At 38.6% G+C, this 72,089-nt stretch overlaps 1 long non-coding RNA gene across 2 annotated transcripts; it reads right to left on the bottom strand.

Moving 5' to 3' along the window:
• On the bottom strand, positions 36,276-59,339 carry LOC110259995. Of its 2 annotated transcripts, none has more exons than XR_002342626.1 (3): positions 54,436-56,478; positions 46,543-46,673; positions 36,276-36,909 (listed from the first exon to the last, which is right to left on the bottom strand). It is a non-coding gene; the product is annotated as an uncharacterized LOC110259995 (long non-coding RNA). The 2 variants fall into 2 exon arrangements; XR_002342625.1 differs by lacking the exon at positions 36,276-36,909 and adding an exon at positions 59,197-59,339 and having other exon boundaries at positions 44,115-46,673; positions 54,436-54,600.

The raw sequence follows: 72,089 nt of genomic DNA, 5'->3' as shown, positions 1-72,089 counted from the left end.
GGGTAATTTGAATTATGTGAGAGTTATGCCTAGGACATTTATTTTTGGCGGTTTTTTTTTTTTTCTCTTTTTGCAAGGAGAAGGAGGTAATGTTACACTATCTGATCCATTTGCAAATGTCATAAAAAATTAACTTGGCAATGCAGAATCTACTAAATAAATTGCTTATCCCAAATAAACTCCAAAAGCAAACATAAAGTTATTGGTTTCCTAATCTAATTACTTTAGTTAAACTTTCGGAAGAAAATACATAAACCTTTTCACCATTTTCTTTCAGGATCTTCCTGTTTGGCATCTACTAAATCCACTGAACCTAAAACATCTACCTGTAAGATGATTTATCTGAGAAATTTCAAATCATAGACTTTTCCTCTGCTTTTGTAATGTGAGAAGTTTTCATCCACATAGGGATCTAGGAAAACCTTTATTGTAGGAGTAATATGAAACTCTATTCTTTGAATGTAGACCAAGAAAGAGTTGCCTGCTTCTTCTTCACTGTTATGCAACTGGTTATTGAAGGTTACTTACTATGACAGGAGCGCCATGCTAGGCATTGAAAACAGTAATAGGGAATTTGATGAAATGAAGGCTGCAATCAATCAGGTTTACTTGAAAGGGAAGATTTCAAGTGGTTTCATAATATGATAACATACTGGAAGGGCTTTATATAATGTGCATCCACAAAATCTGAGCAATTGTCCCTATAGAACACTGTGCACGGTTGTGAAAAACTCACTCACCTAATAAGATCTAGTCCCTAGTAATATGTTGACAAGATAACAATAGACTGATCCAGTAACATTGACTGAGCCCTTAGCAAAGGCCATGTGTTCTTTATCTGTTATAAACAAGCAAATAATAAGGGGAAGAAAAGATATACTTAAGGGCCCAGTCCTACCAAATGGTGGGAGAAATGAGCAACAACAACAACAGGTCAAATGAAGTGACCTTCTTAGAAATAGTAGAATTGCTCACAATTTACTTGCCTTAGACCCTGGAAAAACATACACAAATCATCTTTATGAATGTAAAGCATTAGTTTCAACTCAGGCAAAGAACTGTAGTTCATTCTTCTAAATTTACAATGGTAAGGTCTTATAGAAACGCAGGACCGTACCTCTCTCACCCAATTCAATACCTGAGCAAAGGTGATCTTAAAGCAAAACCCAATATGAAATATGTGTGTTGTTGTTGGAGGTTTGTTTTTTTTTTTTAATTCCATTTTAAACAGTATGACCTATTGACGGAAATAGAATTTACAGTAATGCTGAGGATTAAAAGGAATGAGCCTCTTGTTTAGAAAATTAGCTAATCAATATGCCAAGCTTATTTTTTAAAATGCTTTAATTTCTTAAAATACAGCATGCCCGCTCCAGCTTCCTGTATTTGACTCTGATAATAAAACTTTCAGTATGACTAATGCAGTTTAGCTAAACAAATTAGAGACCTGCACAGTTTGTGCTGAGGAGAAAGTTTCCATTAGCCATTGCGATGCGCTCTGCCTAGTCAGCGCTTGATGGCAGTGAACCAGGCTGAGGAAAGGAGGCTTACCTTTTGTGATGGGAAGACAGGAGGCAGTGGGCAAGACTGCCTTGGTTTCTCCAATGGAGACTATAAATTGTGTTGGGAAGAGAGAATAAAAGAGAAACAGAGATGAGCATCTGTCCTATTTTCTTCTCTCTCTCTTTTTTTAATAGCCACACCCTTGGCACACGGACGTTCCAGGGCCACAGATTGAATCTGAGGCAGAGCTGCAACCTATAGCTGCCACAGTTGCAGCAATGACAGATCCTTTTACCCAGGGATGGGACAGGGATTGAACCTCCACCTCCACAGTGGCCCGAGCCACTTCAGTGGGATTCTTAACCCATGACACCACAGTGGGAACTCCCTGTCCTATTTTTGTGGTTGTACAGTTCCTCCCAGAAGGAACACAAGTCAAATCTCAAATGGAATCAAGGGAGGCAAATGAGAGACACCCAGAAGTCACATTACCGGCCTCTCCATTGCCTCTCCCATCTCTGCAGGTCTCAGCCTACACACCATGAAGTATGTCATGAGTTGAGTTGAGTTGTATACCCAACCCCCCAAAAAAGATGTTGGATCCCTAATTGCTGGTACCTCCAAACATGAACTTACTTGGAAATAAAGTCATTGGAGATGTAATTGGTAAAAATAAGGACACACTAGCGTAGGGTGGGCTCTTGATCCAATATGACTCTTGTGCTTGTAAGAGGAAAGGTGATATGAAGACAGACACACAGGGAAGAAGGTCATAGGACGGCAGAGACAGAGGTTGGAGTGATGTAGCTACAAGGCAAGGAACAAGAATGGCAGCCACCACCAAAAGCTGGGAAATGACCAGGAAGGCATCTACCTACTACAGGCTTCAGAGGGATCTTGCACAGCTAACACTTTGATATGGATTCCAACTTGCAGAACTGAGAGATAAGAGGAGACACCTGCTGTTCTGAGCCACACACTTTGTGGTACTTTGTTATAGCAGCCCTACAAAGCTCATCCCAGGTATAGGGACTGACACAATTTTCAAGAAGCTGCCTAATGTCAGAGAGGCAGAGTGGGAGTAGCTGTGACTGACCCAGAAACAAGATCTGAGTTCTAGTTGGCATTTTGCCAGTAACTAGCTTTGAGACTCTAGCCAGATTAGCTCCTTTCTGCAGCTTCTGGAAAATGCTATTTCTAATGACCCTTCCAGTCCTGTTGTTTTATGGTTCTTAAAGTCCCTCACTGCAATAGATTATATTTGGGGAGGGGCAAGGAAGGTTGGCAGTTAGGGAAATCAAATCAAACTCTTCTTAGGTCCATGACAAGGGAGCAGATGGGAAGGGGAGAAGGAGGTTGTTGGATGTGGCTCTTATTTAATTCTCTATCTCACTCTTAAGCCCGTGGATAATGTGTATGGTCCAACATCCCTCACCTCCACCCGTGTCTCTGAATGTGTGGTCTATAATCAATAAATGCTCATTGATGTACCATCCTTTAACACATCCTTGTGTTCATTCTCTCAGAGTCTCTGGAAGGATAGCTCTGTTTTCCACAGAGGAAGGAGAAAGGCCCAACTAGGAATTTAGCAACTAAAAGAAGGCAATAAACAAAAGCATTCTTGGGAATTCCCATCATGGCTTAAAGGAAACGAATCTGACTAGCATCCATGAAGACACAGGTTTGATTCCTGGCCTCAATCAGTGGGTTAAAGATCTGGCATTTTCGTGAGCTATGATGTAGGTTGCAGATGTGGCTTGGATCCCACATTGCTGTGGCTGTGGTGTAGGCCGGCAGCTGCAGCTCCAATTTGACCCCGGCCTGGGAACCTCTATATGCCATGGGTGTGGCCCTAAATGTGTATATATATATATATATATTCAATACATTAACTTTGTACTGTTTCTCCATATTTTTATGGCTAAAATCTTTATTTCTTCTTTCTTATCTAAATAAACATTTTAGAGACAGTTGAGGTTCTGTTAATTATAAACATGAAGCAATTTTTTCCTAAATTACAAAAATTAGGAATATACTGGTATACCTGTACTTCTAACTGAATAAATGAATAGAGGAATAAGTAATTGAGGAAGAGAAAGATGACTTTTGCTACTCACTATAAATTCATTACTAGCTACAATCTTTTTGATGTTTCTAAGTCATTTCCTATTCCCTCATTCTTACAGTTGATCCTTTCTTACATTCCATCCCATTCCACTAAAATTTCATGCCCCAATACTGTTACAATTCAGTGAAATGTTCTGTTCACATGATTTAAATCACCCTATGTCTTATGAAATAGAAATAAGATTATATTTTTGCTACAGTTCAAATAGCCCACCAAGGCCCTAAATTAATTTAGTTTGTCATCTTTTTTGAAACACCCGACATTGTTTTTGTACTTAACACATTATAGTATCCATTTGAAAAATGATGATTATAACAACATCTGCTTAAGTTCTTCTTCTCACCTTTACTAAGAGAAAAGTAGATGTTTTTTTACTTTGGAATTCTGATGTTGTAAGATATTGTAATCCTACATATAACAATAAGAAATGAAAAAAAAAACAGGTATAAGCAAGTTTTAATACTGACTGATTTTCAAAGTTATGGCTGATTGTGTTTAATGACCCTACTATTTATTTTATTTGGATTTCAAGAAAATAATTTTACTATTGATTTTTTTCCTACTTTGTGATATAAACTGCCTATGTTATTAAGATTTTTCAAGAATATGGACAAACACCATAGTGTTAAAAACTATAAATAAATTATTCTTATCTTACAATTTATTTATTTATTTTTTAAAATGAGAATGTTTACACTACTTCATTACTTTCAGTTAAAATCTGCAGCGATTGCTGACTTCTGGGAACCTTCTACAAATAAAAGCCAATGCACTTCTCCAATGGTTCTAAAGTCATTTGCAAAACTTCCTAGAGAGTCAGAGGCATCAATTCTTGAAAGAAGTAACTCTCAAAGAAAGACTCATAGGACAATAGTTGATTCTTAGTTCCCCATGGCAACAATTACCAGAGGGAAAACATTTTTTTATGAAGTTGAAAAACATTGTTTTATATATAGTAGGCATTTAGAGTAAGAAAAACACCAAAAAAATTAAAATGATTAAAGAAGGCAATTTAGGTGATACAAACAAACTTTATGTAACACTTCATAAAGTGTATAGTCTCGAGAGAATTACCAAAAGGGGCAGAAGGCAGGAAGCTTTTTATAGGATAAAGAATAAAAAATAAGGTAAAGAAATAGAAAAAAAAAAAAAGAAATAGAAAATATCTGACCAGGACCACACGGGACCAGTGGCTGGGACCACCTAGTCAACGTTGATTGGGGTGAGAAGGAACAAAGAAATACATATAGAGGCCAGAGCTGTCTTGATATTTGGAGACTGGCTGACTGGATATATTGCACTTCTGGCCCAGAGGAGCATTTGCAGGGCACAAAAGTTATCTAAAGTTCGCTTTGCTGATGTGGTACCCAGGACAGGAGCGGCTCCAATTTGGCCAGGAAATTCATTTCAACAGAATAATTGATGTATTTTTGCCTTAGCTCATCATCTCATAATTTGGACTGTAAAGAAAGGGTTGCTGATGTATTTGGTGTGTTAAGTTTGAAAATAACTCATAAAATGAACATGTTTGAAAATATGCTTGCACTCAATACAGTGTAATCCATCAGTATAAGATAATAATTGGGATCTAAATAAATGATAGTAAAAAAAAATCACAGAACAGAATAAAGCTATTCTGTCTAAATTAACTCATCAGAAAATTTTCTCCAACTTTCTAACCAGAGTCAAGTAGCATGACTGGGTCCATAAAGTTGTTGATACACAGATCACCGATTTAGAACACTCAGGAACTCAAATTTTTCAAATACTATTCAAGTTCCTCTTCTGCTTGATTCTTTTATATATATATATATATATATATATATATATAATGATTTTTACTTTTTTCCATTTTAGCTGGTTTACACTGTTCTGCCAATTTTCTACTGTATAGCATTGTGACCCAGTTACACATACATGTACACATTCTTTTTTCACACATTATCATGCTTCATCATAAGTGACCAGACTGAGTTCCCAGGGCTACACAGCAGGATTTCATTGCTAATCCATTCCAAAGGCAATAGTCTGCATCTATTAACCCCAAGAACCTCATCCACCCACTCCCTCTCCCTCCCGATTGGCAACCACAAGTCTATTCTCCAAGTCCATGATTTTCTTTTCTGTAAGAAGCTTCATTTGTGTCATATGTTAGATTCCAGATATAAGTGATATCATATGGTATGTCTTTTTCTTTCTGACTTACTTCACTCAGTATGAGAGTCTCTTGTTCCATCCATGTTGCTGCAAATGACATTATTTTGTTCTTTTTTATGGCTGAGTAGTATTCCATTGTGCATATATACCACATCTTCCTAATCCAATTATCTGTCAATGGACTTTTGGGTTGTTTCCATGTCTTGGCAATTGTGAGTAGAGCTGCAATGAACAGGCAGGTGCATGTGTCTTTTTCAAGGAACGTTTGGTCTGGATATATGCCCAAGAGTGGGGTTGCTGGGTCATACGGTGGTTCTATGTATAGTTTTCTCAGGTACCTCCATACTTGTGCTTGATTTTTGATGTGCCTACTATTTACATGAGCCAGGCATTCTCTCGGAGAGACCACATTTCTCATTTCCAATGAGAGAAATCAAAGAACAGATTTTGGAGTGACATTACACATCACAGTCTCTTTTTAAAAGCAATTCTTCAAGTAACCATGAATTAACTACATTCATTCTCTGAAAAATGTCAAGGGCTCCTAGACTTGCTATGGTAAAGAAACATAAGAAAGTATTTAAACCTTACAACAACCCAGTGTTTTTCAGATGTTAAAATGAGATTTCAATTATTCTTCCATTGCATTATTACTACAATTACTCTAGTACTTTTACATACTATAAAAAAGAATCATTGTGATTGGAGTTCCCTTCATGGCTCAGTGTGGAACCTGACTAGGATCCATGAGGATGTGGGTTCGATCCCTAGCCCTGCTCAGTGGGTTAAGGATCTTGCCATGAGCTGTGGTGTAGGTCACAGATGCAGCTCAGATCCCAAGTTGCTGTGGCTGTGGCATAGGCCAGCAGCTGCAGCTCCAATTTGACCCCTAGCCTGGGAACCTCCCTATGCTCTGGGTGTGGCCCTAAAAACCAAACAAAAAATAAAAAATAAAAAATAAAAAGAATGGATTGTGATTGATTATGCCCAACAATTGAGTTGCAAGACTATAAATGCCAATTTTATATTTAAAATCAAATATTTTTTGTATGGATCATGTGACATGGTTTTGGCTGTCCCAGATTTTACAAGACCAAGACAATAATCCCTCTCTCTCTCTCAGGAATTTGTGCACTGTGATATTAACTATTTAATAAAACAGAATGTTGTGAGCTTTCCTTTTAGATTCATTGAAAAATCTCCTTAGATAGAGTAACTCATTTTGGAACCTATGCCAGGAGCCCAGCTCAAATCTTTCACAAATCGCTTATAAACACCAACAGAAACAGAAAACTGCTGACATTGGCACACTTCCAGGAATTATCTTAATTAAGACATACAGTACCAAGAAGGGTTAATATCATTTGATAGTAAAAGCTTTCATGCCAATAGCAAGACCACTCTGTGCACACTGCTGGGTCAGCACTATAATTAAGAAAATTGCCTCTAGCGTGCTTGTTGGGTAATTCTATTATCATCTCTTTTTTTCTCTTTTAACAAGAGTAAACTACTTGGCGATGTCCCCATTTATTCTTCTTGCTCCCACTAACCCCTGCTTCTACCAAGGCCATGCTAGTCTAGCATTTAAATGACTAAATGAATTACTTTATCATCAGTTCACCCTGAAGTCTTTTACATATTTTGCTTGACCTCTAACCCAGTGACTATTATTTTGACAGCTATCGTTAATGCTGTATCCTAAGTAACCACACGTGAACTAAGATGGATGGTAAAAGAGCTGAGGAGTTGAAAGGAATGGACACCATTCTCATCTTCCTCTTGATTAAATTAAACCACCCAAAGCTATTGCACACCAACTGTCCTGTGGCAGTGTCAGGTCATATTCTCCGAGAATTTAGATGAAAATTCCATTCGGAAAGAGGAAAAGAATCCAACCATTACCAAGCACAAGTTCATGTGCCAAATGTACAGTAAGGCCAAAAAAACAAAAACATCAGAATTTGGAGCAGAGGAAGGTTTATTTATTTATTTATTTATTTATTTATTTATTTATTTATTGTCTTTTTTCCCCTTTTTTTTTACAGCTGCACCTGCAGCATATGGAAGTTCCCAGGCTGGAGGTGAATCAGAGTTACAGCTGCAGGCCTACACCACAGCCACAGCAATGCCAGATCCTTAACGCACTGAGTAAGGCCAGGGATTGAACTCATATCCTCATAGATACTAGTCAGGTTCATTACTGCTGAGCCACAAGGGGAACTCCCAGAGAAAGGTTTATTGTAAGACCAAGCAAGGAGAACAGGTGGCTCCTGCTCAAAGACCCCAAATTCTCATAAGGTTTTGTAAAGAAGTTTTTATAGATAGAATTTAGAGCGAAGGCTGAAGGGCCTGTAACTTTCTTCTGATTGGTTGGTGGTGAGGTAACAGGCCAGTGTTCCAGAGATCTTATACTCAGACTGAAGTCACCATCTTCCACCTGGGTGGGAGCCTTAATTTCTACAAAAACCTCAAAAATACATATGTTATACATATTCCTTGAGGAGGAATCAGGACCCTGCCCCAAGGCTGCAGTATTTTTTCTGGACTGCTCCTCCCTTGTTTCTTCATTCCCTCCCTTCCCTGTTTGAATTTGCTCTTTGGAGGTCAGGAAGAGTCTAGGAGGCTGAATGAAGTCTCTTTCCTACTAACAAGAAATGGGGACAGGGAAAGTCTTTGCAGTCAAGAACCCCACAGGGTCCTGCTCCCACAACCACAAAATAAGTAAACATCAACTAAACACCCAACACTCTAAAAATTTGATAAGTTGTGTCTATTTAAGTATGAAATTGTTAGGAGACTATTGACTGAATCTGTCCACCTTGCCAGGCAGGATAATAGCTGCTTGCATGAATGGCTCGCAACAGGAGACCCTAATAAGGAACAAGGATTTAGGAGGGGTCAATAGGAGGGAGGAGACAACCAGCCCCCCGGGATCCTTGGCCCTGGAATCCATCTTGGCTGGGGCATATGTGTGACACCAAGAAGGACATTGAGCCAGACCAAGTATGGGCTGAGCAAGACAATTCATTTCTGAGTGTTGGACCAGAGTCCACTCTCGGGCCCCAGAAGGGGGTTCCCCTTCCTGCAACAAAATTAGATGAGTCAATATAAATTTAGAATTAAAATTCTCCAGAGGGCTCCACTGAAGTGGAACCTTGCTGGTGAATTTAACAAAGAGAATTCCAGTGTCCAGAGACATAAGCTAAAATGATACAGCTAGCGACAAAGCTTGGCCGTACATCTTTTAAGTACAGGCTCTCGCATGAAAGTCATGGTCTGTGCTTGCTTTATAATTGTGAAGTCATTACCTGGTTTGGACCCCACAGTTTAATTGCCTCTTTCTGCCAGGAAATGCCTATAACTTAATTCATACTAAAGGAAAGTCACCTAGTGAACATAGCAGTGACAGGACTCCAGAACACAGTAAACTTCAAATATGATAAAGAAGTTGGCCAGTGTGTTAAATTTTGATAAGGTTAAAGTACATGCCCCACTGCAAAGCCTACCATGGTAAGAACAAAAATGATGGGGAAGGATGTATGGTAATGATAAGAAGCTCTAGTGAAAATTGGGACATTAATTTTTACTCAGAAATGTTGTCATGTGATAAGACAAATTAAGAATAATTATCTTGGGATTGGGAGACAGGAGGAAGAAAATAAAATATCATATACCATACGCAGGAAATGAGATCTCTGAATAGAAAAACTATGGGTCCAAAAGCTCCAAAATGGATTCCTTTTTCTAACATTTTTAAGATTCTAGCAATGTAATGGTTCCCAGTTCCTTCCGTAATACAAGTACAGACATGACATGAAAATTTATTTATGGTTGGTTATAGAATCACTGCCTAGGAAGTTCTTTGAAAACTTGTAGATAAGAATTCCTCCAAGATGGTCTGGTTATATTTCCTAAAACTTGAAATGTGGACAAAATTGGCTCTTAAGAAAACATCTAGTTATCTAATTATTCTATGCTTCTAAAACAACTTCCTTCGAAAACACTTTAAAACAGGAAATGTTTAAGTTAATTTGAAGTTTACATCAACTTACTGATTCAAAGGAGAAAGCTGATAAGCATGAAAGTCTCAAGAATATCCCCCTCTCATTTTCAGAGACTTTACTAACAATTATTCAGATGAAAAGAGATATTATCTTATAATCACCATAATTCTTTCTGTTCATGACAATAGCCTCTCATATTTGGCAAATCTCTCAACCAACAAAAAACACAAACAGACTCTTCAAGTTCTGAGTAGCTACCAGGGTATATTATTACCATTTTTTTTTTTTTTTTAATCTCAGAGAGCTCAATTTTAATGAAAAGTGAGAGAGAATGTTTCCTTGACTCCTTTTGTTGTTAGGTGAAGAGATGGGTAAATTAGTAAATAAAACTAGTTTATCTTTCAAAGGCTGCTAATTGAGGTAAGTTCACACAAAATATAAAAATTCCACTTTATGGACTGTAGAACTGTAAACAATCACATATAATTCTTATTCTTATATAATTCACATACAATTCTTTGGCTCTTTTGGCCTTGCACAGCTGCAATTTCAACATACTCATTGATTCTCTTCTTAACATTCACTTAAACAAGTAAATTATATTGATCACTCAGATATACAGTCTCTATAGATTGAAGAGAGAAAATGAACTTTTAGAAAAGATTACAAAGAAAAAAACTGAATTGTATGTATATATATTAGACATTTTAAGAGATTCTTCTGTAGTCGACCAAGAAAAGGTAAACTGTCAAAAATAGTATTGGAATAAAATTTTTAGCCTACGAGTATCTTAGTAAGATATTCAGTAAGAATGAAACAGGAAGTAATTTTTTTTTAAGAAAACAAATATCCAGACTGAAGCAGTTCTTTTCTTTATTTTTGTAGCTTTTGCCAAAATACTTAAAAATAGAATTTATGAGAAGCTTGTAAACTACAGCTATTTTGCTGAAAAGCAATATAATGATGATGGTGATAAGGATTCTATGTTCTAAAAAGCCAGGTTAGCCAACAAATTTTTAAAATCTACACAGAGTAAAAATTAAATATAATCTGTCTTAGTGTATTAGGGTTACCATAACAAAGGACAACAGACTGGGGGGGTTAAGCAACAGAAATTTATGTTTTTCTAGTTCTGGAGGCTGGAGGACCAAGACATGGAAGAATACTAAAACTGCGAAATTCCAAAATCATTGTGGTTTAAAGGCTCCAAAGATTTCTAACCTGGCATCAAAAAACAAAATCCAAGTATAGACTCTTTCCAGTAAAAAGAAAAAAAATGACACCAATTCAATGCCCCAAATGGGAGACTATTTGAAAAATATATGTATTATATATATATTAACGTAATATATTATATATTCAATGAAATACCAAGCAACTAATAAAAGTTCTGATCTACCAGATTATTTATAAATATTGAAATACTTTAAGATAAGAATTTTTAGGTGACACATTGATTACAGAAGATATTTTGGTCCTGTAGCATTCTAGATTTAAAAATAAATTGTTAATATGAGAGCTTCTAAAGCATCTCTTGTAACCATCAACACCTTGCATACAGTAGGAGCTTAATATATGTTTGTGGATTAGACAAAGAGATGAAGTGCCAGACATTATTATTATTTCTATTATATTCCTTTCAGTTCTATAATTCTATGGCAGCTATTCTCAGTCTTTCACAACTTCCCCATTTTCCATCTACACTTTTATAGTGTGTAACAAACAACTTCTTTTCATTTGTAAAAGTTGCTAACAATTCTGGAATATGTTATAACACTCTCTTCAAATGAATATTTTTAAAAGTTATCATTGGCATTTTTCACTGCACATCTAAGATATATTGCTTTTTATTTGCTTCAAATTTCCTTTGACATGATGAATACCAAGTTATTTGTGTATGTCAAACTGTACTGTGTGGAAGTAAGAATAAATACAGTAAACAAATACAATATGTTCAAGACCCACCAATTATATGGTTTGGACTTCCTCAAATTAAAAAAAAAAAAATCTGGAGGCTGAGGTGCAGAAAAATTCAGTGTGTTCTGGGTTGATCATGAACATTCTTCTCTGAAACCATCCATCCTCAAGGATGTCAGCTCAAGTTCAAACAGTTAAATACCCTTGTGGGTTAAGCTAATTCCATGAACTTTAAAACTTAAGATATGGTGCAATCCATGTGCCAGGTGGACAGTGGATTGTTTTACACAGGGGTCAATGATCAGAAATTTCAGGGGTGAGGAAGGATGCGCTGTACCAGAAAACATCTGCAATCTTTTCTTATATATACTATACAATGCTGGTTGATGGTCCTAGTTATTAGAAAGAACAGGCACTGTCTTTTTTTAATCATAGCAATTGTAATTAATCATTGCAATGAAGAAAATATGAAATGAATTTTAAAGGATGCTGCATGGTCTGCCTGCCTAAACTGTGTATTTTGGCACTAGACTTAACATATTTGTCAAAGAATGTTCTGTGCTTGTCCTATTGCACAGAATAATTGAGATCTCGGTTTTTGAAAAGCTCTTGTGAGCATAAAAATGCATGTGAGTATATTCCACATATTCTACTTCTTTCCCTTTGCTCAATTCCTTTCCTTACTCTAAGAATTCGATGTAACCAAGTTGAAAGAAGTTAAGGTCTTAAAACTGAAATCGAACAACAATATTCAGTTGCCTTTGTTTTGGCTTCTTCTCTATCGAGCAGCTCAAATTATATTGTTAATGCCATTGTTGATATTGAATAACAATAAAAGCCTTATTACAGCTTGCATATCAATTGAGAAGAGTAAAGACTTACTGTAGTCATATTTCAGGACGTGTTACCATGTGCATCAATCAGTGCATCTTTGTTCTTTTAATACAGCAAGTTTCAATGATTCTTCATTAAAATCATTAATTTTTACTTGATGAGCCACTATTATTTGTTGAAAGATAATGAGGAGTTTTCATACCACAGAAAAGTCATATGTATTATGCTGTATTTGGGAAGCTACTTGCTATGTATTAGAATATTCCACACCACACTGAAAACATATGAAAAAAATCACTACAAAGATTTTTAAATGTTTCCCATATACCATTGCACATAAGAGTTTGGGTGAACCCTTACAGCTAGAAATTAAGGTAGAAATTTATCAAGTAATAAACTGATTAAAACATTGCCTTGAGAGACTATAGCAAGTAAATTGAGACAGAAGAAACAGAAAGGGATAAACTTCTAATCTTTATACACTAGTTCAATTTCATATTCTCCTATATCTAAATATAGGGTCTTCCCTAAAAAAGATTCAGGAAACCTCTGTTATAACAAAAATGTAGACCATAGATGTTAAAAAGGAAAAGATTATTGGAAGGTGGTTGAGCAGGAGACAGGAGGCTAGCTCAAATCTGACTCTGTAATAACAAGGGATTGATCAAAATGATGGAGTAAGAGGATGTGGAACTCAATCTCCCCGCACCCCCACCACGAACACATCTAAAATACATTACATGTCGAACCATTCTCACTGCACACTAACTGTAAACTAGCCAAAAGACACCTGTGCACGCTGTAATGGAGTAAGAAGGGAAGAGAAGTAATCAGGTTGGGACCTGTCTCACTGGGAGGGGACTTAGAGGAAAGGGATAATACAGGGTGGACACCTGCCCTGGGGAGTGAGCAGTTCTGGAACAGGCACCCCCATCCAAGTGTGCTCCACAGGGGATATGAGACCCACTGGCTGGTTGGAAGCCAACTGAGACAAACCAGAGTGCTGTGGAAAGCCTAGACTCTGTTCACATGCTTGCTTGCCCAAGCCAGGGTGGAGAGGGCAGAGGGAGGTCTATACTAGTGGCTGCTGGATTTCATGTGACTGCTTTGGTGTGTGCCCCAGCCCAAGCCAAGTCACAATATGGAACTGGAGTTAGGGCTTCAGTGACTGAGGGATGCAGAGGTGACTAGGTCCCAGGGTAGCCTCTGAGTGAGGCAGATGCAGCCACTGCGGGTGCTTACTCAAGTAATGCACCAGAAGGAACCAGAACTCTGATGGCAGCCAGTCCACCATAGCTCACACCCTGATACACTCTGACAGACCATGAGAGCCCTGCCTGCCCTGCACTGTGGCTACAGAAAAGTGGGAGTGGTAGAGGGTATGGGGAGTGATTTGTTGTGAGGGAGAAGGACCTTAAGCTCATCTGAGCAGAGCAAGAGAAGCAATTGCTGGCATCTGCAAAGGGAGCATGTCAGAGATGACTTGGACCTCTGTTTATAGACAGCACGAGCCAAGACCCTACAGGAGCCCACCTTTCTTCACCACTCCCCTGCTCTGGGGCAAAGGTTCCAGTGCTGGGAGAGGGTGAAACACAAACTTAAGGGGAACAGAGACAGCTCTGGACCCACTCTCAGAGCTTCTGCTCCAGGAACTTGGAATCAGATCCTGCCTCTGAAAGGTTTCACAGAGGAAATCTGCCAAACATATAAAGAAGAACAAATACTTATCCTTCTCAAACTATTCCAAAAAAATTGAAGAGGATGAAACACTCTCAAATTCATTCTGTGAGGCCATCATTACCCCTTATACCAAAACCAGAAAAAGACACTACCAGAGAAAGATAAAATTACCCAATAATTTGATGAATATGGAAGCAAAAGTCTTCAACAAAATCTTAGCAAACTGAACCTATCAATATATATAAAGGATCATATATCATGATCAAGTAAGATTTATTCCAGGAATGCAAGTATGGTTCAATATTCACAAATCAATCAATATGACATATCGCATTAACAAAAGGAAAGATAAAAATCACATGATGTGCTCAATAGATGCAGAAAAAGCATTTGACTAAGTTCAACATACATTTATGATAAAAACTCTTATCAAAGTTGGTATAGATAGGACATATCTCAACAGAATAAAGTCTGTTTATGACAAAGCCACAGCTAACAGCATACTCAATGGTGAAAGGCTAAAGGCTTTTACTCTAAAATCAGGAATAAGACAAGGATGCTCATTCCTGACACTTCTAAATGACATAATATTGAAAGTCTTAGCCACAGTAATCAGACAAGAAAAAGAAATAAATAACATTCAAACTGGAAGGGCAGAAGTAAAATTGTGACTATTTGCAGAAGACATGATACAATACAGAGAGAACACTAAAGTCTCCACCAGAAAATGATTAGAACTAATAAATAAATTTAGGAAAGTTGCAGGATACAAAATTAATATTTAGGAATCTGTTTCTTTTCTATATACTAATAGAGAACTATCAAAAAGAGACTGCAAGAAAAAATTGCTGTGTATATTTGAATCAGAGAGGGTAAAATATCTAAGAATAAATTTAACCAAAGAGGTAAAAGACTTATACACTGAAAACTATAAATAGGAAATAGAAGATGATACAAAGAAATGGAAAGTTATCCCATTTCAAAGATATCTTTCAAGGTCTTGGTTTGTAAGAATTAGTATTGCTAAAATGGCCATACTACCCATTGCAATCTGCAAATTTAATGTAATCCCTATCAAAATACCCATGACATTTTTCACAGAAGTAGAAGAAATAATCATAAAACTTATATGGAACTATAAAAGACCATTAACTGTCAAAAAAATTCTTGAGAAAAAAAGGACAAAGATGGATATACCATACGCCTGTCTTCAGATTGCTTTATGAAGCTACAGTATTCAAAATAGCATGGTACTGGTACAAAACCAGACACAGATCAATGGAGCAGAATAGAGAGCCCAGAAATAAACCCACATACCTATGGTCAATTAATGTATGATAAAGAAGGCCAGAATATACAATGGAGAAAAGAAAGTCTGTTCAATAAATGGCACCAGGAAAACTGGACAGCCACATGTAAAAAAATGACATTAGAACATTTCCTCATACCATACACAGAAATAAACTCAAAATGTATTAAAGGCCTAAATGCAAGATGAGAAACCATAAAATTCCTAGAAAAAAACAAAAAGAGAAAATTTGACATAAATTGTAACAATATTTTTCAGATCTGTCTCCTAAAGCAAAGGAAACAAAAGCAACAACAACAAAAACAAATGGGATCTGGTTAAACTTAAAAGCTTTTGCACAGCAAAGAAAACCTTCCAAAAAAACACAAAGACAACCTACAAAATGGGAGAAAATATTTGCAAATGATATGACTGAAAAGGGGTTAATACCCAAAATATATACAGCTCATACAACTCAATATCAAAAAATACAAAAATAAAAAGACAACCTGATTCAAAAATGGCAGAAGATCTGAATAGATATTTTTCCAAAGAGGACATACACATGGCTATTAGACACATGAAAAGATGTTCAACCTTGCTAATCATCAGAGAAATACAGTTCAAAACTACAGTAAGATATCACCTCATACCTGTCAGAATGGCTATCATCAAAAAGGCCACGAATGACAAATGGAGAAAAGGGACCCCTAGAATACTGTTGGTGAGAAAGTAAATTGGTATAGCCACTATGGAAAATAATATGGAGATTCCTAAGAAACCTAAAAACAGAACTACCATATGATCCAACAATTCTAATCCTGGGTATATATCTGGGAAAAAAACAAAACAAAACATTGATTTGAGACAATACATGTACCCCAATGTTCATAGAAGCACACTTTACAATAGCCCAAATGTTGAAGCAACCCAAGTGCTCATCAACAGACAAACTGATACAGAAACATGGTAAATATACATATGATATATATTTTTATATAATATGCTTATGTTGGTATATATATACACACACACATATGTATATTTTTACAATGTATATATAACAGTATATATAATAACATAGCATAAAAAACAAAAATATATGGTATTCTACAGGGAATCATGGCCATTATTTTGTAATAACTTAAAGATGTATAATTATAAAAACACTGAGTCACTATGCTTTATACCTGAAACTAATATGGTAAATCAACTATCATTCAATAAAAACAAAATAAGATAAAATGGTGGTTATCAACTGTGGAATAAATCAATAAACAATATTTTAACACAAAAAATACATAAGTTTTCAGGTTTTGTCCAATATGAATAATACTATAATAAATATCCTGTAAAAATGATAAAAGAGGAGAAAGGGCGGGACCATTAATGTTTGAAGTTCCTTACTGTCAGCTATGGGTAGAGGACATGAACCAAATATTTTGGTCCTTGCTGATAATTGTCAGTACCTCCAGGAATTTATTACAATCCTTAGGGTTTAGCGACCTTCCTTAAACTAACACTTTAAAGATGCACAACTTATCTGAAGAAACTTTGGTAATATTCTCTTTTAGCTAAACCATGTTTCACTTGCTTTTAACCACATACTTCAGAACAAATTCAAAGGAGCAAGTGTTTGGTTCTCGTGGAGTGTAAGTTGAGTTTTTTCCCAATGTTTTATTATTAAAATTTTGAAAATTGTATAACTTTATAGTGAACACCCTATACCCACTGACATAAGGGTATTTTTTTCTTTTTTTTTTAAGTTTTATTGAAGTATAGTTAACTTACAAGGTTGTGATCATTTCTGCTGTACAAAAAAGTGACCCAGTCATACATATACACACATCCATATCTGAAATGTGCCATGTTTTTATACTAGTAATATCACTGACATTGAAAAATGCATATCCATGGATACTTAATTATATCTGGCAATTGAGCATGGAATTGAGCAAAAATGATAAAAGACTAGTAAATTAAGGGAAGATGAAGAGCAACTTATTAGCAACATACAGTTTAGCTCTGGATGGATCCATCTTACTAGTAGCAGAATGACTTAAATATAATTTAAAATAGTATTCAGGTGAAAGAAGCCATCATCGAGATATTGAGAAAAAAAAGAAACAAAATGCATTTAGTTTTCATCAAATTGTGCCAAAATGGGGGTAGAACATTGCCAGTGAATTTAGCTGCAAGTTACTGTTTTAAGGCAGCATTTTCCAAAGTGTAAGAAATATATAACTAGCGGTATTTATTGACTTCTATAATAATTATAAAGTGAGTGTATTTGAAGATGAATCAGGCAAATAATAGTATAAATGTAACACAGACTCTAGTAGAAATTCTAAAGGTAGCTGTAAAATGCCTATAGTAAGAGAAATATCATTTTATTTACTTTTCTTTGGCCATGCCCACAGCATGCAGAAGTTTCTGAGCCAGGGATGGAACCCAAGCTGTAGCCGTGCCTAACACCCAATCCTTAATTGCTAGGCCAACATGGAACTCCAGAGAAATATTGTTTTAATTGTTGTTATAAAACATTATTTTGAAAAATCTAATGAGAAGATATTACACATGAGAAAATACTTCAAAGTCTTGTAGGCACCACCCTTCTCTACTTATGAAAAACTGACTCCCAGGCTCCTCTCATCTAAAACTTAAATATGTTCCCACAGATTCTGTTCACAAATGAAAACTCTACAAAATGACCCTGAGTCCTATTTCCTTGAGAATATGCCATCCATCAAATGGACTGTTTTTATTTATCAACAGGAGTGGGGCAAAGTATTTTAATTCCTTCCCTAACTCAATGCAAGTCTGCAACTTGAAAATCTCCTTCTATAATATAATAAATTACCCACACAAACAAATAGTGTGATTTCTGAGCCATAAAAACAGCAGGTGGATAAATATACGTTGTGATTGCTTAGAATATAAAGTTAGTACTGTATCACTGAAAGTCTTAAATTATTGGCACTTGACTTCTTGTGGATGATAGGAGTAAATTTCCTCATCTGTCATTATGCTGCAATAGTCCTTAGAAACAAATGTAGAGTCGAGGATAGGTGACTGGTCTCATCATATTCTGCAAGATGCACCATCTGAAGACAGATTTCCTTGGTGAATGAGTTGAACAAAAGATTAAATTCAACCAAAGGAGTTTGGGATGGTTATTTTATTCTAACATTTTTATACGGTTTAAATAATTCATATTTCCTCCCCATGCACCTTCTCCCTTTTGCTTTCATAATCTTCTGGGATGGGGATGGGAGAAGGGGGTATTAAGCAGGGTCAAAGAATATATCTAATCCCATTTCTAGGACAACGCTTGTCAAACACTCTTTTTCTCTCTCTCACACACACACACACGACACACAAGAAGAAGAAAAAAAAAAAAAACTTTCCAAAATCCAAAATCCATTTTTTTTCATAGTCCAACCATTATAAAATTCTGTCATCTGATTTTACTAAACTCTGTTTATGAAATAATAGATTTCTCTGTGAAATTTCAAGCCACTTTGAATAGTTCCCTTTTATACATTTGATCATAGGTCTTCGATCTTTATAGATACCACAGTGTGATACTAGATTAACTAAGGGCCATCCTTTTATTATGGATAAATATTTGGAATTAATCACAAGTACCTTCAAGTTAGAGTCAGAAGCCAAGATCACACTTTCTTCTTCTTGCATATATTTTGCTACAGCCTAGCTGGCTCAAGGATCAAAGCAAAGGCCAGATTTTTCTAACCCATATTTCTAATAATTTTTAGTGTTTTATATCACATTCAACTTTTAATGTTTAATCTAATCCCTCAGCCAGGATCATATTACCCATATTAACCCTGAGCACCATGATGTGGATACTAATGGACCATGGCTAATGGACCAGAGTTTAAGTAGCCCTGTGATTATCCTGCTCAACAGAGACTGAGTCTGTGTAACAGAGAGGAATATGAGACTAACAGAGAGAGTTGGATATTTAAGGAAACTTTGGAACTAATAAGTACATAATCATTGTATATTCACTGTAATTTTAGTTTCCATAGTGACCAGAGATCTAGAGTTCTCTTACATTTCAAGAGCATTCTTACAGTCATATAGACCAGATGTCATTTTTAGCTGGACCAAAAGAAGAAAGAAAAAAAAAAGCTCCAAACAAAATATATTAGGTTTCAGGTAAATTTTAAAAATTAATATAATTCAATACGATCCATGTGGAAATTGTCTACACCCACCTAGGACATGAAAACCTGTGAGAATCACTAAATAATTTCCCCATTCAAAGGTCCTAGATTAGGGACCCTTATTTTAATTCTATTTGATGATTAGAGGAAGGCAGTTTAACTTAATGTTTAGTAAAACAAACCTCTTCAAATCCCATGTCCACCCAATTTGTTCTTTTATATTTTCCACAGTCATGGAGTTCCTGATGTCGCTCAGTGTTTAAGGAACCCAACTAGTCATGAGGACACAGGTTTGATACCTGGCCTCGCTCAGTGGGTTAAGGATCCAACGTTGCCGTGAGCTCCCATCCCAAATTGCTGTGGCTGTGGCATAGGCCAGCAGCTACAGCTTCAGTTGGACCCCTGGCCTGGGAACCTCTATATACTACGGGTGAAGCCCTAAAAAATACAAAAGACCAAAGAAATAAAATAAATAAATTTTCCACAGTCTAATGGGAAAAAACATAAAATTCATTTTGTCCTGTGTTTTGGTCAAGCCTATACTCTTTATTTTGTAAAGTGTTCAAATAAAAGTAGGAGGGATGGGAGTTCCCATCGTGGCTCAGTGGTTAATGAGTCCAACTAGGAACCATGAGGTTTCGGGTTTGATCCCTGGCCTCGTTCCTTGGGTTAAGGATTTGGCGTTGCCCTGAGCTGTGGTGTAGGTCGCAGACATGGCTTGGATCTGGCGTTGCTGTGGCTCTGGCGTACGCTGGTGGCTACAGCTCCAATTAGACCCCTAGATTGGGAATCTCCATATGTCGCAGGTGCGGCCTTAAAAAAAAAAAAACAAAACTAGGAGGGATGGGAGTTCCCATCATGGTTCAGGGTTAACGAACCCGACTAGGATCCATAAGGACACAGGTTCAATCCCTGGTCTCACTCAGTGGGTTAAGGATCCGGCATTGCTGTGAGCTGGGGTATAGGTGGAAGATGCAGTGCAGATCCTGCATTGCTGTGGTTGTGGCATAGGCCAGCAGCTACAGGTCTGATTCAACCCCTAGCCTGGGAACCTCTATGTGCCCTCAAAAGATGAAAAGACAAAAAAAACAAACAAACCAAAAACTAGGAGGGAGGAGTCAATCCTGCTGTGGAACAAATGGATCAGTGGTGTCTTGGGATCCAGCATTGTCTCAGCTGCAGCTCAGACATGATTCCTGGACTGGGAACTCCCATATGCCATGGGGTGGCTTAAAAAAAAAAAAAAAAAAAAAAACAGGAGGGAAAGTCAATCTTGTTCCCAAATACCCAATTATCCAAAACATCAGATAAGAACTTCCAATGATTTCCATGACCAAATGCACTGAGTCTATGACAGAGTTTATCACACCACTTGAGATCTGAATCCAATTTTACCTTACACCTTTGGCTGCGTCCATCATTTCACACACTTGCATTTCAGACTCTTCTACCACATTCTTTCCATTTAAGCAAGTTCGAGTCTCTTCCAATCTTGAAAAAATGATTCCCTTGAACCCTTCCCCTGGTTTTTCCACCTGTCTCTGCAACTCCTCCAACACTCCTGCTGCTGCTGTCTCTTCTTTCTGAGCCTTAAATGTTGGTGCTTCTCAAGAAAGACTCTTCACTTTCTTCCCTTTACCTTCATATTCTTTCTACGGGTGATCTTCACATCCATGCTTGCTTTATCCATTTATTTATCAGCTTATTTCAAGAACACATTTCTGATGTTCTTTCGAATTAGTGTCCCAAAAGCAGACCTCAGGCCAAGAATTTGGACAAAAGTAGGTTATTTCAGAAACGATCATGGGAAACACAGGAGAGGAGTGGGGAAGTGAGAAAAGGAAGGCAGCCCGTCTAGGCTGTGTTATAGACCAGTTTCTGCTGTGGGCTAGTGGAATTCGATCCGCTGGGGAGCTAAGACGCAATGCAGAGGAGTCAGGGACAAGCAGGTGCAGCTCTGTAGAATCCCCAGACACCCCTTGAAGAAGGTTGCTTTAATGTCTTTTTCAGTCTGAATATAAGTTACATTGATAAATTCAGTGACTTTAACTATGTTGTGTTGCTGTCTCTCCTTCTGTGGCAATGTAGTTCATTCAAGTTGGCTTAAAAGAGTGCATTACTCTATTTCAAGGGAAGAGCAGCAAACACTTATTGGATTTTAATAATAGATTATGATGATGATGATGAAAGTATCGTGTCAGAACACACCTTTTGGACTGTAGTGGGAATGTACTGGTCCCCCCTTTCAACAGGCTGCCTATGTGCTCTGATTATTTGAGAACAGACCCCTGGCTCTTGGTCAATCCCCCTGTCTCCTGCTTCATGGGAAGCAAATCTTCCATTTTACACAATGGATTTTTTTCTTCTGAATGACCTTCCCAGAGAACTTTGTCACTTTGCCCTCATCTAGTAAGTCCCTTGGCCAGTGGCAACTGAGTGCACATGTATTTCCTGTTCACGCAGCCAGTGCTATGAAATCAGTATAAATATTAATAATGGGTTGGGGGGGAAACTACGGCTTACAAAGGAGAAAATAATACTGTGACTTTATGCATAATGTAGAAAGCAAAGGAAGCCTGAAAGATCATGCCATATATTCATAAAGGGATCAAATCATTCTACCCCCTGAAAGATCGCAGCCACACAGGAGGTATTAAGGGGAGACGGGTCAGCTCCAGTCTCAAACTGCTTATGTGAGAAGCCCAGTTCTAGCAATTTAGCTGCATTAATTTCCATTCCTCAAAAATGGAAATAATAATAATACTTACTTCAGAGAGTTGTCATATAGATTGAATAAGATGCTTTTTATAAAGCAGCAAACACAGTGCCTAGCATATAGTACGGACCTGATAAATAAAGGCTGTGGTGAATGAATAGGTCCCACCAGCATCTGCCAGCCATGATTTCCTCCCAGGCACATGGCTTGTAAGTGACTAACACTGAAGCATCTGCTCTGATATCCTTTCTCTGGAAAAAGAAAAAAAATGCAAAGAAGGGGGCTCCACTTGATATCTCTAAATATTGCTTGCCAGTCTCTTCCAAGTCCCTGTGTAAATCTCACCAGTGTCCGTTTCAAAAGTATGGGGACCCTGTCTTCTGTCTCCTCAGTAGGATCCAGGATACATGGCAGTTAGCCTTGTGGAACTCTCCTTCCAAGGAGGAGTTTCGTAGAATTGCTTCTTGAGACTTTTTTAATTGAATGCCATCGTGCATGCATTGTGGCAGTCATCCACTGATAACTCCTCTTTCATATTATAGGCATATCTCTTTTGTCCTAATACCACCATCATATATACCTGGGGAATTAAAAGCATCCCGAGATTGGAGATCATCTGATTCAACTGAAGTCCAAGGGCAACGGGAGCTCCGGGCCTCACACCAGGCTTGTTTGTGAGGTGCAGATCCAGAAATGTACATCCCTGGGTACCTCCCAACACCTCCTGGCTGCTTGGTTGTAGCCAAGAACACACCCATCCCTGCCAAGGGCTGAATCCCTGAAGAGTCACGACATGAAGGGGACCTCAAATTTTCAAATTTTAAATAAAAGGAGACTTTCCTCCACACACTTAGTTAGGTTAGCAATCTCTTTATTGAGTGAGTGCTGGATACTTAAGCCTTGGAGGTCATACTTCTAACATACAACGTCAACTCCGAAAGCAAAATCTGCCTTCAGCCGTTAAGGTGTTGTTTAAGGAACAATATCCAGCTCTGCTTTAAATGAGCTGGGGAGAGATTCTTTTACTAAAGGTATATTCTAACGTTTGAAAGTATACACACAAACATACATATACATTTATGCGTGCACACACACGTGTGTTGCTTAACCTTAGGTTGACCTCTGTCACGGGATATATCCCCTCTAAACCTCAGCACCTTCAGGGTGTAAGAGCAGGAGCTGAGAGCTGCAGGTACTCCCCACTGTAAGTTATGGTTAATATAATAATTTGCTCAGCTGAGTAGCAGTCTAATGATTTGCAATCAGTGATGCTTTCTCCTGATTCAGCTGATGGCTCAGCTTCTTCACAGGATTCATTAAATAATTTTTTGATATTTATGTTCCATTCCCGTACTTTATTTTCTAGCACTGTGGTTTACATGTAGGAAGTCCCTGACAGCTAAGTTTAATCACCACAAAGAAGCCTCAGTTCATTACATATTTGTTTATGTTTTGTTATACGAAATTGCCTGGAAATGAATCGTGCATTCTAGCCAGTTTGTTGTGTTATTGTTGTTATGGTGGTTGTTGCAAAGTGGGTCAGGGTGAAAGGGCTCCAGGATCGAAGCAGTGGCAACAAGGGGCAAGGAGGTGAGGCCAAGATCAGATTAGAATTGCCCTGACAACAGCTAGACAGGAGATGTAAAGAAAGGAAAGAAAGTAATCTATCTCGGTAGGTTTTGAAACTCTCTGTTCAGGATGGACAAAAGGCATCAGCAGTGACTAGTGAACAGCTGGTGAGAGGATGGATGCTATAGAAATTAGACATGTGCCCCAGCCTGACTCCTTTTTAAAATTTATTTTATTGAAGTATAGCTGATTTACAATGTCGTGTTAATTTCCACAGTACAGCAAAGTGATTCAGTTATACACGTATATAATTTTTTTCCATATTCTTTTCTATCATGGTTTATCACCTGAAATTGACTACAGTTCCCTGTGCTATACCCTAGGACCTTGTTTTTATCCATCCTATATATAATAGTTTGCATCTGCAAATCCCAAACTCCCAATCCATTCCTCCCTCTCTCCTTTGGCAACTACAAGTCTGTGCTCTATGTCTGTGAGTCTTTTTCTGTCTCAAAATAGGTTATTTGTGTCATATTTTAGATTCCATGTATAAGTGGTATACAGTATTTATCTTTCTCTTTCTGATTTACTTCACTTAGTATGAGAATCTCTAGGTCCATCCATGTTGCTGCAAATGGCATTATTTCATTCTTTTGACAGCTGAGTAATATTCCATTGTGCATATGTACCACATCTTCTTTATCTTTCTTCTGTCTATGGAAATTTATGTTGTTTCTTTGTCTTGGCTGTTGTGAATGGTGCTTCCATGAACATAGGGGTGTATGTGTCTTTTTCGAATTACAGTTTTGTCCAATATACACACAGGATCAGGATTGCTGGATCATATCATATCTCTGTTTTTAGTTTTTTGAGGAACCTCTGTACTGTTTTCCACAATGCACAGCCTAAAGTAACAGCCAGAGAAATGGCATTTATGGGGAAATCATGTTTCCAATTCATTTGAAAGTAGATCAGACTCATTTTTCAAATGAATGCACTGTATTCTCTCATAACTCTTGGAATGTTGGGACATGCTGCTGCCTTTGCAATGCCTTCACCTTCACTCCATTCTTATGATCTGATACCACTGCGCTTGGAATACAGCAAGCCCTTAATAAATGGTAGCTATTGTTATCTCTGGCTACCTGCTAGAGGCCTTCTTGCCAGAATTCAGAGAGCACTAATGCCAACCCAATGTGCACTGCAAAAATGTTCACCTGTGTTATTTAGGAGGCTTCCACATTACAGGCTTGTTCACTCTTTTGCTGGAAGATGTGCTTGACTTGATTTTAGCATATGGGGTATGAGAAAATTAAATATTTTACAAGTATGTTCACCATGTTATTTAAAGCTAAACCTTATGAATAACACATAGCCAATCATTTAATGTTGCAATATTTATTAGAGCCACAAGCAACATTCTATCACTGACACTGATTCTTTTGTTGTTGTTGTTGGCTGCACTCTGGCATGTGGAACTTCCTGAGATGGGGATTGAACCCATGCCACAGCGGTGACCGAAACCTCTCTAGTGACGAAACAGATCCTTAACCTGCTGCATCCCAAGTGGACTCTGACACTGATTCCTTTGATAGCAGATTAATTGTTGAATTATCAATTTTCAAAAAGCCATGATGAATCTGATGGATATGTAAACATTTAACAAAAAAGTTATGTATGATGTTTTTTTCTCCTTATTAGAAGCAACCAGGAATGATGTTTTCTGTGGCTATTTGTTGCTTTAGCTTGAAAAAAACAAAACTAAAACCCCCAAACAACAAATCCTCTGAAAAGAGTCAAGCCGACGCTTTCAATTAGCACTAAAGTTGGAAAATGTGACAGTTTAGGGGCCTCACATGGTGAGCAGTCTTGGTTTATCCATTGATACCACTATGGCAACTAGGTATGAATGACCTGGACCTGTTTTGTCACAAATCTAGAGGGTTTTTTGGACATGCTAACATTGCTTTATTTCTGCAGTGATAACTCTATTATTTTAACTCTCTTGGATCAGAAGATAGTAACAAAACCAAGAGTAGTCAAACAGGGAGACCATTCCATTAGAAATCCTCAGAAGTACTGACCAACTTATTTAAAAATACTTTGGACTTCCCTGGTGGCTCAGCATGTTAAGGTCCTCACAGTGTCACTGCAGCTCAAGTCACTACTGTGGCATGGGTTCAATCCCTGGCCCAGGCGCTTCCACATGCCACAGGTGCAGACAAAAATAAATAAATGAAAAATAAAAATACTACCTGGAGCTTATTGGTAATTAACAAAGGGTTCCTGGCCAGCTCAGTTTTCCATTCTTACCTTACAAAAATGTTCTAGTGTTGTAACCTCTACTTCCAGCTTTCATCCATTTCAAAATTATGTCTTTCCTCTTGGTCTAGCATTGGCATTTTTTCCCAGGCATCTCCCTGGGTTGCGTGTCTCACAGCAGGTGCACATACTAATAGCCACTGCTGTTGCTGATGCCGTCATTTGTCACCTTATTGCTTTGATTTATTACTGCTCTGAACTTGAATTTGGAATCCATTGTTTATTCCATTGCATACTAATGAGACTTTCTGCCTCAAAGGTGTGTGACCATGCCTCATTTTTCCAACTTCATACATTAGCTGTATAAAGCTGATTTGCACTAGCTGATTTTGTATACATTGACTCTCACCCTACCATCTTTCCCTCTCTCTTTCTCGCTCTCTTTTCCTTTGAGTTTTTAACTTTTTGTCTCTACAACAAAAGAAAATGTAAAAAAAAAATAAATTTGAATGCATGCTTTCAGAATTTTCACTATATAATTATATTTTCTAGGAAGTACTATGTTCATTTTCAAAATTTTTTTTTGCTTTTTTTGGGGGGCCGCACCTGCAGCATATGGATGTTCCCAGGCTAGAGGTTGAATAGGAACTATAGCTGCCGGCCTACACCACAGCCACAGCAATGCTGGATCTGAGCCGAGTCTGTGACCTACATTGTAGCTCACAGCAATGCCGGATCCTAAACCCACTGAGTGAGGCCAAGGATCAAACTCACAACCTCATGTTTCCTAGTCAGATCTGTTTCCACTGTGCCATGATGGGAACTCCTCAAAAATTTTTATTTAGCATGTACAGCGTTCTAGTCACTGGGCCAAGTGTTTGGAATCTGTGGATGAAAAAAAAAAATTATAGCTTATGCTGCTGAAAAGCTAACATTTCAGAGATGTAGTCAAGAAAATGGGTACTATTCTACATTGGGATCAAACATATAAACAATGCTGAGTCAAGGTGCATTTCACAAAAAGAGGTAGCCTCACTCCTTGGGTAAGTCAGGGAAGACTTCACAGAGAGGTGAAATTGGACCTGAGTTTTGAAAGAAGAGCATGAGTTGGCCAAACACACCCGAGATTGCTGGTGTCAACTTGGCTAACGAAGTAGCAAGGTCAAAGGTAAAGACGTATGAGAAAATGGGGCACATATGGGTAATTATAAGCAGTTGGTGTGGGTAATATATGCGTTGAGCAAAATTAAATTAACCTCAAACTTTTGGGGACTAATCATGAAGAATGTTGTACTTAATCCTATACATCCTGTAAAATGTATCTGCAAGTTCAATACCAGAAGATTCACTTGGGGAAGAAATTAAAATGTGTATTTCCAGAAACTACTTTAGCCCACATTCTAGTTCAGTAGCCTGAGGTGGGCACTGGGATTCTACTTTAAAACAATCCCCCTATGTGATTTTTGGACCACACCACAAAGAGAAGTCTTAGGAGAAATCTGAGCAAAGCGAGGTAGTTACATAATCAGAATTACATGTTGAATACTCTGGTAATATTGTAGAGATTGCCAAAATAACTATTTGGTCAAGTCATTAAAACTACTTATCAGAGCAGTAAAAATATTTGTCAAAATCATTGGCCAATTCAGTCTGAAAGGTGACCCAACGTTCTGACTTGGAACCATTTTAAAGGGATTCTCTAAGCTTATCATTCTACAGAATAGTGTTATTGTATGCCTTTGGATTTCCTTCAGTAACCCAACTCAATCTTCAAGTTTTGGTGGTTTATGTTCCAGTGATTATCCTTGGGTGACCTTCAAGTTTCGTAGCCTCCATATTTCTGTTAACTAAAATCACACATTCAGCATTAGCAAACAAGTGGGTAAGCTGGTAAATGCAAAAGTTTTTTCTAGTTGCAGCTGAGTTTTGAAAATACTCTCCAGTCTGCCCTCATGGAACGGTGGCTTCGTTAGACAGTACATGTCAGCTCTGAAAGTGTTCTTAACACCTCACTACATATTCCAGACACTCCAATGTTCCCATGCTCTCAAAGATTTTTTTCCCAAGCTATTGTTTTTTTTCCATGCTTTTCCATGCAATATTGTCTTTACAAAGAGAATTCATCTCTTCATACGTAGACCCTGAATGATGTAATTACTCTTTGACCTACAGTAGGATTCTCAAAGTTTAAAATGAGGACCCCAGCCCTGGGTTTTCCAAGACTCTTTCACATGTTCTGTGTTATTCTTCCTCTTCCAAATACCTAACTGTACAAAGTTGGATTTTCTTTATATATTTCAAGAAAGACAACATATTGAGCAGACTGTATATAGTAGCTAGTATGAGAATTCAGCTATCTTCTACCAAGCCAAATATTAAAGAGATTTGTAACAATGTAAAACAATGCCATTAATTATTTTGTTTAGGAAATGTATTTTTTTTTAATTATGTGATATACAGTTTATTGCTATTTTGAGTAAAATAACATATTTTTCTCAGTTGTAATTTCTAATACAGTAAATACTGATAGCTATAGTCGACCTTAATCGAAGATCTTTAGGGTTGTCTATAACTTTAAGAGTGTAAAGTGGAGTTCCTGTCTTTGCGCAGCAGAAATGAATCTGACTAGGAACCATGAGGTTGCTGGTTCTATCCCTGCCCTCCCTCAGTGGGTTAAGGATCTGCCTTGAGCTGTGGTGTAGGTCACAGAAGTGGCTCAGTTCTGGTGCTGCTGTGGCTCTGGTACAGGCCGACAGCAACAGCTCTGATTAGACCCCTAGCCTGGGAACCTCCATATGTCGCCGTGGGTGTGGCCCTAAAAAGACAAAAGGACAAAAAAAGGAGTATAAAATGGTCTTTTCTTTTTTTTGTTTCCTTTTTAAGGCTGCACCTGCAGCATGTGGAAGTTCCCAGGCTATGGGATGAATCAGAGCTGCAGCAGCCAGCCACAGCCACAGCCACAGCCACAGCAATGCAGGATCCAGGCCATACCTGCGGTCTACACCACAGCTCATGGCAACGCCAGATCCTTGACACACTGAGTGAGGCCATGGATCGAACACTCCTCCTCAAGGACACTAGTGGGGTTTGTTACCATTGATCCACAATAGGAACTCCTATAAAGGGGTCTTGACATCAGAAATTTTGAGAAAGACTGAGCTAAATTAAAAAGGGGAAGATTCAAGAAAATGTAGTATGTTTGGTAGCATTCAGTTCATTTGAGAAATTTAATTTTCATTTTTCCTCTCTTGAATCAAAGTCCCTAGACTTCATTTCTAAAGACTGTAGTTAATTAAAATATAAAAACAATTTTTCCAATAGTAGCAGTAACTGGTAAAATACAAGTTGATCAAAAAATGCCCAACTCTTAAAAAAACTGATTGCTCTTTCTCTGCAGGAAGTGTGCGTGTGTGTGCGTGTGTGTGTGTGTGTGTGTGTGTGTGTCAAAAAGATGCTGGTCTAGAAGGGCTGGGACAGGGAAAAATTAGATTTCCCAATTTTCCTACCAAATAGATATTTATTGCTCTGTGTGGCCATCCCAGGCCATGTGCCTCTTAAAAGCATTTCCTGTTCCATGTCCTGGTAAAATATTTTCCAACATTGCTCCATATATTGTCTTCCAAATTTTCTTCTAGAAGAATATCTTTGTTTATAGAAGTTTTTTAGCAGCATGTGGAAGTTCTTAGGCAGGGAGTGGAATCAGGGCTGCAGCCACCAGCCTACACCACAGCCACAGCAACACCAGATCCGAGCTGCATCAGCCAACTACACCAAAGCTCGAAGCAACACCAAATCCTTAACCCACTGAGCAAGACCAGGGATTGAACATGCATCCTCATGGGTACTAGTCAGGTTCGTTGCCACTGAGCCTAGATGGGAACGCCCTGTTTATAGAAGTTTTTAGAAGATATACTCTCTCTCCATATATACACATGCATATCCTTTCTTTCTAGCTTTTATTTCCTCATTCAATTTTTTTTTTTTTTTTTTTTTTTGTCTTTACTTCTTGGCCCGCTCCTGTGGCATATGGAGGTTCCCAGGCTAGGGGTCGAATCGGAGCTGTAGTCTCCAGCCTGCGCCAGAGCCACAGCAACGCGGGATCCGAGCCACGTTTGCAACCTACACCACAGCTCATGGCAACACCGGATCATCAACCCACTGAGCAAGGGCAGGGACCAAACCCGCAACCTCATGGTTCCCAGTCGGATTCGTCAACCACTGCGCCACGACAGGAACTCCTCATTCAATTTTTATTGCTTAATATTCTTTTGCATTCTTCTCCGTTTATCCAGTTTCTTACTGGGGCTTGCTTTTCAATTTAAATGTGAAGATTTCATTAATACTTTATTGTTTTACTCCCTCTTGAAGATCATTAATGAAGATGTTAAATAAGACCCGACAAAACACCAGGCTTTCAAGCTCTGCACTGAAAGTCTCCCTTCCCCATCACATAATGTCATGTATTGCTGCCCTCTTCCATTTATCATTACATTTCAATACATGCAGCAGCGCTCCTATCCAAGCCAGTTTGAATTAACTTTGCAAGTAAGATTTTGTGAGGCCTTGCATAAAATGCATAAAATGAAAATCAAGATAGATTACCTGCATGCTTTTCTAAGAAAATTTGTTTCTTTGGTAATTTTGAAACTCTTTTTCTTTCCCAAAACCCTAAGTACCCCTCCCCATGCCACCTACTGTCACCACCCAAGGTCTCCTTTCTGACCCCCAAACATTGCCTTTTCCTTTTGGAGATCTGGGGCTTATTTCTCTCACTCATTTTCTTTTCCTATATGTATCCAGAACTTTGGGTTCTTTTTACTCATTTCAGGATTATTTTATGGCATTCCTGTGGGAACCTTGGTTAGAACCTTGCTCCCTCAGTAACCTTTCCACCATCCTTTCCGGAATTATACTGTAGTTGTGGGACTGCCTTGAGAGTACAGTGTTCTATGGAAAGAATTGCCAGTAGGTAGATATCTGATGTCAACAATACTTTGATTCAGTTCATAGATCTCATTACTTAACTTCAGAGGTGAAAATCCCCAAACTACATTCTTGTTAGGTGTTCTTGTTAGGTTTTCTTGTTAGGGGATGAGGGAATAAGATAAGTAATAGTTTGGGGAAAATATAGTTGACTCTCAGTTGATAGAGTAGGAAAGCAACAACTCTATGTCCAATCTCTGCCAGAGGGCAAGAGGGGGAGGGAGTCATGATACAGCAGAATTAGAGCATAGTCAGGGGTCCAGCTCTAAAAAAGACTGTGGGACTTCAAGGCTTCTCCAAGGAAATAAATCTCAAAAAAGCCTCCAGCCAAGAAAAGAATTACCATACCTTATCATCCCACCTGTCTCACTATAATTGTTACAATGTTCCTAAAGATTTCCCCATCCCAGCAACTTGGCCTACTCCTTCCTGCCCCCTGCTGGGAAAGGTATGTGGCCCACTTCTCACCTTCTCCCCTTGATCAGTCTGGCCTACTCCTTCCTGCCTCCCACTAGAACAGGCATGTAGCCCATTCCTTACCCTATCCTTCCCCAACCAACCAGTAAGTATATCAGAAGACCTCATTCTTCCCCAACCAATCAGCAGGTCAACAGGTGTATGGCAAGACGACTCCTTGCACTCCTTTGTTTTTGAGCTATAAAAACAGACATGACTATGTGCCCAGAGTTGGCTCTCCCTGATTATCAGGAAGTCAGCCCACTGTGTTAACAATGTCTCTTGCCTCAATAAACTTGTCTTTTCTACACCTTGGTTTAAATACAGAAAATTCTTTTTCACCCACGTGCAAAGACCACAACACAGATGTTCTGCTTATTTGAGAATTTGACAATAGCATATTTTAAATAAATCCTGACACCATCTTTTTAAATGAAAATAACCCTAAAGAGGTTATAATAATAATTTACTAAATCTTATTATCAATGAGTACCCTGCCTCCCTGAAAGAACCTGTGCCCCAAAGAGGCAGGGAAAGCAAACTAACAAAGAGCAGAGAGCATGGGATGTGGGAATGAGAAGGGCAGAAGTTGGGATTCAAGACACAGCCCTGCCGATGCCAGCATCCTGAGCAATAACATCCTAGGAAGTCTTTGGAAAGAGAGGACATCTTATCTGGGGAAAGTTGCTTTACTAGAAAAAATGAACAAGGATCAGGATGGTGAAGCAAATGGATGCCCACTGACAGTCAATAGCACATTTAAGGGACAGGGATCGATCATTCACTTTTTTCTTCACTCAGTCATCATTTATCCATCCAACCGCCCAACTATGTTATGCACCTTTTATGTCCTAGGTGCAATGCTAGAGGCAAGAAAGAATACAAAGTGATAGGAAGAAATCTGACTACTTAAGTAGTTTGCAATACAGTGGCATTGCTTCCAGCAAATTGGGCAGAGAGATTAGAGTCCAGGATATAGAAGTTTCAGAAATGGCAAAAGAGTCCAAAGAGAATAAAACAATGACCCAGGGGTCTGGACAACTGGACGCTGTTTTTCTGTACAGGTGATGGGAAGAAGGAAGAGGGAGGGGTGTAACTAAAAGTGTGGCCTCAAGGAAACTCTGCCTCTTGCTTGAAAAGAGACTTTGCCTCTTGCCTGGTGCTTGAAAGCCGAGCACCCTGATCTGCAGAAGTAATCCAACTCTGCTTCAGGTTTTAATTGAGCAAGAAGGAAAGGGACAATGCCTTCTTTAACTATCCTTTGATATTATAGAGCCTTAGATAGAGGATGGGGAAAGGGAAACATTTGCAAAAACAAAAATAGAATAAAGTTATGCTGATGCTGAATTAATTTTAGTTAAATTGTATGGCAATCTGAGGTGGTAATGGCATGTGTGATCATCTGCCCAGGGACCTTTTCTACCCAGGAAGCATGTTTACATGATCTACCTGCAGGAAAAGGGAAGAGTTAATATTCCTAAAAGCAGCCTTTTAACCAATGGAAGGGAGTTGAGAAATGTCCCAGCTTCTTGACACCTTCATTGGAATGACTGAGTAATATCCTACATTGTCCACCAGTTTTCTAGAGAGCTTGTCCACCAGTTGCTGTTGGGTAACTGAATTGATACATCATCTTCGCTGGCTTCCTTCCCTTCCCCGACTAACTTCCTCACTTCCTTATCAGTTTCCCTGGGACTGCCTTCCAAAGAAACCATTCATCCTTGAATGCTTATTTCAGAGGAACCCATACCAACCAGAGACCATGTCTTAAAATTTTGCATCCATAATTGTCAATAATTTTTTAAAAAACTAGCCTACATATGCAAACTCTTTGGATTTTGCCTCAGCTTCCCCACAGTTAATCATGAAACTATTTTGTTTCAACAGGGTTGAAAATTCATTATGACAATTACTGTTATCTTCATTAACTGGGTAACCCAGTGGGCTGGTTATAGTGTCCCTGTGGTTAACATCTTGACAGGACTGATTCCATCCCCCATTCCTTAAGCAATAGAAAAGTCTATGATCTCCTCAAGATTACCTTGATTTCCAGGGAGGTTAGAATTTTACAGTCTTTGGCTCTAAGTTTCAGTGAATGCTGAATTTTGTCTCTTGCTCTGCAGATTGTGGCTGTTCCTTTATCTCCACCTTGGCCTTAACCCATATCTGAAACTCAGCCCTTTCTCATGGTTTCCACCAGAAAGAGGGGGAAAAAAAGTACCACTATGTTGACTCATTCAAAACAATATTTCTTAAAAATAAATGCTATTCCAAACATCATTTGAGATTCTGGGGAAAATGAATGACATGGACCGATTCCCTGTTTGTTATGGTCAGATTTATTTTAAATGCCATGTGCTACCTCTGTTAGAGTAGTGTTATAACTGATCTAATTTTTTTCTATTTATTAACTGACTTACTGATTATGCATTTGTAAATATATACTCTGTGCCAGGCATGTATTCCAGGGCTACATTGACACAAAGTCTCAACAGATATTAAGCACACAGTCATCATCAGAAAAGCCTATGGTGGGGAAGGTGGCAAATTTTCCAACCTCTGCAGTTTAGAAATAGGCTGAGCCCAAGGTGGTGGGTAGCAAACAGGAGAGCTAAGAATCCAGGCTACCAAACTATGGCTCAAGAAAGCCAGTGGATTCAGGACCAGGAAAGGGGCTGTAGGGTTCGCCCAAGTAGCAATGGTGCCCCTTTGGGGGAGGCTGGATGATTGGGAAAGAGGAGCATAGCTTGAGGATGGGTGGTGGGTGGAAATATAAAACCAAACCAAATAAAATTCACAGAATCTCTCAAGAGCAGTTGCCAGAGCAGTATGTTGAGTGACCTAATAGCGGTGACATGGGGGCTGTAATTTCCCAGTCCCTGTTATGAGTATATCCAGCCTATGATTTTTTGTTTTCAAAGGTTTGATTAAGATAACCAATTATGGTGTCATCGGTGCCAATATAACTGCTACAAGGAACTTATTGCCAATCCAGCTAATTGGGTAATTTGGAATATACTTGAATAGGTCAAACCTGAGATACCCTGATTAGTGGTTTGTGGCTTTCCTATTCAAGTTGTAATCATTCTCCTCACTCCAAAGAATGAATGTCCTTGTGTATTATAATGAGCTGGTTGATTTTTCTCTTAATGGAGCTCACAGTGTAACTGGACCCCCTCATTCACTGGGAGTTGGATCTCAGCCTCCCTTTCCTTTGGTTAGGAGACACCAGTACTTTAGCAGATGTTGTAGTGTTCTTTCATGCTTCATGGATTTTGCCATCTCTTTGATACTATATAAATGCACAGAAGAAACTTGAGATGGCTACAGTGGGTATTAATCTTAAATTATATCAGGATTCCTCCTTGGCACAATTATCCTATTTTTCTTTTTGACCTTTCTCCCCTTTTTTTTCTGTCTGCACTCTACTTTGGGAGATTATACACACTCCAATGATTAAACTTCTCCTTCCTCTCTTGCAGAGTATACATACCTACCATTTCCCTCTTCATTTCTTCTCCTTTCCTTTTCTTTTTTCTACTAGTAACTTCACCTTCCTATGAAACAATGAACTTATACATGTTGCCAGTTTTCAGTAACATCTAGTCACTGTTTAGATTATTTAAGTGTTTTGTTTCTTCTTATATAATAAATCCATAGACACTCTAGAGAATGACACTACATAAAACAAAGAAAAAGAAAAAAACTTTCAGAGATTCCTGTGACTTTATAGAGGTTTAAAAGTTAAATGTCAGAGTTCCCATCGTGGCACTGTGGTTAATGAATCCGACTAGGAACCATGAGATTGCAGGTTCGGTCCCTGCCCTTGCTCAGTGGGTTAAGGATCCGGCATTGCCATGAGCTGTGGTGTAGGTTGCAGACGCGGCTTGGATCCCGCGTTGCTGTGGCTCTGGCATAGGCCAGTGGCTACAGCTCCAATTGGCCCCCTAGCCTGGGAAATTCCATATGCCGTGGGAGTGGCCCAAGAAATGACAAAAAGACAAAAAATTAATTAATTAATTAATTAATTAATTAAATAAAAGTTAAATGTCCATTGACAGATGATTGGATTAGGAAGATGGTATATATACACAATGGAATACTACTCAGTGATAAAAAAAGAATGAAATAATGCCATTTTCAGCAACATGGATGGAACTAGAGACTCTCCTACTGAGTGAGGTAAGTCAGAAAGAGAAAGACAAATACCATATGATATCACTCATATCTGGAATCTAATATAGGGCACAAATGAACCTTTCCACAGAAAAGAAAATCATGGACTTGGCAAATAGACCTGTGGTTGCCAAATAGACCTGTGGTTGCCAAGGGGGAGGGGGCGGGAGTGGGGTGGATTGGGAATTTGGGGTTAATAAGTGCAGACTATTGCCTTCGGAATGGTTTAGCAATAAGATCCTGCTGTGTAGCACTGGGAACTATATCTAGTCACTTATGATGGAGCATGATAATGTGAGAAAATATAATGTGTACATGTATGTGTAACTGGGTCACCATGCTGTACAGTAGAAAAAAAAATCATATTGGGAAATAATAATTAAAAAAACAAAACAAAACAAAAATAAAATGTATCTTACAATTCAAATTTAAAATAAATAAATAAAAGTTAATTTCCAGTAACTTTTCAAAGTAATAAAAGATATTCGTGTGAGAATATTTGAGAACATAGGGAAAATAATATGCTAATTTATTTTAAATTTTAGTGACTATAAGAATCACAGGGTAGCTTGTTAAAAATGCAAACTTCTATACTTTTGCCACAACAGTACTAATTTAGTGGACCTGGAGTGATTCCAAGTCTGAATTTTTTAAAAGTTGCCCAGATAACTTGCATATGATAAAGTATGAAAATCATAACTCTAATTGCTAGAAATACATATGCTGTCTTGTTGCTTGTTATCTTTTTGCCAAAATATCTATAGATCTCCAAGAGTATCTGTAGAATTACTTTATATTAGACTATTAATCAGCATTTGCTGCATATTAAGTCCAAAATTTAATGCCTTAAAACAATAAACAAGTCTGTGAGTCACCTGGGTGATTCTTCTGGGCTGGACGCACTTAGCCGGGGCTGGATAACCTACCATGGCCTCACTTATATGTCTGGTAGTTGTCCTGAATTCAGCTGAGGCAACTGCGATATTCGGGCACGTCTCTCACACAGAAGGCTGGCAAAGGTTTATCCATGGGCCAGGTTCAGGGTTCTAAGGAGCAGCAAGAGAGGGAAAACCCTGTTACAGGAATGCTTTTCAAATCTCCAATTTGGTAATGTTTGCACTGTCTCATTGGCCAAAGGAAGTTAAATGGGTAAATCCAGAGTGAAGGTGGGAAGGAAATGCCCAAGTATATAGATTCAGAAAGGTGAATGATTGCAGCTGTTTTTGCAATGACATAATTTTCATGCTCAGCTGAAAATACAGTTGACTATGGCACATTTGTTTGATAGGAAAAAAATATTGATCTTGGAAATCAAATATCTCAGTTAAACCTGGCATCCACTTAGTGGAATGGAAGTGAATTCCACTAGTGGAAGATAGGTAAATCTTTCATCTTCTCAAAGTTTCACTTTCTCCATCTACAAATGTAAATAAATGCTGCTAATACTATCTACCCCACAGAGCTCCTTAGAGAATAAATGAAATATTTATTCTGAAATTGGAAATGCTCTAAAATTCAGGAACTTAGAGAGGTATATGCTCAAGGTGACTATTCCTACCCCACGAAAATTATTAAAGTATTTGTTAAGTCAAGGAACTTCCTGATACTTCTGTGACTGACTATTCTCAGTCTAGTCCATCCACAACCTGCTATTATCATTGTTTCCCGTAAAAACCAAAATTGTCATGTCAGTCAACACTTTAGTAAATCTCTGATAGCTCTCCATTTGTTCATCCAACAAAAGCAGAACCAGCATATGAAGACTTCCCTGTCTGGACTCACTCCCCTCCTTGCCTACCTCCTTGATGCTACTGAATTTTGCATCATTCTCCTTATATTCAGGACCTTGTGATTTCAATATGTAGCCATTCTGTTTCTCCGAAAGCAGAATCTTCTTCTCCTGCATCTTCACCTTGACAAACTTCTACCTATCTTTTAACATCCAGATCAAATGTTCCTAATGTTCCTTCCCTATTCCACAAACATTAATGGGTCAAAAAGCTTTCTCAACTCCTCTAATGTTGACTGTTCTACTTTCCTTTTTTTTTTTTTTTGTCTTTTTAGGGCCACACCTGCAGCACAGCACATGGAGGCTCCCAGGCGAGGGGTCCAATCAGTTCTGTAGCCACCAGCCTATGCCAGAGCCACAGCAACACTGGATCTGTGCCGTACCTGTGACCTATACACCACAGCTCATGAAAATGCCAGATCCTTAACTCACCAAGCAAGACCAGGGATCACACTTGTGTCCTCATGGATGCTAGTCAGGTTCATTAACCATTGTTGAGCCATGACAGGAACTCCTGTTCTACTTTCTTGATTCCCAAAGGACTGTGTTACTATTATCAGCACTGATGACAGTGTATTATAATTATTGCATGAATGCTGCCTGTTCCCCACTAGACAATGAGCTGTTGCAGTACCAGAAACTATGCAAGTTCTTAGTATATAGATTTGAGCAAAGGAATGAACGAATATTTGACATCTTTTTAAAAACATTTTAATTTTTGAAAAAATGCTCAATCAATAATTATTAGAGAAATGCAAATCAAAACTACAAGGAGGTACCACCTCACACTGGTCAGAATTTCCATCATTATCAAGACAACAAATAAGAAATGATGGAGAGGGTGTGGAGAAAAGGGAACCCTCCTTCGCTCTTGGTGGGAATGTAAATTGGTACAACCACTGTGGAAAACAGCATGGAAGTTCCTCAGGAAACTAAATATAGAACTACCATATGATACAGCAATCCACTCCTGTGCATATATCTGGAGAAAACCTTCATTCAAAAAGATACATGCACCTGTATATTCATTGCAGCACTATTCACAATAGCCAAGACATGGAAACAACCTAAATGTCCATTGACAGATGAATGGATTAAAAAGATGTGATATATATATATCACATATATATATACACAATGGAATACTATTCAGCCATAAAAAGGACAAAGTAATGCCTTTTGCAGCAACATGGATAGAACTAGAGATTCCATACTAAGTGAAGTTAAGTCAGAAAGAGAAAGACAAGTACCATATGTCATCACTTATATGTGGAATCTAAAATATGGCACAAAAGATCCTATCTACAAAACAGAAATAGATCACAGACATGGAGAGCAGACTTGTGGTTGCCAGGGAGGAGGGAGGAGGAAGTGGGATGCATGGAGATTTGGGATTAGTAGAAGCAAGCTATTACACTTAGCATAGATAAGCAATGAGGTCCTACTCTACAGCACAGGGAACTATATCCAATCTCTTGGGGTAGAACATGATAGAAGATACTATGAGAAAAAGAAGGTACATATGTGTGACCAGCTCACTATGCTGTACAGCAGAAATTGACATAACACTGTAAACAACTATATTTTAACAAAAAGAACTTTTTATTCTGAAATAATTTTAAACTTACAAAAGAGTTGCAAGAACAGTACAAAGAATTCTCATCTACCCTTCACCCAGATTCACCAATTATTAACAATTAACTACATTTTCTCTATCACTCCTCCACATTCTCTCTTATACAGATAATTTTTTTTCCTGAACCCACTGAGAGAGAGATGCAGAAAACTTGCAACTTTACCTATAGAGAGCATATATTCATTTAGAACGAGGGCATTCTCCTACATAACTAAGGGACATTTATTTGGAAAGTTTAATATTGATATGATACAATTATCTAATCTACAATCCATATGTAATTTCTCCAATTTCCCAGCATTTGACTCCTTTATCCCTTCCCTCATTGGCCAGATTATGGATATTTCACAAACCATACCCAGCCCCCTGGATTTCCCTTTGCCAACACTGATTACAGTCTGAACTCCCAGTGTTCTTGACCAGTGAGTGACCCATTCTCACATCCGAAAGTCAGTTACAGGTTTATCCTTAGGTTACCTACCAAAATTTGGACCCCCAGCCTTTGCTAATCTCTGTTTACTTCCTACTCCATCTGCATCTTTTATACTACCCTTGACATTATAATGATGCTACTCAAATATATAGTGACGATCCAAGAAATAGTGGAGGAACCGATCCTTTGAACCTTATGAAACTGATCCATGAACCTTATGAAATATTTTTCTCTCAAATACAGCTAGAAACTGTGACTCACATAGATTAAATAACTTACCCAGTATCACACAACTAAATATGCGGCATATGGGATTTTAACCTGTTTCATCTGACCCAAAAGTAAATCTCTTCTGCTCCTTAAACTCTACCACAATAGTTTGGCAATATATAGGCTTGAGCTTCTTTTCCAAAGGCTAACATCCAGGAAAGCAAAAGCTATGATTTGGGGACCATTAAAGGTTTACACTTTCCTAGTTTGACTATGAATCTCTGACCTTAATATCAAGAAAAAATGTTAAGAAGTTGTAAATCAATTTAAAACAAAGCATCTAGGCATGAAATTGTATGTTGATGGTATTATATTAATAGCTATTTTGCCTTCCAGGTTTCTCATTCATCTAATGTTTTAGAGTAAATATGATATAAGAATATAAGGGTCACTTCAAACAAATATCTATAGAAGTCCCTCTGCTTGAACTTGTAAGTTCAAGATTTTATCTCCCTCTGGGCAAGAAGAAAACTTTTGTTTTTCATTTTTACTAAAAATAATAATTATGGGTAAAATAATATAGTTTAAAAGAACTGGTTCTTATTCCATCTTTGGAATTTCCCACCCTATAAATCCTTTCTGTCTTGGGGAAATATGACATAATGATTTGAAAGAAAGCAAAAAAAAAAAAAACAACAAAAAAAACATGTTTAAGGCCAGAAGTTAATTGAATAAAACCTTGGATTCTGATGTGTTTTTGTTTTATGGTTGATTAACTTGTTTTAATACCAAAAAAAAAAAAAATGCATAGGAAACCCAATTATCATGTTACTTAATCTGAGTTATTCGTTGACTTCTATTAGTTCCTGGATATCTCATTGACCAAGTTATAGTTCCTACTATGATGCATAAGAGAGACTGAGTTTGTTTTGAAAGAAAAATATAAAGTCAACATATGAATAATTGCCCCACATCAGAAAGATTAAACTCTTAAATTCTTGGATCCTAACACCCAAGTTCATTATCTCCAGTTACCAATTTCCTCCTGACCCAAAGAAAAGGATAGATAGTATGATGATGAAGGTCCTAATATTTTTCTATACTTGGCTTGTTTTCTACTAGTATGTCTACTACCACCTCATTGTGGTCTTGTTTAAAATAAAGACATTGGAGTTCGTGTCGTGGCACAGTGGTTAATGAATCCGATTAGGAACCATGAGGTTGCGGGTTTGATCCCGGGCCTTGCTCAGTGGGTTAACGATCCGGCGTTGCCGTGAGCGGTGGGGTACGTCACAGATGCAACTCGGATCCCGCTTTGCTGTGGCTCTGGCACGGTCCGGCGGCTACAGCTCCGATTCGACCCCTAGCCTGGGAACCTCCATATGCCACGGGAGCGGCCCAAGAAATGGCAAAAAGACACACACACAAAAAAAATAAAAAATAAAGACATTGTGGAGTTTGCACTGTGGCACAGTGGGTTAATGATCCGGCTTGTCGCTGTGGCAGCGCCGGTTTGATCCCAGCCCAGCACAGTGGGATAACCACCCTGCAGCATTTTTGTATCTGTAGTGTACAGCGCATCTCTAGCGCAGATTCAATCCCTGGCCCAGGGAACTTCCATGTGCCACAGATGCAGTCAAAAAATGAAGTAAAATAAAATAAAATAGACATTGATGCAAGCTGCAAGGCTGCAAATAAAGAAGGTAGAAGAGGTAATAACTGAAATCATGGGAGCTCTCATTCTGGAGCCTGCCAAGCACATGTAAAAGACAACATTGGCAAGCACTCGATTTACTGATTCTCTCTCTATCAAAAAAAATACCTACTCATCTATTAGGTGGACAGCGTTCTTCAGTTTCTGGAGGGAAGCAAGGGGGGTGACTAAACACAGGCCCCCTAAAGAACTACTGAAAATTCCTATGTCATTCTTTATAGTAGGAATTTTAACTTCATATGAGCTCCAGGAATAAATTTTAGGGAGCCTGAGAATGTCCCTAAATTTTAGGGAGTTGTTTGCAAAAAAAATTTTTGTCATTTTCTGGTGAGAGTTTCCAAAAGATTTGTCAGAATATCACAGAACTCTGTGACCCATAATAAACTAGATTAAGAACAAACACATCTATGTTCTTCAAACGTCTAGGCATAGATATTTTTCTGGGACACCAGAAAACCATAAGGACGAAGAGAGTAACAGGTAAAGCCAAAGAAGCATAAACTCTGACTTTTCCTACTGCAAATGGAGGCAACATGGACCATCCCTTTCAAGCACAGAATTGTAGGAAACTGAGCTGGCAGATTGGCTAGAATGGAAGAAGCTCTTATAATCCTCAGACTTGCCATTCCTTGCCCAGATGAGCAATGCAGAACCCTCTGTAGGGTGACTCTTTTTAGTATCAAATATTTAGGAGAAGAGCACTGAAGCCATTGAGTTACTGAGCTCTATGAATTTAACCTGATGTGTGTCTTCTGCAGATATTTTAGTTGAACGGTTGATCTGTGCAAGGTATAGTACCAGACACAGAAGATATATGGTAAACCAAACAGAAATGAGAAGGGAAAAATAAGCAAACCTTGATGCAGCCAAATTTGTAAGGGCATTAAGACAGGATGAAAACTCTTTGAGATGTTTTACTAATCACGAATTCTCCCAAAGCCATAGAATTTTAGAACTAGAATAAAATTTAATAATCACCTAATCCTCTCATTTTGTAATAAAGAAACTAAGAGCCTTGTTCAGGATCATTTAGTTCAGGAGACAAAGCTTGGCCTGCATCTTGGGTTTTCCTTCATCTGGCCCATTCATCTCTCCACTGTTTCAGATTATTATTCCACAGTCTGTCTATCTTCCCTTTGATTTGCAGAATCAACCAATTTCAGAAATCCCTGCAGCTCCCTCAAGTACTTAGATGCCATTATACCATCACTGGAACTCTTTCCGCTGAACATCGAGGCTCCCATTTCACGTGCCAGCAGGGAGATAATTCAGAATTAATGGTTAAGTACACAGAATGTCAAAAGATAGGACCTGACCAATCCAAAAGCTAGAATAATTTCCACATGTAACCCCAGCCTTTGCTCTGAAACAGAAGCATCCCTGGCTCTTTAAAATCATAGCTTCCACTGGTCCACTCCCTCATGATGTCATACACAGTTTGATGTTGTCTGGGCAACTTGGAAAACAGACGGCTTCCTCCATTGTTTAATTCCCTTCCCTAAGTAAGATCCTGAGGCAACCAGGCTTCATTAGTTCAGGTGCTAGCCTCAGGGAACTACTTGTTTTAATTAGAGGGATGAAATGGCATTTTAATTGTGCACAATGATTAATAAACATGCCGAGCCGCTGCATAATGGTCTACTGCTTGAGGAGCTTTCGCCCTCATTCCTGATACATCTACATCCATTAACTGATTGTTAGCCAGGTTGAACGCTATCAAGCTCTTCCTCCAACCAAATTGTATGTTGTCTGTCCTCCAATTTGTCTGCTAATAATAATTATCAGAGCTAAGTCCTTTCTTTTCTAGTATCAGAGAGACAAGACTAGAATGGAGAGGGCTTACCAAGGGGTATATGGTCTATGTAATTTATTTCACTAAACTTCCTTGTAAAAGGGTGATAATAATAGTACCGACTTGACAGGGCTTTGCAAAGATTAAATGAGACAATGCATGCAAAGCACTTAGCTGAGTGCTGGCCCGGACTAAGAGCTCTGAAAGTGCTAGCTGCCATTATCATTAGTAGGATTATTGTTACCAGCCTCATCATTAACTTCATCCTCATCATCAGCTTCTTCACTCTCATCACAACCAGCATCTTGATCAAGATTAGACCCTTAAATCTGCTAACCACAACCTCCCACTTGGATAAACAGCAAGGTCAGCTTACTGTATAGCAGGGAACTTTGTACAATATCCTGTGATAAACCATAATGGAAAACAATATAAAAACAAGAAGGTATATATATGTATAACTGAATCATGTTGCTGTACAGCAGCAACTACCACATTGTAAATAAACTATACTTCAATTTAAAAAAAAATTAGGAGTTCCCGTTGTGGCTCAGTGGTAACAAACCCAACCAGTATACATGAGGATGCGGGTTCGATCCCTGGCCTCACTCAGTGTGTTAAGGATCTGGCATGGCCACGAGCTGCAGCATAGGTCTCAGATGCAGCTCGGATCCAGTGTTGCTGTGGCTGTGGTGTAGACCAGCAACTGCAGCTCTGATTCAACCCCTAGCTTAAGAACTGCCATGGGCTGCACCTATGGCCTTAAAAAAAAAAAAGTAGATACTTAGATGTAGATCAGACTCTTAGAGTTTGTGGTGTCCACTATATCACATATAATTCAGGAATAATTTTCTGAAGGGTGAGATTGACTAGAGATTTTTCCCATTTCTCCTGTGTGTTGTTTGAGAGTAGTTTGTAATGACATATGGGAATGTGCACAAAGAAGAGCACGTATCTTAAAGACTTAATCTTACCTTCTCAGTAGCTAAATAAAATCCTAGGTTCATATCTAAACTTCAATGAAAACAGAAAACATAAAACTGATTATAAAACAACTTCCCTATAAAGTTGCATGTACTTGGGATTTGTAACAGTTTTTTTGACAATTATTATTTGGTGACGTTATAGCTACTTTCCCTAATGCTGTCACTAGTAAGTTGTTTTCCTTTGTGTCTCTTGGAAATGGTTCCTCAAGGTCACATGTCTATCTCCAAGCCATTTACTTTCCTTGATTTGGGGGGAATAAATCTTAATGAAACCCAGGACAGTGGCCACTATTCGGTATTTTTTAAATGGCTATTGTAATGTTGGATAATATGCAACTGACCTTGTTCCTTAGCCTGAATTATTAATAGCATTTAAAAAAAAAAAAAGATAGGTGGTCTTCTGATCTACCTATTCTTCCATTTGTACATGCTACCATAACTGCACAATACAATTGACTACACACCCAAGAAGAGTAGATATGACTGAGCCTCATAGAAGCAAATGTCGGAACAGCTTTCTATCCCCCCAAATGTTAAGGACTTCATGGAAATAAGTCTGCCTCACTGAAGATGTTTTCCTGTACACAGGGACATTACAGTTCACTGAAGCAGATATGATTGATTACATGGGCCACCTTTTACCTTGCCCCAGGGCACTTCTAATTCTTGTTGTAGCTCCTTTAAGGGCACACGATTGCCCCCAAGAATCAAAGGGGAGAGGTGAGTGAAATTTCTTGACTATGGTAGGGCAGAGAAAAAGGTTTGAAAATAGATGTTCAATTTGAAATATCTAGAGCAGGGAAGAAAGCAAAAGAAAACTAAATTTGTGTGGTTACCTTCCCATTTCCCCAGCAAGGAAGTCTTTAAGATCACTTACCTGAACTCCTACTGAACTATAACTACACACTCATTAAAATGGCTAACATGAAAACTACGGACCATAGGAAGTGTTATTGAGAATGTAAAGGAACTGAAACTCTCACATACTGCTGGGGGTACCCTACACTTTCACAACGTAAAATGGTACTTTGGAAAATAGTCTGTCTGTTCTCAAAAACTACAACATTCTACTCCTAGGCATTAACCTGTAAAATGGAAGCATATGTCCATACCAAGACATTTAAAATATAGAAATTTCTTTGCAAAAGCCCCAAATTAGAAACCAAAATGCTCTTCAAACAGTGGAACAAAGTGAGGTGCACTCATCCAAAGGTGGAATACTTAACAGCAAGAGGAGAGAATGTACTATTGATACATGCAGTAACATGGACAAATCTCAAAATAATTATACTCAGTGAAAGAAGCCAGACAGAACTATAGTGACAGAAAACAGCAGTGGTTGCTGCAGAAGAGTGTGTGTGTGGGGGGGGGGGTGTCAAGATAGATTACAAAGGGGCATGAGAAGACCTTTGGGGGTGATGCATATACTCACTATATTGAATGGGGTGATGGCTTCAGGGGTGTATATATATGCAAAATGTATCAGATATCATACTTTAAATACACACAGCTTGTTGAATGTCAATTATACCTCAGTAAAGCTGTAATAAATTAAACAAGTAGATAAAATCTCTTTTCTGAAATTTTTTGAGCATAATATCTGTATTAATAGGACTACTGATTGGAATGGACTTTTCTCTGAAACAGTCACAACATAATGTATTAATCTCTGGTGAACACATATACATTTTCTATGAAAGCTTTTCTTATGTAAAGAAATAAGCTCACGAAAACCAATGCCCTTATGTATACATAGACGTTATTAAATATACTGAGAAGACTGCCTTAATAAACAACCATAGTGATAGAATAATAGCTGAATAAATATGCTTATGATAAACTCTTACCTGATTAGGTTCTTTTGAATAACTAGCCAGTAATTATCATGCTAAATAAGGATGTTGATTATGCTTCTAATTTTTTTCTCCAATTTGAGAAGAGCCTGTGAAGAGAGACTTTTCTGAAGAACGTGACTTTACTACCTGACCAATCATCTCTTGCCCAATGCCTTACATAGCAGAGTCAGCCAGTCCTAGACTGCATTGAGTCAGTCAATCCATTAATGGATCCTTTATTCCAATGTATCTCGTCTTCACATGATTTACTTTCACTTTCTTACCTTCATTTGACATGTCTTCCAATTTTCCTGTGGGCTTTACAATGTTGAATATTGGAGAACAGTCCAAGAATATTCATTTAAGATATGCCCATATTTTTAATGCACCATTTTCTTTCAAAACACTTCAAGCTCTAGAAAAGCAATTCATAATAAAATATTTTTTAAAAGGTGTTTTTTGAGAAACTTACTAACTTGGGGAAAAAGTCTAAAACGTAATGTAGACTGATCAAACCAGATGCATATATATTTATAATATACTACTGCTAAATGTATAATATCCATGAATGCTCTTTAATAATCAGGAAATATGTAGATTAAAATATTTTAGATGCATCTGTTTAAATTGATTACATTGATTAGTTTAATGTTATTCTCTCTATGTTAGGAATTCAACATAGGTATTGCGTGCTCACATAATAAAAACTATCAGAGCGATAGTTTAAAACTATCTCAGTGGTGAAAGAAAGAGGGAGAAATAAAGAGAAATAAAAAGAAAGTGAAAGAAAGAAAAGGCGAAAGGAGGGAGAGAGGGAGGAAGGAAGGAAAGAACAGAGGGAAGGAGAGAGGGAGGAAGGGAATGTTAATGCAAAGAGGGATTTTAAACAGTGTCTTAAAAAGACAGGGCTAGAAAATTAAATGCACAAATTGATAACAAGTGCTGGAGAAGCCCTAATTTTCTCATCAGATATTGATGTAACCTTGAAGTCAGCTGACCTCCCCTTCTCTTGCTATTTTGTCTACCGCATTCACCATGACTCACATTTTGGCATCCCTTCTGCTTCTCCTCCCATACCACTCCCTATCCCTAAATAAAACTCGATAAGAAAAATAATTCAGAGTAAGCAATGGAGACAACTGATGATGTTTCAGGAGTTAGACAAGGTACTTTATGCCACAGTCCCCAATCATGTGACACTGACCTTCCTCCAAGTGCTGTCTCCTATACTTTGCAGCTGAAATTATTTTTTCTACTCTTCTTTCAAATATGGCTCCCCTCTCCTTTATTTTACAGAGCAATTTACCTCCACCTGAACCTATATGCTCATAGACAAAACAAAATGCATGCAGTTAATGTCTCTCCACCTTTAGAAAACATGCCCATGTTGTTATTGGAGTTTGCCTTTGGAGTCTTCTGTACTCAAGTGACTTATCAAAAGCTTCTCCTGAACATGCTCTATGACCTTCACAAAAGGAACCTCCCCACCATTGGCTAAGTTTATGGAAGAGTTATCATATCATTTTATGGACATAGGTGTAACAATCATTTTGCTGTTACACCTGACCCTAATACAACATTGTAAATCAACTATACCTCAATAAAAATAAATTAAAGAATATTTTTTAAAAAAACAAAAACAAACAAACAAAATCCTTGGTTTTACAACACTGGGTAGGGGAAGCATTTTGGCCAGACTGAGCAGTTTTCCCATAAAGTACTTAGGCAACATTGACATAAACTCTTCCAAACATTATAATCCTATTAATCTTGCATGTTTACACTTTCCCAGTCTCATTTTAGCCCACATTAGGGTTCTATCAATGGGTTTTGGTAACACAGCTCCTGGAGTTCTCACATCAAGAAGTCCCAGAAACTTCTCTCCATCCTCTTGTCATTTTACCCATTCCTGTGTAAAAGGACTTGGGTCCCCAGTGAGGGGTTGAGCCAAGGGACCCAGGCTCTTTGTCAGGGAGGCAGAAACTATGCATTTCTAACAGGTTCCAGAGCATCCTGATGCTGGTTTGGAGATTACACTAGAGTAACAAGCAACAAAGAAATCTGTCAAATTCTTAGACACCAAGTTCCCTTGAAGTCCAGCCCTATTTCCAGTGGCCTATATGAACATTCCAATCTAGTTTGTGTAGTACTTGCTCATGTACTGAACACCCTTTGAGTATTTTGACTTCAATCTCTTTATTCATTTCCTCTACCTCCTTTTGTTTCTTTGCAGTTAATTTTTTTTTCATAATAAACTTAAATCTCAGTTTGTCCAGGCAGAATTTCTTGTGACCAAATATAAAACAATTGTTCTTTCCCTGATCATCCCTATATCTCCTCAAGAGACGATAACGTCTTTGTTAAAAGAGCTTTTTACTAAACAGAAGAGCGAAATAAACGGATGAGTAAGTAACATAGCAGCAGAGAATGCGGTGGTGTGTAAATTACATAAGGAAAGAGAAATCGAAATTCCTTTGAAAAATTTCAGAATTGATAAAGGATTTTCATCCTTTTCTTTTACTACATTTAACTACAAAGATATTTCTGGGCCAATTGCAGAAACAAAGTTTGGAATTTGTGGATTGTCATAGGTCAAGGATCATCCAATTTTTTTTTGTTTCAAATAATAAATATTTTAGACTTTGTGGTTTCTATGGCAACTACTCAATTCTACCATTATTGCAGAAATGCAGACATTGGCAACATATAAACAAAAGGACAAGGTAGTATTCAATAATACTTTATTTACAAAAAAAAAAAGGCACCAGGCAAATTTGGCCTACCTGTACTGGTTTTCCAATCCCTATCAGAGATGATGTCCAAATATTATATTCTAAACCAAGAAGAGAACCCACAGAATGGGAGAAAATCTTTGCAAATGAAGCAACTGACAAGGGATTAATCTCAAAAATATACAAATATCTCACGCAGCTTTATATCAAAAAAACACCCACCCAATTAAAAAAAAATGGGCAGAAGGTCTAAATAGACATTTCTCCAAAGAAGACAGACAGATGATCAAACAGACTGGGTTCCCTTCTCCCTTTCTCCATGGTATTTATACTAATAGCAAAATCCAGTTGACAATAAAAATCAAAGAAATGTAAACAAATAAATGTGTTTATTTCATAGATGCCCACTTTTATTTACAGTCTCAAATGAGGGAGTTCCTCTCATGGCTCAGTGATAATGGACCCAACTAGTATCCATTAAGATGTGCATTTGATCCCTGGCCTTGCTTAGTAGGTTAAGGATCCAACATTGCAACGAGCTGTGGTGTAGGTCACAGATGGGGCTTGGATCTGGTGTGGATGTGGCATAGGCCATCAGCTGTAGCTCCAATTCAACCTCCAGCTGAGAACTTCCAGGCAGCAGGTGCAGCCCTAAAAATCAAGTGGGGGGGGGGAAGAATTTGGTTTTCTCTCTCATTAAGAGAAAAAATTTCTCAGACTATTGATCTGCTTTTTGTAACAGAGTGTAAGTAATCTGTTACCTTTCTATATTTGCCTTTGAAACCTTTTGTTGTTACTGATTAAGTGGATAACTATTGTTCCTCAGTGATTTCAGGTCCTTTTTGACCAAATGTTTTGAAAATTTTTGATATCTTCAACAAACTTCCTCAAGTCAAATTCTAAATAAAGTCCTTCCAGCTAACTTTGAGATTTTTCCAAGGTCTCATAAAACATCTCAAAGAGAGATATTAAACTAGTTAGATATTAAACTAGTTAATTTATATGAAAAGTATTGTCAAATAAGTGATGATAAACCTTAGGTTACACTGCACGAATGTTATTTTACATGTGTTGAAAAATTATATAAACTTCCTAAAAATATGGTATTTCCTGATAAAATATTACCAATCGTCATTCATTATCTTAAAATTTTATGTATCACAGAAATAACCAAGTTTCTTTGTCAATTTTATTATAATGAATCAACTCTTTAACCATATCATTTTAAGTCCTTTGTCATTTATAGACAGTTACTGTTTTGTTCTGATGCTTTTACAAAAATGCTTCATCTTCAAAAGCACTCATAGAAAAAACTTTTTGACAAATATACTTTCTGATAACTTTCAGATCTTACCACTGAACTGAATAAGAAATTACAAAACTTTAATGGAAAACCTGATGGCTTCATAAAAGTGCTAACAAAAGATCACGATCAACAAGAATTAATTACATAGAACTGAATGAACTGATAAATATAATTATAATTCTCATTACTTTTTGTCTGAAATATTACTGGCTTTTTAATCTTTGTTTTCCAGGTATAGAGAAACCTTTTATCTTAAGCTAACTATGATTTACAGCAATTTGGTAAATTATACCTTTGTGTCAGAATTGAAACATTTACGATTTTCTTCCTACTTGATCCCTCCAGAATTTGGAAACCCTTAGAGAGTATCCTTATTTTCATGGCACTATAGTTTTATATAAGTTCACTAAGAATCTCTAGTCCTTGTAAGAGGCCACAATTGGAAAATGAGTTACATTACCAAGGCTTTGACTAGAATGCCATAATTGACAATGTACATCAAATCAGATATGACCAGAGAGTGTCAAGGACCTAAGATTGACTTTATGGAGCCATACAGCCCCTTGGAAAAATAGCCTGCCTTGCTTACAGGGTTCCCAGCAGCCTTACCAGGTGAGTAAGGGAGGTCACTTCCTGGCAGGTGCAAGAACCTTAGGATATTTTGAGGGTCTCAAGAAGAGAGATGTTCACCCAAATCTATGGATATTATAAGCAAATGGATGGTAAGTTCTTGGCTTGGCTTCTTGGCCTCAAGAGGCATTTAAAAATTCAATCTGGAAGTTCTTTATGGAAAGTTCCAGTAAAGCAGGCTTAAAAGAGTATATGGGACTTCCCCTCATGGCTCAGCAGAAATGAATCTGACTAGTATCCATGAGGACACAGGTTCAATCTCTGGCCTCGCTCAGTAGGTTAAGGATCTGGCATTGCCGTGAGCTGTGGTATAGGTCACAGACATAGGCCAGTGGCCACAGCTCCAGTTCAACCCCTTAGCTTCAACCCCATAGTCTGGGACTCTCCATACGCCACAGCTGTAGCCCTAAAAAAAAAAAAGAGTATGTGAAGAGTATATGGTCAATGTCTATTCTAGCTAGGCTTATGTAAATAATCAAGCTAATTTTATTGAAAACTAGACTTATTCTGCAAACGAATTAGCCTAAATTAGGCTATTTTTGATAAAATCTCAGCTAACTTTGAAAAGTTAGGGTGATTTTATTTTACTTTATTTTTTGTCTTTTTAGGGCCATACTCGAGGCATATGGAGGCTCCCAGGATAGGGGTCAAACTGGAGTGGTAGCTGCCAGCCTACACCACACCCACAGCAACGTGGGATCCCATCCACGTCTATGACCTACACCACAGTTCAAGGCAATGCCAGATCCTTAACCCACTGAGTGAGGCCAGGAATCAAACCTGCATCCTGATGGATACTAGTCAGATTCATTTCCACCGAGCCACAATGGGAACTCCCAAAATGAAGGTGATTTTAAAGAGAGAAAATTTAGTCTCAGGAGAAACTATTATACATAGTTGTGGATATTAGGTTCTAGTTCTGTTCATTGTCTTTTGAGATTTTGTTTCTCAACCTGTGAACTGTACTGGGTTCTGAATTCTTCTGAGTTTCTTCAGTTACTTGGTTACAGCTCTCCAAACAAACATTTCCAGTTTTTCACCTACTTTTGACTTGGGCTCATTGAGAACTAAAGCTGCCCTTTTGCTAAAGCCCTGCAAACAGAAGCTGAGCAAGTTGTTATAAACTTGAGATTTTACCACAGTAGCCCATGTTTAGATGATTTTCATGCCTGTTGCTGTTAAGCCACTCAGAAAGTTGACCCGAACACCTGATGACATCATCAGAGACATTCAAACTACAAACCAGGAAAATCCATCGGATTGTCTCCGCCTGTCCTCAGTCCACCCTAAGATGCTTTGAACCTGATACCCAGAAGTGTTCCTAACTGGCAGCTCTCAGGACTCAGACTCTAGGTTTCTAATTTACTCCAACCGTTTAACCTTTGTTTTTCTTTTATCTCCACAGTAATACCTCTTAAAAATATCTGATTGCTTGCCCCTTATAAGCCTAACTTTATAAGCCCACATGCAGCACTGCCTTCTGAAATGAGTTTACCTGAACTCACCTATTGTCAGACTGAGATTGGCCTCATGAGACATAAAGCAATCAACCGCCGGAATTGTGAAACTTCTTCGAGAAGTTTCAAAAGCAGGATTGTTAGAGCAACAAAATCTGCCACCCCAAGACAAATCTCTTTGGCATGTTGATTAATTTAGGCTGATTTTTTTTCCCCAAGATATAGAAGATTCAGGGAGTCTTTTTGTTTGTTTCATTTTCCTCTCCCTTAGCTGCCTATAGCATTTGATAAGGAGTCTGTTCCCAGAATTGAGCTATCACCAGAGATACCTCCAAAGAATATGGGCTAAGTGTGGTGGAGGAAACTCAGCAGAGCCTAGGGATCAGAGTCCACTCTGTGTCCCACCATCTCTGTATGGCCCAGCAAGGACTTGTTTACCAAACGGTTGCTTTTCCAATTCCTTGTGAATTGCCTTCCTCCCTTTTGAAGTCCCAAAGCACTACCCTCAACGTCCTCTTTTGTGTTTAGCTGAAGATGGTATTTAAGTTGAGGGCTTCGGTCATTTTGGTAAGTTACTCAGCTTTTCCTGTATATCTCCTATGTATACATGTTATTAAACTTTTGTTTAATTTTCTCCTGTTAACCTGTCTCAAGTCTATTTAGTTCTTGGACCAGCCAGAAGAACTGAGTAGGGTAGAGAAAATTTCGTCTTCTATGACAGTGGTATTTTAAACATAAAATTGTATAACTACAAAAAATAATATTTTATATGTAAAATTACCTGCAAGAATTGATAACTTCTTTTTTCTTACTTGGCCATGCCTGGAGCATGTGAAATTCCTGGGGCAGGGATCAAACCCGAGCCACAGCAGTAACCAGAGTCATAGCAGTGACAACGCTTGATCCTTAACCCACTGAGTCACAGAGAACTCCATGGATACTTTCCTAGTATCACTATTATACTGAATTTTTCTTAATAGGCTTGTAATAATATAGTAAGTCATAAGACAAGGTCATACAAAAGAGAATGAGAACAAGAGAGAGAGGGAGAAAGAAAACTCAGTGGTAGCAAAGAAATCTAAGCAATTCTGATAGAATTGTTAAAAAGTTGTAAAATGGATTGTTTTTAATTGGCACTCCTTTGAGATCGCTGCTCACTTTCTGATCAGAATATTGTAACAACAGTCAGATGGCCCCAGAAAGAAAAGTCCTCCTGCCTCACTTCAAACTAGCTATAACATCAGCATTGCTAAAGGCATGAAATTATTTTTAAAGGCATGAACACTGGTATTTTTACTCCCAAAGAAAACTTTAATGTATTATGTTGTCTAGGGACCAACTTGGGCAGTACTTCTAATTTGTCTTTATGTTTCAAAACAGTTTTTTATTTTAAAAATTTCCTCCAGTCTACAACAGGTATCTTTAGCCATCTCTTCCAGATAAATACAGAGTGTCTACCTGAATTGATTGAATTCAACAGATCCACTTCATGATCTTTTATTTACGTCTTCCCACATTTAAAATAAATAAGGTTAATACTGATAGAACGAGGTTGCATGGGTCTTAGAAGGATCTATTTTTTTCATCACACTTCTTTTGTTCCATCTTGCTTAGCAAATCAGATGCTAGATATATTTTGATTAGTTTGTACTTTAATGGATCATGTATGGAGGGTCCACCTTTCACATTGGGGCCATTAATTTTTCTTGAGTCTGATGGAAAAAACAGGTAGAGCTTTTTGTGTGTGTGCTGATTGAAAAGTGATGGATTATTTTCATGTGGTAAGAAACACAATGTTTTCTTTAGCACAGCAGGATATAATGTTTGCAAGGTCTAACAGTGAAATATTATGCATATCTGCCGCTGGCCAGCTGCCAGAAATGGAACAGCAAAATCAGAGGAGATTTTGAATTTGAATCTTAAGACCAGTACAGCCTACAAAGAAACTAATGAGCCATTCTAAGCAGAGAAAGCATTTGTACTAATAGATGATTCCTGCCACACATGCCAGCATTTAACAAAATGGTAAATAATTATTCATTTAAATGTTACCTTGAACTTTATTTCAACGGAAAAAAAGAAAAGATGCTTATTCTGAGTGTCATTTCCAATAGGCACCACTGCAAAGATTTTTCTTCCCCCAATTCAGAGGTCCATTACATTTCCTTTGCTGTGACAACAGTCATTTTCCATAGAGTATTTTTTTTTCTCATGTGGCTGAAAAATTGATTCACACAAAATTTTATTTCACCATTATTTAGTATTCAAAACTGGTATTTTCAAATTAGTCCATAGCATCATGAAAAAGCTTTGAAATATTATAGAAATAAAGACATAAAGATGGTTATCAAAGGCAAGGGAGGGGATGTTTTGAGTTTGTGGAAGGTCTAGAGTTCCTTTGTTTCTGAAGTCAAGGACCAAGCAATGGGAATCCTTTCTACTCTTAGCATTTTTTGTTTTGGGTAAACTATTGGCATAATAAAGGCAATGCTAACTGCCTGTTCATTTACATCCAACTTTTCAAGATAGGGTTTTCTAAGAATAAGCTAATATCTTAGAAACTGGAGTCTTCTTTTCTGGGCTTTTAAATTTTATTGTATTTGATCTTACTGCAGGGCCAGGAAATTTTATTTAGTAAGCATTAAAAGAAATTTGGGTCTAGTGGAGAACACTTGCTCGGGTGTTACCTGGCCAAGCTGCAGAATCTTATGGAAAATACACTTCCTATTACTGTCCCCCTTGTAAATAAAAAAATCTAATGGAAGGAGACATTTGCTACATCTTGATGCCTTATGTATTTTATATTACTGCATTTCAATCTCCATTGTAAAGATGGAATTATGACGTTAAATTATAGGCTTTCTCTTTTAAGACCTTCATAATCTCCCAGAGCAGAGACACGGCAGGGAGGGGCACTGATGCTTGGTCTTCTAGAAACTGAGGATGGAAAAGAAGAGGGGAAAAGTTCGGCTCCACTGTTGCATCTCGGCTCTTTAAAAAATCACAATTGAGACATGCTTGTGACAGATTCAATCAGGCCGTCCTCCTGCCTGAGTTACTGGCCAGGTGTTCCGTTTTGCTGGAAGCTGCATTAACCCTTCTGGACCCCTGGGGCCCTGCGGAGTAATTTACTGCTACATCACCCCGAATGGTGCTCCAGTGGCCCAAGGCCTGGTCTATCTCCAAATGGACGCAAAACCTCCAAGACCTGCTAGAGGTGGCTTATAAATTAGGAGACTATGGCTTATCTTCTAGATACTATTTTTAAATGTCATGAATCACAGTCACTTTTGATTTGTCTAGTAGATATAAATAAGAGATTATTTTAAAGAGCTTAGAGATCACACAGTCCATGAATTAACCTACCAACAAGTTCCCCAAATCTTCATCTAAAATTAAAAAAAAAAGAAATGAAGCAGCACAAAGTAGGCTAAATCACAAAATTAAAAATTTAAATTTTTCTAAGTTTGCGATGCAATAGTCGCACATGCTAGGAAATGCACTCTGATATTTTTTTTTTAATCAATTTTACAAGGGCTACCTGAGTATTTGAATTGTTTGAGTTGAACTGCTTTGTCCAGATGGTTTAAAACTCACTGAAAATTAGGAATAAAAGAAAAGATCAGAGCACCTTAACGAACATACTGGTAGAACGCTTCAGTACATGTAAAAGTAGATAATGTCAATTCTTAAAACACATAAACTTTAAAGAAACTGAGTTGTGCTAGATTCTGTCCAACCAAATGAGTAGATGGTGTTGAGGCTGTACTGAAACTATAAGATAATATTCAGAATTTAGAGGTACAAGACAAAAATCATCTTGTCTATGGTTTATTTTCACAGGAAAATTTCACAAGTTCGAAAAAAAGGAAGGAAGCATGGCAACCTCACTTGTACTATTGAAATAGTTAAAATGACAGTATGTTGCTTCCATTATGATTTAAATTAAGATTATGGAGTCTATTCAAGACAATTAATTATATATAATATATATTTGTATATGTATGATTATTATATATGAAAAATTTTAATGTTTGTGTTTTTGTTGGGTGTTTTTTTTTTTTTCTTTTTTTTTTTTTGGCCATGCCTGTAGCACATGGAAGTTCCTGGGCCAGGGATTGAAGCGGTACCACAGCAGTGACCCATGCTGCTTCAGTGACAACACTGGATTCTTAACTGCTAGGCCACCAGGGAACTCATAATGGTCGTGTTTTTTACATAAATTATGACTTCCCTTTCCTGAACTCCATTTCCCCTGAGTTTTATTCATGATAGCAATCAGGTGTCTATATTTTTGTATCTAATAATGTTTTTTAGTGATTCACCTCACTCAGCTTGTAAATTCCAAGCGGTGCCCTATCACCTGTACCCTCTTTGTTTTATCCCTTGTCTCTCACTTTGGCCTCTGAAAAGGCCTAGCTAGAGTTAATTTATTAAAGAAGAGTAACCAGCCTCTCGTGTATTTACTATTTAAGGGAACAAAGATTTAACTTCAGGGCACAACATATATACCAAATATCTAACTAGAGACGTTATTATTTAAATGCTCGGTTGCAATTTAAATGCACTTTAAAACTTTTCCAATCTTTCCAAGATTTTAGAATATACTTATCCTAAGCAGCTAAAGCCTGAGCATAAGAAAGGATTCACAAGTACAGACTTTACATTAAAAAGTTCCACTGAACATTGCCCAAGCTTGTGAAGCAAAAAGTACAGTGATCAATTAGCCACATAAATATTTTTAATACTTGCACACAAAGCATATTTTGTTACTATATCATCAGATGCCTTAGTATGTCAAATATACTTTCTCCCCAAGACAAAAAGTAAGAATTTGCAAGCCATCGTAGTTCAATTTTATGCCTGTGATTATAAAACACAAAAGCAAGTCAGATTTCTTTTACTAATATCAGATTTGAATTTAGCATATTTTCCTTAAGAGTAATTTTCTATTACCAATCACAATCACTTCTCCGTCGGAAAAAGGAATTGAGGATATTCTCGTTCAAGTTTTCCTAAAAATGTTCTTGACGTGTTCACTTTTACTGAAATATTCTGTAATAAATAGAAGCTGAATCTGTCTTTCAGACAGTCACTTCTGTAGATTAGAGAAATTCAAAATGGGTGTTGCATTTTTTTAAAAAAATCGCTTGTGCTTTTGAAACCTTAGTAGGACTAAGGGTTTTCAATCCATAAAAATTTTAACAAACAAAATCCGTTCTAACCTCTTAAAACCCTAAAAGTGGTGGACTTATATTTCACTGTAACAAAGTAAAGCAATGGTGAAATTTTAACTGATACATTTTTAAATGCTTTCTCTTTCAAGGATTGCAGCGTTTCAAATGTTTCGATACTAAAAACCCACTGACAGATCTTTTATGAATATTTGGAAAATCATCTTTAGCTCTTTTGTAGCCCAGCGAAGATGCACAAAGAATCATAACATGCCTTTTGGAAAGCTGTATGGTGATATAAAAGACTTCCATACTAAGAGCAGACGGAAAATGGTAGTTATTATTAATTTAGAAAAACAAAAGAGCAGCCCAGCATTTCAGTAATGTGGCAAGTTGTGTGCTCTTGAAGGAGAGGGGGGTTTATAATTGGATTTTAGAGTCATTTAGAAGACGAGATAAGATGTAATGGTTGTGTATTAGAGGTTAGAACTACAACAGAAACCCATAATGTAAGGGTTCATTGCACTGGGAGAAAAACAGAACAAAGAAAAGCAGAGCGTCAACCGAAAATGGCCTGAGTGGGAAGCAACAAGGTGAAGCAGGCTGGGGAGGCCCGGCCCGGACTGTCCTCGCTCGGCGCCACCACCACTGCAGGCTCCAGCTCCTTCTAGGCAGACAGTAAGGAACGCGGGCTTCCTTCAAAATATTTTTCCTGTAGTGACCTTATCACCCTCCCACCCCCCTCCCCTTGGGCAAGCGCAGCGGGGCCCTCCTGCCTCCCCAGCCGCCAGGGCTTCCTCACAGACCCGGGGCGCCCCTGCATCAGCCTGGTCTCAGGTTTTCTCTGGGGAGGTTGTGGGGATGCTGATGGTAGGCTACACACACACACACACACACACACACACACACACACACACCACCACAAGCACACCCACCCCACCCCAACCCATGTATTGACACACACACACACATGCACACACATCACCACCAGCACACCCACCCCACCCCAACCTATGTATTCACACACACACACACACATCACCACCAGCACACCCACCCCACCCCAACCTATGTATTCACACACACACACACACACATCACCACCAGCACAACCACCCCACCCCACCCCATGTAGTGACACACATGCCCCCCACACACACATAACCCATTCCCAACCCATGTGTTCACACACACACATCCCCCCCCACACACAGCACATCCCCAGCACAGGTATTCACACACTGACATACACACCTACACCCACACACATCCCCCACCCCAGCACAGGTATTCACACACCTGCATACACACCTACACCAACACCACCACACACACACCCCACCCCAACCTATGTATTCACACACACACTTACACACACACCACACATAACCCACTCCCAGCACATGTATTCACACACACACACTCACACACACACACACACCCCCTATCGCCAGCACAGGTATTCACACACTCACATGTGCTGGCCTGACTTCTTGGTCTCTCTCTGTCCTTTCTCAGGGAACTCTGGGCTTCTGCCCAAAGCAAGGGAAGGAAAAAGAGTCAGAAGGAAAAGTAAAATCTGCCTCCCAGCCCACCACTTTTCATCCCCAGCCTTGGGCAGATCAAGGCACCCTCTCACCCCTCTCCTGGGCTCCTGTTTCAGAGAATCAGTCAGAGGTCCAAGCCCTCAGGGGAAGGCCTCAGGAGACTGGCTCCTAGTGGAGTCATTGAAGCCCCAGCAAGGGACGCCAGCTTCCAGAATCGGAGAGCCCTGCTGCAGGCTGAGGGAAGGATCCTGCGAGTGGATGCAGACCCGGTTCCTGGCGCTTGGCTACCCCCTGCTGGGCGGGAAGCCCTGGGCCTTCAGATGCACACCATCCTGCTGGGGTCATCTCCTCCCAGGGCCTGGGACAGGAGCCACTTCTTCCCTGTCAAACTCTTACCACACCTTCCCGACGTGAAGCTGGCGTGTGTGCCATTACCTTCCAGCCCCCGAGAGCTGTTCGGGGCTTTTCTTCCCCCAAGCCCTCCGTCTGCCAGTTTAAGCAGAACAAATCGATTTCTTTTTCGTGAGCATCAGTTTATTAACAGCACCCGCATAACTCAGATTGTATAGGGAGATGACGTGAGGCTTTGCGGAGCATGAAAAGTGAGCTTGCTGAGGCCCCGTTTCCAACCCTTCAGTGCATCATTTTCCCCTGAAGCGGAACGTGGGTTTTGTGAAGAGAACCTCAACCCAGAGGCCTAAACGCTGGCATAAATTCCACACTCTCTCAGGCCCTGTCCCCCCCACCCACCCACCCCCGGTATCCACCTCTCCAGAAAACCCCAGCTCCGCGACGGAGGGAAGGCTGGCAACACAGAAGGGGCCGGGGAACCAATTTTTAACTGGATCAAGTTTTCAATACAGATTAACACATGTTAATTGTCCTACAAACTGTTCTTTAAGCCGCTCTTAACAAAATCCAGATTGGAGGAAAGTCACTGCCGTCCCTCCAGTGTGTATACACTATTAAGACAGTTAGGAAACCTCAGACACATTTGGAAGACATGGCTTAAAAGCGCCTTGAATACAAAATAAAATAAAGTAAATTACAAATACAAAGAGATTAGTTGTTATAAGCTGTTAACACAGCTGCAGTGACAGAAACTGCAGAAACATGTAAACAGAGGGTGCTTTTAGTGACTCAGGGACCCAAATGGCTTTTTCAGACGCGCACAATTCTAATTCTGACACACTTTTTCATTTCATTTCGTTTGCAGAGCAAGCAGGAAAGAAACGGACACTCGGATTAAGGGAACAGAGGCTTTATATATGTCTACTAGACTGCCAGAGAGACAACTTCTGTTTACATGGAATGCACAGGGAATGACACGGTGTCAAAATGGCACTCCTTCCAGCATTTATTGGTGGGACGTGAAAACCCAAATATGTTCGTTCACCAGCAAATAAGGAAGGGAGGCATAGGATTCTAACCTTGCTGGTGCATTACACCATCAGGACCCTTGAACTTCACATCCATCTCACCACGGCCTCAGATAAACACCAACATTTCTCCCTGTCAGAAGGGGGTAAACAAATTAGGATTTGGCTACGTCCTCCAGTTGTTTCCATCCCACGCCGTGGCCTAGCATCCGCCTGATGCTATTTCCAGCTAACGTCTGGTCTGCTCGGCTTGATGCCTTAAGCAAATGAGGGAAGAGATGGGGTTGACCATGAAGGAAAGAATTGGCTTGAGATTTTACTTTCCTTTCAGGGAGCAGAGCAGCCCGAGAGTGAGAATGCAGTATACACAAATATGCAAATAAGCCCCTTTGCAAAACCCCACACTCTGATCCTATTTTTCCCTCATAACCCCTGTGTCAATCACTGCTCTCAGGATACAGTCTTTTATTATAGTCCTGTCAGGAAACTCTGCTGAAGGGGTAGGGTTGCAGGTGGGGCAGATACTAAGTAAAACAGGTAAACCTCTCCCAGATGCAGGAGGCTCTTACTGTGAATTCAAGTAACCCTGCCCCCCTCCACAGCTGAAGAAGCAAGGCAGCAGCCTTTCCACCAAATTCTGCCAGATGACATTCAGTTGTCTGTAAATTAAGTAAATCCCCTTCTCCGACCCTTGCTTTCTGGTGATTCCAACTCTTTTCTTATTTGAGCCATTTCCTCTTTCCATTTCTCTTGAACTTCAAGTCAGACCAGCCCTATTTATTCCTAAGGGCTTCCTCACAATTAGTTCCTCAGACACCCAGGGAAGATCTGAGGGTCTTTCTTGTGTTCGGTATTATACACTGCGCAGCAGAGAATCCAAAATAAAAAGAAGATAATGCCCTTGACCTAAAGTATGTTATATAATTAGAAAGAAAGAACATTAAACGGATCATACACAATAGAATATAAACATGAATTAAATAATAGAATAACATTTGTCAAAAATAAAAGTCTTTGAAGAAGAGAAAAATAATGGGACAAGAAAACATTTATACAAGCTTCGATAAGGAGATAAAACATGAGTAAAACACAATCACCTCCATTGTGGTGGTGGTATCAGGGTTATACGCATACGTCCGAACATAACAAAATGTATACATTAGAGATATGCAAATTTTATATATTATTATACCTCAAGAAAGTTATACAAAAACTGAGTGAATTAAATCATAGAAAACATCATTTGAGTGATTATTCTGTAACAGGCAGATAAAGATTACAATTCTAAAGACTTCACTGTGTATGATCTCCTTTTATTGTCTCAATAACCCTAAGAGATCAACACTATTATCTCCATTTTAGATGTGAAAAAAAAATCAAGGTCTGGAAAAGTTAGGCTCACCCAGCTTATAAGTGGTGGGGCTGAGATTTAACCTCTAACCCAGGACTTGTAAAATTACGCTACTGGAATAGAACAAGAGAATGAGTTTTTTAAAAAATAAAAATAAAACCAGTCAAGGAACAATGCAAACTTGCCTTCTCTTTTGAACTGAGTGGATTTCATTGTCTTACAACTCTGGAGTCACATTTGCAAACATTGTTAACCAGAGAAACTGTTTCATATCCCCAAAGAGTTCAGCATTGCCTAGGGCAATATACATAGCAAAGGTCTTAAAAAAAAAACAAACCCAAGTTGCATGTGAAAGAGACACTTGTGGCTAGTGAAAGAGATTCAAATAACAGTGGAAAGAAATGCAGGCAATGCAAAAAAGACCTAACTATCCAAGTAAAAAGTAATACCTGCCCTTGATCCTTCTGTCATTTGAGGTTTATGCTCAGAATGACTAGATGGGGGGGTAAAGGGGTTACACATTGGAGTACTCACTGTGTCAGGGACACTTGTAACAACTTGGGGGCTGTCAGCAAGAATACAAATGGAGACTCACCTATGGGATGTCTTTCTGTTTAAAAATATATGTAATCAAAATCACACACTGTTAAAGTAAAAAGCATTCTATTTTTTTACATAATTAACAACCTGGAAGGTGATATTGAATTTAAATGTGGGTAGAGTGACTCATGGCCTGCAAATCAGATCCTAGAGTCAATCCTGTGATTCCTCCTTCTTCTGGGGCTTCAGGCTCTGTTCCGCACTTCAGGGGCTTCACATCTAAGCTGTGTTCACAGGCTCACACCCTAAGGATCTTCACACATCCCTCAGGCCTTGGGGTGTCACGGGGGCAACACAGTGTGTCTCCAGGATAGGACACCCAGGGAAGAGATCCTTCAGGCATGGTGTCATTTGCTCAGGGGACCTGGGGAGCCTGGTCCATGGAGCGCAGAATGTAGACCTACTACTCACAGCACCAGGGGGATGGTTAGAAGTGATGTAAAGTCTCACACCTACTCCAGGATTATTAGAAATCATGAAAAGTCTCACACCTACTCCAGGCCTATTGAGTTAGAATCTGCCTTTTAGCAAAATCCCCCAGTGTTTCTGATAAGGATGGAGTAGGCACAGGTAGTTGTAGAAGTCCCAATAAAGGACCATAGAGAGAGAGGGAAATCTAGGGGCCTTTGGGAGATCACTGTAAATTAATAAGTTGCTCAAAAAAGCCATCAGAACAAGGCAAGCTTACCTGACTAGTGGAGGTGCGAGACATTGAGTGTGGGATGGGGTGAGTCCTGCATTCGGATTCAGACCAAGGGCAGGAGTTGAAGACCGCCCTTCTGCTGATTTGAATACACACCTTACCAGATACTAAGGAGGAGCTACTACTAGAAGAGAAAGAGGTGGTTTCCCAACCCCCGCTTCCCTTGGATAATAAAACTGTAGCCCACCGGATCCTCAGGACAGAGGCCTCTTGCCTGCCCATTCGCATCTCTCACATGCATGTTGTCCTAATAAATCCATTTCTTGCCTCTCACTTTGTCTCTCACTGAATTCCTTCTGCACAAAGGCATAAAGAACCTGAACCTCAGTAAGTCCAGACATCCAGTGAGTGCTAATTTAAAACTGTGGGTTCCAGTCCCAGTCTGGGTTTAGGGCAGGTTTGAGCCCCGGCACATGGGTTCAAGATCCAATCTGGGTTTTGCCTGGGTTAGAATCCTAGCACTTGGGTTCAAGTCCCAGTTCTGGCTAGGTTCAGGCCATTAGTACTGTCAGTTTCATTTCCTAAGCACATTAAATTTAGAAAAGTGCCAGGCTATGGAGTTCCTGTCATGGCTCAGTGGTTAGGAAACCCGACTAGGATTCATGAGGATGTGGGTTCAATCCCTGGCCCTGCTCAGTAGGTTAAGGATCTGGCATTGCTGTGGCTGTGGTGTACGCTGGCAGCTACAGCTCTGATTCAACCCCTAGCCTGGGAAACTCCATATACTGCTGTGGGTGTGGCCCTAAAAAGACAAAAGACAAGAAAGAAAGAAAAAAGGAAAGAAAGAAAGGAAGAAGAGTACCAGGCTAAAAGGAAGGACAGCTGCTTGCAAGCAGGTCCACTTGCCCTAAGAACTCCTCACCCTGTGGGGAGAGGGATGGCTGAACTAGGGCCAAGATAGAACTCATGAAAGAGTAGACTAGGACAGGATCTTGCCCTAGTCTGAAGTCTTACAAGGCCTAGGCCCATCACAAAAGTGATTGGGTAGGCACAGTGTAAAGGACATATGCCATGATCCACAAGGGGGATGTTGAGGTCAGTCCTGCCTAAAATAGTCATTTGAGTCATTCCCATTGCAGCTTTGCTGTTAAGAATCTGACTAATATCCATGAGGATGCAGGTTTAATCCCTGGCCTGGCTAGGTGGGTTCAGGATCTGGTGTGGTGTAGGTCACAGACACGGCTTGGATCTGGTGTTGCTCTAACTGTGGCAAAGACCAGCATCTGTAGCTCAGATTCAACCCCTAGCCTGGGTATATGCTGTGGGAGTGGCTCTAAAAAGGAAAATAAATAAAATAGAATAGTCATCTGGTGATGGCTACAGCTCAATGTGGCCTTAAAGGATGCTGGCCATGGGGCGAGGTCAAATTATACACAGGTATAATTCATATACTAGACTAGTGGTTCTCCCAGTTGGGGAAGAGGTGGAAGGTGTGTATCAGAATCTCCCGGAAAAGTAGTGGAAAATATCCATGTCCACATCTCCACCTTGGAGAAAGCATCTAAATTTCTGGTTGAGCAAGGCAGACATATGCATTTTTATATTAGAAAAAAAAAAAAAATCCCAGGTCTTTTTGATAGCCCGACTCCTCCTTATCTTCTGTCTCCACCCCCATCATGGAATAAATTGTTTTGGTCAAGGAGATACAGTTAGTTATTATTGATTGTCATGTGTAGAGCCTGGGGCTCTGCTTGGAAGAGGCTGGTACCTGCTTGATCCTTTCCTGGTCATTCTCTAGTCATAGTATACATATGAATAAAGGTCCACTCTCCATCCCTACCTGCCAGGTGAAACCAAAATGGATATGTGGTGGAATTACAAGGATAGAGTTCCTAGACCCTTTGGTCCCTGAATGAATTTCCACAGGAAATGCATCTTGCTCTATGCATCAGAGTTTTATCACAAGAAGGATTCTGTCTCCAAATAGTTATATTCTTTGAAGCAGGTGAAAGACAAAAAAAAAGTAGTTGGATAAATCAAAGGGAAGGTAATATAATTATTGAAGAATCCCCCAGACAATCACTTCTGTTCCTTTATCCATATTTCTACATGAGTATTTTTACAAAACAATATCGAAGGCATAATTCAAAAGTAATTTATCTTTGACATTTGGATGCAATGCTACTTTTTTCTTTAACCAATATTTATTGAGAACACACTCCATACTAGGCACTTTCACATACATTATTTCATTTAATCCTTACAATAACTCTTTGAGGGAGGCATAGAAGCAATTTGAGACATGCAGAGGATAAATGACCTACCCAGATCATTTATCAGTAAGCTAGTGGGAGAATGTCTCCAATGCACCCAGTGTTCTTTCCACAACGATGCCTCTTTTACTTAGTTAGCTGGCACTTCTGGGAATGCAGTATCCTACAAATAAGATCTCTCATTATAGAAGCTTGGCCTGGAAAACAAAGAAAGTCTAAAAATTTGAACATTTCTGAGGAGAGATTTTTTTAATATACATTGTCAATCCTCCTGTCTTCTAAATAAAAGGTAGTGAACATCAGGTAACTTTTGCTAATAGTTCAGAGACATCATCATGAAATATTTTATTATGCCATGAAGTAGTACAAGCAGGTTTATATTTTCTAATTTTCTGTCCCTTTCCTTCTCACCTCTTGTTTGCCAAAAGAAGCATGAGGAAGGAGAGCCCAAGGGGTCAAGTGTTTGGAGTCGCTCTAAGGGCTTTGTGACCATTTTATGAGATGGAAGTCTCTTCTGACTTCCCAATTTTGTAATAAGTTTTCTGGTGAGCTGATTTCTGTATAAGTTAGGAAGCTGCATTTGAAGTTCTGGGGCAATCAATTCACTTACCGAAATTAATCTCTCAAGAAATTCGTGAGCCATGCAAATAATTAGATGTGTCTCCTAGCACTTGTTAAATAATAGAAAAGAGAGCAGAGTGTGAGGTAAGAGCATAGACTCTGCAGCTGGACTAGATATTCTGTCTTTGTCGTTTACTAGCAGCATGACCTTGAGCAAGTTATATGGCTTCTCTGTACATCATTTTTCTTACCTGTTCTTGGACGTTCTTATGAGGATAAAATAGGTCATTTATACCCATAAAGCTCTTCGAACACTGCCTGGAAAGTAAGAATTGCTTTTAGGCTGTAAAACAATATAGACAGAAGCCAAATTCTGATGGGAAAAAAAGTCACAGATAATCCTGAAAACGTATAATCAAGGATCAGCGACATAACTAGAATGACTAGATTCAAGGCTCCCCCTCCCTGCCATTCTGTATGTGATGCCTATTAAAAAGGCCCCTCAGATGTAAGTTGGTTATTTCTAGTGAACTCCATGGCTTGCGGTAACACGATCCATCATGAGATGCTGCAACAGGCTGACATTTTCCACATGTAAATCCTTCACTTTGTAATGTAAGAGCAATTACTTTTATGAACAAAATCTTTCCAATCCACCATTTCAAATCCTTGTCTTGCCATGTCATAGTCAAAACATCTGTCCATTAAAGCCAATGTAAAAGTATATTAAACCAAGTGTGTTTGGTTTGGGACATCTGCTTCTTTCTACTGGAATGAGAACTATTCTAAATTCAATGGGTTCAGTCTGTAGGGCTTTCGTGAAAACTTTTCAGTCATATTCATGGGGATTATCAAATAGCCCACAGTTTTGATTACCATTTCAGGTTCAAATAGAATTCAGAGTTCAACAAGGGACTCAATCAAAATAACAGCAATAATAACAACTATAATGCAAAGAATAAAAATCTTTATATGACACTTTTACATAAAGAATTTCATATTGATGTTAAGTATTATATAAACATGATGTAATGGCCTGTGCTGTAATAAACAGTCTATATTTTTTTAAAAATACCAATATTTTCCCCCTTATTTTTCATTCTACATTCTTGCTGAAAGTAGTCATAGTGTTGAGATCAAACATGAAGGAGGAAAAGAATGAACAGAAATTGAATTCAGGAGACTATTATAGGCACAGATATTGGATCATGCCTGACTCAACTCATATCTTTACCTCTTTTCTCCGTCTACTAATTTTACTTCTTAGTTGATGCTGAAACTATATGAAAGTCTGGATATATTTCCAAGAAATCATTTACAGATAAATATATGTCTAGAGCTCAGTTATGAAGTTGCCCCAGATGTAATTAAATTTTGGAGAAAGATATCTAAGAAGCACAGTCAAGAAAATATTTTTCTTTCATTGTTTTCAACCAATGGCTCATAAACAAAGAGTAGTTTTCTAAAACAGTAAAGCCCCGTAAGACTACCTGGCCATAGCATTTTCAATAATCACCTTCCATATTTCATTTTCTTTCCAATCTATCAGCAGTTAGTTATAGTAGAAAGAACAGAGAATTTGGAGTCAGAAAAACTCTGTTCAAGTCCTAAATGATCACTTGTTGATTGTATCAATTTGAGCAACTAACACACTATTTCTTTTTAGCTTCCTCAACTCACAGAGTTAATATGTGCTGCCTATCTAATAAGGTTAAATGATGATGAAAGTTACTATGTATAAGATGTAATACATTCATCTAGTGCCCACTATGTGCCAGGATTTATATGAAGTGTGGTTGATGGTTTAAAATAGCCCTCAATGAATTCTAGCCTCCTGGTGGCCATGCTAATTACACAATTTTTTACTGTTCCTCCCATTAAGAAGTAGAGTCTATTTCCCCATTCCTCAAGGTGGGTTGCAATGGTGACTTGCCATGACCAATAGAAAGGAGCAGAAATGGCTTTCTGGGACTTGCATGCTGAGAGGGGCTTTCAGGTCGATCTTGCTAAGAAGTCTAGTCCAGTTCAGTGGCTAGAGAGACTATGTGGGGAAAGGAAGAGAGGCCACCTGGAGGATGAGAAAATATATGAGGGAGAGGCATGTGAACAAGCACTGAGTCATGGGCCAACACCACATAGAGCAGAGATGAACAGACCCCTGTGAGCTCTGCCTTGATTCCCCACCCACATGATCATAAGTAAGAACACGGTGGTTGTCTTAAGTTACTAAGGCTTGGCATGATCTGTTTCATATCTGTCTATAACTGACGTACAAGAAAAGTTGCACTACATGGTCAGGATCTTCAGAACTGCCCTCTGAAGCAGGCATTGTTCATTTCACAATTGGAGGAAACCATGGATCAGAACACACAGATACTGAATGCAAAGGGCACTCCACAAAACCCTGAACTGACAAGGCAATCATAACTGGCCGCAAAACCATGCAACAATCTCTCCTCATCAAGGAAAACCCTGGAAGAGGAAATTTCAAAGAAATTATTGATCCACTCCATGCAATGATTCAGAAATCAACCCCCAATCTCTGTCACTTCCCAATTAGCCTACAAGCCTATTGGTAGGTCTTGAAGACTGTAGATTGCAGCCTAACATAAGTTCTGAAAAGACAAAAACATTTTTGTATTCTAACAAAATTTTCAATTTCTCATATTAATGGAAATAAGATTCAAATTTTATATTAGGTGTTATACAGTAACCTCTTGATGGAGCTGGGCTAGCTCATAGAATTTCTGAGCAGAAAGGAAGCTCAGAGGTCATTTGGTCTATCCCTCAAAATACTTTTGCCTAAAGAGGCAAGATCCTAGAAACTTACTCATGGCCACCAGTCAGTGCATAGAAGCAGGGTCAAGCCAGGTATTTAATTCCAGTCCACTGAGCAGGGCCTTTCAGACACAGCCCTAAGGTCTCTAAGCTCTTCTTGTGGGCATCTAGTGTAGGGTTACCCACTTCCAGAATCTCAAGAAAGATAACTAATCATGTTTTTCCTTATACCGCCTCTTCAGTTTTACTTAAATTACATTATGTTGTCAGTTAAGGCTAGTGGTAAAGTTTTTCATAAAAGAGAGTGGCTACTTATTTTTTTTTTTAATTTAAAAAAAATTTTCACTAAAGTATAGTTGATTTACAATGTTGTGTCAATTTCTGCTGTACAGCATAATGACCCAGTTTTATATATATATGTATATATGTATGTATGTATATATATGTATGTATGTGTATATATATATATGTATGTATGTATGTGTATATATATATGTGTATATATATATTTTTTTTTTCCCTCATATTATCTTCCATCATGGTCTATCCCAAGAGATTGGGTATAGTTCTCTGTGCTGTGCAGTAGGACCTCATTGCTTACCTAATCTAAATGTAATAGTTTGCATCTACCCTTATTTTTTTAAAAACACCAGGATGACTTTTAAAATAACATAAAGAAAAGTGCACAGAAATGCCCGAATGGCATTTTACCTGATGAAAGAACTATTTAATTGGGTGCTATGAGCTCAGATCTGAATTCATTATTTATGATGCTTGTTGACATTTGAAGTGAGTCACCACTGTTACCTTTTTAGCATAAAATAAGTGACTTGGAGGAATTGCCATGCAAGCAACAGAACAGCTTCAGGATGTATCAAATGGTAACCGGAGAAAAAATTAAAGCATCCTGTCATAAACTAGTTTGGTTTTTACAATGTTCATTCGGCTTCACTTGTGCTTCTCAAAGCAGCAAACATAAAAATAAAGGCTGTGTTCCTAAAGCTAATTTTGTGAAAATACATTATCCTGTTCTTGGATGAAGAACTCCAGAGAAATGAAAAACAAGGAAACAACAACAAAAACAGCTTTGTTGGCTCAAAGACTGGGGATGGCCCATGGAAAAAAACAAACAAAAAAAAAACTGGAGTTATTTATCCAAGTGCTGTGGCACATATGTATGTACTGCCTTGGGCTATACCTTCTACAATGGAAATGTTGCTACACGCTTCAAGTGTTTATGTCTCATCTCCTGAACTAGATCATGTTCCATGAGAGTAGATGCTGTAACTGAAATATCTTTCCCCACAAGGTCTAGCAAATTCTATACTGACAGAAGGGAAACATTTGCTCAAATAATATAAGCAATGATGTTGAAAGGTCATTGTTTTCTTTCCTAAGGAAAGCCTTTTATGCTGTACTGACCGAGGCCCTTCTCTCAAGAAGGAAATCGAGGCAAGACACAACCTCGAGTCAGAGAATCTGAGATTGTTACAAAACCAGCCCTGGTGGTCTCTGCATTTTAACCGAGTTGTGTTAGGTACTGAGGCATTATAATCCTTTAGGGCTCTGGGGGCAATTGTACTTTAGATACATAAGTTTTAAATTTGGGAAGGAGGAATATTACCTTAATGTAGCTGTACTTTGTGATAGGAGTGCAGAAAGGGACCTTTTTAGGTTGGGAGCAGTGAGGGAGCACAGCATTGAATAGTCTTGAATTACAAGGTGACCACCAGCTTAGTGTCTTGGGTACGACTACCCCATGTGACCCAGGAAGGAGGAAGAGGCACAATGAAAGAAGAGGTGTCTGTGAATTAGCTAAATCACACACACGAAAAATTCACAAAGGAACCATTCTTTCTCCCTTCTCAAGTGTGCCAGGAATGCCTACTGTCTGCTTCTGTCTTTTGTTGTTGTTGTTAGATATTTACTCTTCTACCAGAAAGCCTTTCTATTGACAAAGTAACGGAAGAGTAAATTTTAACTTGCAGTTTTTCCATGGAGCAGGTGTCTTTTCTTGTGAGAATTGTCAGGTTTTTACCCTCAGAATGATCTCTGCATTCATATGCTAATTAAATTTTAGAGGTCCCCTGCTTAAATAAAGATTATTAGCTGTTAAAGTTGTAGCATAATTCTTCCGCCACCTCCATGCTATCCTCCAACATATTTACAAGCAGACTAGCTTATCCATTCTAAAATATGGGTGATTTACTTCTGCTGTGTTATTGGTGTCAATGACCAAAATTCAGTTTCACCATAGAGCTTTCTGAAGATCCTGTCACTTGACTTTCAGATTGTCCATATGCTCAAAGAAAAAGGGTCTATAAATTTCAGCTACTAAGTGTTTGAACTAGTTAAGCTAATGGAGGTAGTCAGCAGATCTGGAACCCCAAAAGTGGGGCCCATGCAAGGTTACAAACTGTTCCTTGTACAAATATGGTCATATCACGAAAAAGTCCTCTGCATGTGGTTAAAGGCATGGCACCGACATTCACGTACATGTTTAGTGGACATACAAAACCTATAGAAAGATCAACTGTCATGTTTTGAAAAATACTTCTGCATATCACTAGCCTCAACATCTTCCATTTTCTTTCTGGGATTTTTAGCTTTAACTTTGCCAACCCTAAGTGTTGGCAATATTCCTAAAATATTCAAAATTCAATTAAATTTGGCAACATTTGCAAGCTTCTGAAGTCCCGTTTAATGAGGACATTTCTAAGCCTGGATTGCATTGTGCCTATTTCTCAGTGGAGTTACTCAATATAATCAAACACTCCGATTCAATGAAAGTCCCCACTGACCTCAAAGTTGAAACATCTCTTGCAGACAAAATCACTCTGGTACAGTAGGGACCCTGGGTAGAAACAAAGTGTGCATTTAGTTATTTAATAAACGGGAATACTTTGAAAGACATAACTTCTATTTTCTAATTTATAGGAAAGAGGAAACTTTTTTTCAAACTTTATTTCTTAAACCCTCAAGCTTTTGCTTCGGATGCCTCCTAGGCATGACCAAAGTGTATAGATTATACTCAGTAGAAGTTGATAGACTGGCATTCTAATAATAATAAAGATGAGAGAATTTTAGAGTTATAATTAAAACAACCTTTATGGATCCTATGGTACTAAGATTCAGGGACTGTGAAGAAAAGTCCTTCTAATAATTTTCATAAAAATATGTCCCCTGTATTTCCTTCCATCATAAAAGCATTCCATTTTTTTTTTTTTTTTTTGGCTTTTTGCTATTTCTTTGGGCCACTCCCGCGGCATATGGAGGTTCCCAGGCTAGGGGTCTAATCGGAGCCATAGCCACTGGCCTACGCCAGAGCCACAGCAACACAGGATCCAGCCGTGTCTGCAACCTACACCACAGCTCACGGCAATGCCGGATCATTAACCCA

The sequence above is a fragment of the Sus scrofa genome, chromosome 3, assembly GCF_000003025.6.
Source record: "Sus scrofa isolate TJ Tabasco breed Duroc chromosome 3, Sscrofa11.1, whole genome shotgun sequence".
NCBI classification, from domain to species: domain Eukaryota; kingdom Metazoa; phylum Chordata; class Mammalia; order Artiodactyla; family Suidae; genus Sus; species Sus scrofa.
The sequence above is the reverse complement of the archived record's forward strand: the minus strand, read 5'-3'. Positions and strand labels throughout refer to the sequence as shown.